Consider the following 72,089-nt stretch of genomic DNA (forward strand, 5'->3'; position numbering starts at 1 on the left):
TTCCGAGATATTTGCAGATTTATCTCAAGGAAAGGGGCCTGACGGACACATTTCGAGATATTTCTTCTTCTTGTTGTTCTTCTTCTGCACAGCTAAGCTGGAAGTGGCATTTGCGGCTCGCACTAGTGCAGAGTTATCTCAAAGAAAGGGGCCACGGTGTTTCTGTATCCCTATTATGTTGGTGCGGCTTCGGAACTTTTAAATATCTCGATATATCTCGAAAACTACGCTTCTGATCAAAAAATATCATAGAACATAAATTGTACGAAACAGAATTCTCTACAAAAAAGGTCTCTTAACATTTTGCCATAGCTCGCTTCGTTTCCGAGATATTTGCAGATATATCTCAAGGGAAGGGGCCTGACGGACATATTTCGAGATATTTCTTCTTCTTGTTGTTCTTCTTCTGCACAGCTAAGCTGGAAGTGGCATTTACAGCTCGCAATAGTGCAGAGTTATCTCAAAGAAAGGGGCCACGGTGTTTCTGTATCTCTATTATGTTGGTGCGGCTTCGGAACTTTTAAATATCTTGATATATCTCGAGAACTACGCATCTGATCAAAAAATATCATAGAACATAGAAAGTAGGAAACTTAATTCTCTACAAAAAAGGTCTCTTAACATTTTGCCATAGCTCGCTTCGTTTCCGAGATATTTGCAGATTTATCTCGAGGGAAGGGGCCTGACGGACATATTTCGAGATATTTCTTCTTCTTGTTGTCCTTCTTCTGCACACCTAAGCTGGAAGTGGCATTTGCGGCTCGCACTAGTGCAGAGTTATCTCAAAGAAAGGGGCCACGGTGTTTCTGTATCCCTATTATGTTGGTGCGGCTTCGGAACTTTTAAATATCTCGATATATCTCGAAAACTACGCTTCTGATCAAAAAATATCATAGAACATGAATTGTAGGAAACATAATTCTCTACAAAAAACGTCTCTTAACATTTTGCCATAGCTCGCTTCGTTTCCGAGATATTTGCAGATTCAGCTCAAAGGAACTGGCCTGACGGACATATTTCGAGATATTTCTTCTTCTTGTTGTTCTTCCTCTGCACAGCTAAGCTGGAAGTGGCATTTGCAGCTCGCAATAGTGCAGAGTTATCTCAAAGAAAGGGGCCACGGTGTTTCTGTATCTCTATTATGTTGGTGCGGCTTCGGAACTTTTAAATATCTTGATATATCTCGAGAACTACGCATCTGATCAAAAAATATCATAGAAACTAAAAAGTAGGAAACTTAATTCTCTACAAAAAACGTCTCTTAACATTTTGCCATAGCTCGCTTCGTATCCGAGATATTTGCAGATATATCTCAAGGGAAGGGGCCTGACGGACATATTTCGAGATATTTCTTCTTCTTGTTGTTCTTCTTCTGCACAGCTAAGCTGGAAGTGGCATTTACAGCTCGCAATAGTGCAGAGTTATCTCAAAGAAAGGGGCCACGGTGTTTCTGTATCTCTATTATGTTGGTGCGGCTTCGGAACTTTTAAATATCTTAATATATCTCGAGAACTACGCATCTGCTCAAAAAATATCATAGAAGATAAAAAGTAGGAAACTTAATTCTCTACAAAAAAGGTCTCTTAACATTTTGCCATAGCTCGCTTCGTTTCCGAGATATTTGCAGATTTATCTCAAGGGAAGGGGCCTGACGGACATATTTCGAGATATTTCTTCTTCTTGTTGTTCTTCTTCTGCACAGCTAAGCTGGAAGTGGCATTTGCGGCTCGCACTAGTGCAGAGTTATCTCAAAGAAAGGGGCCACGGTGTTTCTGTATCCCTATTATGTTGGTGCGGCTTCGGAACTTTTAAATATCTCGATATATCTCGAAAACTACGCTTCTGATCAAAAAATATCATAGAACATGAATTGTAGGAAACATAATTCTGTACAAAAAACGTCTCTTAACATTTTGCCATAGCTCGCTTCGTTTCCGAGATATTTGCAGATTCAGCTCAAAGGAACTGGCCTGACGGACATATTTCGAGATATTTCTTCTTCTTGTTGTTCTTCCTCTGCACAGCTAAGCTGGAAGTGGCATTTGCAGCTCGCAATAGTGCAGAGTTATCTCAAAGAAAGGGGCCACGGTGTTTCTGTATCTCTATTATGTTGGTGCGGCTTCGGAACTTTTAAATATCTTGATATATCTCGAGAACTACGCATCTGATCAAAAAATATCATAGAACATAAAAAGTAGGAAACTTAATTCTCTACAAAAAACGTCTCTTAACATTTTGCCATAGCTCGCTTCGTATCCGAGATATTTGCAGATTTATCTCAAGGGAAGGGGCCTGACGGACATATTTCGAGATATTTCTTCTTCTTGTTGTTCTTCTTCTGCACAGCTAAGCTGGAAGTGGCATTTGCGGCTCGCACTAGTGCAGAGTTATCTCAAAGAAAGGGGCCACGGTGTTTCTGTATCTCTATTATGTTGGTGCGGTTTCGGAACTTTTAAATATCTTGATATATCTCGAGAACTACGCATCTGATCAAAAAATATCATAGAACATAAAAAGTAGGAAACTTAATTCTCTGCAAATAAGGTCTCTTAACATTTTGCCATAGCTCGCTTCGTTTCCGAGATATTTGCAGATTTATCTCAAGGGAAGGGGCCTGACGGACATATTTCGAGATATTTCTTCTTCTTGTTGTTCTTCTTCTGCGCAGCTAAGCTGGAAGTGGCATTTGCAGCTCGCAATAGTGCAGAGATATCTCAAAGAAAGGGGCCACGCTGTTTCTGTATCTCTATTATGTTGGTGCGGCTTCGGAACTTTTAAATATCTTGATATATCTCGAGAGCTACGCGTCTGATCAAAAAATATCATAGAACATAAAAAGTAGGATACATAATTCTCTACAAAAAAGGTCTCTTAACATTTTGCCATAGCTCGCTTCGTTTCCGAGATATTTGCAGATTGACCTCAAGGGAAGTGGCCTGACGCACATATTTCGAGATATTTCTTCTTCTTGTTGTTCTTCTTCTGCACAGCTAAGCTGGAAGTGGCATTTGCGGCTCGCAATAGTGCAGAGTTATCTCAAAGAAAGGGGCCACGGTGTTTCTGTATCTCTATTATGTTGGTGCGGCTTCGGAACTTTTAAATATCTTGATATATCTCGAGAACTACGCATCAGATCAAAAAATATCATAGAACATAAAAAGTAGGAAACTTGATTCTCTACAAAAAAGGTCTCTTAACATTTTGCCATAGCTCTCTTTGTTTCCGAGATATTTGCAGATTTATCTCAAGGGAAGGGGCCTGACGGACATATTTCGAGATATTTGTTCTTCTTGTTGTTCTTCTTCTGCACAGCTAAGCTGGAAGTGGCATTTGCAGCTCGCAATAGTGCAGAGTTATCTCAAAGAAAGGGGCCACGGTGTTTCTGTATCTCTATTATGTTGGTGCGGCTTCGGAACTTTTAGATATCTTGATATATCTCGAGAACTACGCATCTGATCAAAAAATATCATAGAACATAAAAAGTAGGAAACTTAATTCTCTACAAAAAAGGTCTCTTAACATTTTGCCATAGCTCGCTTCGTTTCCGAGATATTTGCAGATTTATCTCAAGGGAAGGGGCCTGACGGACATATTTCGAGATATTTCTTCTTCTTGTTGTTCTTCTTCTGCACAGCTAAGCTGGAAGTGGCATTTGCGGCTCGCACTAGTGCAGAGTTATCTCAACGAAAGGGGCCACGGTGTTTCTGTATCTCTATTATGTTGGTGCGGCTTCGGAACTTTTAAATATCTCGATATATCTCGAAAACTACGCTTCTGATCAAAAAATATCATAGAACATAAATTGTAGGAAACTTAATTCTCTACAAAAAAGGTCTCTTAGCATTTTGCCATAGCTCTCTTCGTTTCCGAGATATTTGCAGATTTATCTCAAGGGAAGGGGCCTGATGGACATATTTCGAGATATTTCTTCTTCTTGTTGTTCTTCTGCACAGCTAAGCTGGAAGTGGCATTTGCAGCTCGCAATAGTGCATAGTTATCTGAAAGAAAGGGGCCACGGTGTTTCTGTATCTCTATTATGTTGGTGCGGCTTCGGAACTTTTAAATATCTCGATATATCTCGAAAACTACGCTTCTGATCAAAAAATATCATAGAACATAAATTGTAGGAAACTTAATTCTCTACAAAAAAGGTCTCTTAACATTTTGCCATAGCTCTCTTCGTTTCCGAGATATTTGCAGATTTATCTCAAGGGAAGGGGCCTGACGGACATATTTCGAGATATTTCTTCTTCTTGTTGTTCTTCTTCTGCACAGCTAAGCTGGAAGTGGCATTTGCAGCTCGCAATAGTGCAGAGTTATCTCAAAGAAAGGGGCCACGGTGTTTCTGTATCTCTATTATGTTGGTGCGGCTTCGGAACTTTTAGATATCTTGATATATCTCGAGAACTACGCATCTGATCAAAAAATATCATAGAACATAAAAAGTAGGAAACTTAATTCTCTACAAAAAAGGTCTCTTAACATTTTGCCATAGCTCGCTTCGTTTCCGAGATATTTGCAGATTTATCTCAAGGGAAGGGGCCTGACGGACATATTTCGAGATATTTCTTCTTCTTCTTGTTCTTCTTCTGCACAGCTAAGCTGGAAGTGGCATTTGCGGCTCGCACTAGTGCAGAGTTATCTCAACGAAAGGGTCCACGGTGTTTCTGTATCTCTATTATGTTGGTGCGGCTTCGGAACTTTTAAATATCTCGATATATCTCGAAAACTACGCTTCTGATCAAAAAATATCATAGAACATAAAAACTAGGAAACTTAATTCTCTACAAAAAAGGTCTCTTAACATTTTGCCATAGCTCTCTTGGTTTCCGAGATATTTGCAGATTTATCTCAAGGGAAGGGGCCTGACGGACATATTTCGAGATATTTCTTCTTCTTGTTGTTCTTCTTCTGCACAGCTGAGCTGGAAGTGGCATTTACAGCTCGCAATAGTGCAGAGTTATCTCAAAGAAAGGGGCCACGGTGTTTCTGTATCTCTATTATGTTGGTGCGGCTTCGGAACTTTTAAATATCTCGATATATCTCGAAAACTACGCTTCTGGTCAAAAAATATCATAGAACCTATATCGTAGGAAACATAATTCTCTACAAAAAAGGTCTCTTAACATTTTGCCATAGCTCGCTTCGTTTCCGAGATATTTGCAGATATATCTCAAGGGAAGGGGCCTGACGGACATATTTCGAGATATTTCTTCTTCTTGTTGTTCTTCTTCTGCACAGCTAAGCTGGAAGTGGCATTTGCAGCTCGCAATAGTGCAGAGTTATCTCAAAGAAAGGGGCCACGGTGTTTCTGTATCTCTATTATGTTGGTGCGGCTTCGGAACTTTTAAATATCTTGATATATCTCGAGAACTACGCATCTGATCAAAAAATATCATAGAACATAAAAAGTAGGAAACTTAATTCTCTACAAAAATGGTCTCTTAACATTTTGCCATAGCTAGCTTCGTTTCCGAGATATTTGCAGATTTATCTCAAGGGAAGGGGCCTGACGGACATATTTCGAGATATTTCTTCTTCTTGTTGTTCTTCTTCTGCACAGCTGAGCTGGAAGTGGCATTTGCAGGTCGCAATAGTGCAGAGTTATCTCAAAGAAAGGGGCCACGGTGTTTCTGTATCTCTATTATGTTGGTGCGGCTTCGGAACTTTTAAATATCTCGATATATCTCGAAAACTACGCTTCTGATCAAAAAATATCATAGAACGTAAATTGTAGCAAACATTATTCTCTACAAAAAAGGTCTCTTAACATTTTGCCATAGCTCGCTTCGTTTCCGAGATATTTGCAGATTTATCTCAAGGGAAGGGTCCTGATGGACATATTTCGAGATATTTCTTCTCCTTGTTGTTCTTCTTGTGCACAGCTAAACTGGAAGTGGCATTTCCAGCTCGCAATCGTGCAGAGTTATCTCAAAGAAAGGGGCCACGGTGTTTCTGTATCTCTATTATGTTGGTGCGGCTTCGGAACTTTTAAATAACTCGATATATCTCGAAAACTACGCTTCTGATCAAAAAATATCATAGAACATAAATTGTAGGAAACTTAATTCTCTACAAAAAAGGTCTCTTAACATTTTGCCATAGCTCGCTTCGTTTCCGAGATATTTGCAGATTTATCTCAAGGGAAGGGGCCTGACGGACATATTTCGAGATATTTCTTCTTCTTGTTGTTCTTCTTCTGCACAGCTAAGCTGGAAGTGGCATTTGCAGCGCGCAATAGTGCAGAGTTATCTCAAAGAAAGGGGCCACGGTGTTTCTGTATCTCTATTATGTTGGTGCGGCTTCGGAACTTTTAAATATCTTGATATATCTCGAGAACTACGCATCTGATCAAAAAATATCGTAGAAGATAAAAAGTAGGAAACTTAATTATCTACAAAAAAGGTCTCTTAACATTTCGCCATAGCTCGCTTCGTTTCCGAGATATTTGCAGATTTATCTCAAGGGAAGGGGCCTGTCGGACTTATTTCGAGATATTTCTTCTTCTTGTTGTTCTTCTTCTGCACAGCTAAGCTGGAAGTGGCATTTGCGGCTCGCACTAGTGCAGAGTTATCTCAAAGAAAGGGGCCACGGTGTTTCTGTATCTCTATTATGTTGGTGCGGCTTCGGAACCTTTAAATATCTCGATATATCTCGAAAACTACGCTTCTGATCAAAAAATATCATAGAACATAAATTGTAGGAAACATAATTCTCTACAAAAAACGTCTCTTAACATTTTGCCATAGCTCGCTTCGTTTCCGAGATATTTGCAGATTCAGCTCAAAGGAACGGGCCTGACGGACATATTTCGAGATACTTCTTCTTCTTGTTGTTCTTCCTCTGCACAGCTAAGCTGGAAGTGGCATTTGCAGCTCGCAATAGTGCAGAGTTATCTCAAAGAAAGGGGCCACGGTGTTTCTGTATCTCTATTATGTTGGTGCGGCTTCGGAACTTTTAAATATCTTGATATATCTCGAGAACTACGCATCTGATCAAAAAATATCATAGAACATAAAAAGTAGGAAGCTTAATTCTCTACAAAAAAGGTCTCTTAACATTTTGCCATAGCTCGCTTCGTTTCCGAGATATTTGCAGATTTATCTCAAGGGAAGGGGCCTGACGGACATATTTCGAGATATTTCTTCTTCTTGTTGTTCTTCTTCTGCACAGCTGAGCTGGAAGTGGCATTTGCAGGTCGCAATAGTGCAGAGTTATCTCAAAGAAAGGGGCCACGGTGTTTCTGTATCTCTATTATGTTGGTGCGGCTTCGGAACTTTTAAATATCTCGATATATCTCGAAAACTACGCTTCTGGTCAAAAAATATCATAGAACCTATATTGTAGGAAACATGATTCTCTACAAAAAAGGTCTCTTAACATTTTGCCATAGCTCGCTTCGTTTCCGAGATATTTGCAGATATATCTCAAGGGAAGGGGCCTGACGGACATATTTCGAGATATTTCTTCTTCTTGTTGTTCTTCTTCTGCACAGCTAAGCTGGAAGTGGCATTTGCAGCTCGCAATAGTGCAGAGTTATCTCAAAGAAAGGGGCCACGGTGTTTCTGTATCTCTATTATGTTGGTGCGGCTTCGGAACTTTTAAATATCTTGATATATCTCGAGAACTACGCATCTGATCAAAAAATATCATAGAACATAAAAAGTAGGAAACTTAATTCTCTACAAAAACGGTCTCTTAACATTTTGCCATAGCTCGCTTCGTTTCCGAGATATTTGCAGATTTATCTCAAGGGAAGGGGCCTGACGGACATATTTCGAGATATTTCTTCTTCTTGGTGTTCTTCTTCTGCACAGCTGAGCTGGAAGTGGCATTTGCAGGTCGCAATAGTGCAGAGTTATCTCAAAGAAAGGGGCCACGGTGTTTCTGTATCTCTATTATGTTGGTGCGGCTTCGGAACTTTTAAATATCTCGATATATCTCGAAAACTACGCTTCTGATCAAAAAATATCATAGATCGTAAATTGTAGCAAACATTATTCTCTACAAAAAGGGTCTCTTAACATTTTGCCATAGCTCGCTTCGTTTCCGAGATATTTGCAGATTTATCTCAAGGGAAGGGTCCTGATGGATATATTTCGAGATATTTCTTCTTCTTGTTGTTCTTCTTCTGCACAGCTAAACTGGAAGTGGCATTTCCAGCTCGCAATCGTGCAGAGTTATCTCAAAGAAAGGGGCCACGGTGTTTCTGTATCTCTATTATGTTGGTGCGGCTTCGGAACTTTTAAATATCTCGATATATCTCGAAAACTACGCTTCTGATCAAAAAATATCATAGAACGTAAATTGTAGGAAACATTATTCTCTACAAAAAAGGTCTCTTAACATTTTGCCATAGCTCGCTTCGTTTCCGAGATATTTGCAGATTTATCTCAAGGGAAGGGGCCTGACGGACATATTTCGAGATATTTCTTCTTCTTGTTGTTCTTCTTCTGCACAGCTGAGCTGGAAGTGGCATTTGCAGGTCGCAATAGTGCAGAGTTATCTCAAAGAAAGGGGCCACGGTGTTTCTGTATCTCTATTATGTTGGTGCGGCTTCGGAACTTTTAAATATCTCGATATATCTCGAAAACTACGCTTCTGGTCAAAAAATATCATAGAACCTATATTGTAGGAAACATAATTCTCTACAAAAAAGGTCTCTTAACATTTTGCCATAGCTCGCTTCGTTTCCGAGATATTTGCAGATATATCTCAAGGGAAGGGGCCTGACGGACATATTTCGAGATATTTCTTCTTCTTGTTGTTCTTCTTCTGCACAGCTAAGCTGGAAGTGGCATTTGCAGCTCGCAATAGTGCAGAGTTATCTCAAAGAAAGGGGCCACGGTGTTTCTGTATCTCTATTATGTTGGTGCGGCTTCGGAACTTTTAAATATCTTGATATATCTCGAGAACTACGCATCTGATCAAAAAATATCATAGAACATAAAAAGTAGGAAACTTAATTCTCTACAAAAACGGTCTCTTAACATTTTGCCATAGCTCGCTTCGTTTCCGAGATATTTGCAGATTTATCTCAAGGGAAGGGGCCTGACGGACATATTTCGAGATATTTCTTCTTCTTGGTGTTCTTCTTCTGCACAGCTGAGCTGGAAGTGGCATTTGCAGGTCGCAATAGTGCAGAGTTAGCTCAAAGAAAGGGGCCACGGTGTTTCTGTATCTCTATTATGTTGGTGCGGCTTCGGAACTTTTAAATATCTCGATATATCTCGAAAACTACGCTTCTGATCAAAAAATATCATAGAACGTAAATTGTAGCAAACATTATTCTCTACAAAAAAGGTCTCTCAACATTTTGCCATAGCTCGCTTCGTTTCCGAGATATTTGCAGATTTATCTCAAGGGAAGGGTCCTGATGGATATATTTCGAGATATTTCTTCTTCTTGTTGTTCTTCTTCTGCACAGCTAAGCTGGAAGTGGCATTTGCAGCTCGCAGTAGTGCAGAGTTATCTCAAAGAAAGGGGCCACGGTGTTTCTGTATCTCTATTATGTTGGTGCGGCTTCGGAACTTTTAAATATCTTGATATATCTCGAGAACTACGCATCTGATCAAAAAATATCATAGAACATAAAAAGTAGGAAACTTAATTCTCTACAAAAACGGTCTCTTAACATTTTGCCATAGCTCGCTTCGTTTCCGAGATATTTGCAGATTTATCTCAAGGGAAGGGGCCTGACGGACATATTTCGAGATATTTCTTCTTCTTGGTGTTCTTCTTCTGCACAGCTGAGCTGGAAGTGGCATTTGCAGGTCGCAATAGTGCAGAGTTATCTCAAAGAAAGGGGCCACGGTGTTTCTGTATCTCTATTATGTTGGTGCGGCTTCGGAACTTTTAAATATCTCGATATATCTCGAAAACTACGCTTCTGATCAAAAAATATCATAGAACGTAAATTGTAGGAAACATTATTCTCTACAAAAAAGGTCTCTTAACATTTTGCCATAGCTCGCTTCGTTTCCGAGATATTTGCAGATTTATCTCAAGGGAAGGGTCCTGATGGACATATTTCGAGATATTTCTTCTTCTTGTTGTTCTTCTTCTGCACAGCTAAACTGGAAGTGGCATTTGCAGCGCGCAATAGTGCAGAGTTATCTCAAAGAAAGGGGCCACGGTGTTTCTGTATCTCTATTATGTTGGTGCGGCTTCGGAACTTTTAAATATCTTGATATATCTCGAGAACTACGCATCTGATCAAAAAATATCATAGAACATAAAAAGTAGGAAACTTAATTCTCTACAAAAAAGCTCTCTTAACATTTTGCCATAGCTCGCTTCGTTTCCGAGATATTTGCAGATATATCTCAAGGGAAGGGGCCTGACGGACATATTTCGAGATATTTCTTCTTCTTGTTGTTCTTCTTCTGCACAGCTAAGCTGGAAGTGGCATTTGCAGGTCGCAATAGTGCAGAGTTATCTCAAAGAAAGGGGCCACGGTGTTTCTGTATCTCTATTATGTTGGTGCGGCTTCGGAACTTTTAAATATCTCGATATATCTCGAAAACTACGCTTCTGATCAAAAAATATCATAGAACGTAAATTGTAGGAAACATTATTCTCTACAAAAAAGGTCTCTTAACATTTTGCCATAGCTCGCTTCGTTTCCGAGATATTTGCAGATTTATCTCAAGGGAAGGGGCCTGACGGACATATTTCGAGATATTTCTTCTTCTTGTTGTTCTTCTTCTGCACAGCTGAGCTGGAAGTGGCATTTGCAGGCCGCAATAGTGCAGAGTTATCTCAAAGAAAGGGGCCACGGTGTTTCTGTATCTCTATTATGTTGGTGCGGCTTCGGAACTTTTAAATATCTCGATATATCTCGAAAACTACGCTTCTGGTCAAAAAATATCATAGAACCTATATTGTAGGAAACATAATTCTCTACAAAAAAGGTCTCTTAACATTTTGCCATAGCTCGCTTCGTTTCCGAGATATTTGCAGATATATCTCAAGGGAAGGGGCCTGACGGACATATTTCGAGATATTTCTTCTTCTTGTTGTTCTTCGTCTGCACAGCTAAGCTGGAAGTGGCATTTGCAGCTCGCAATAGTGCAGAGTTATCTCAAAGAAAGGGGCCACGGTGTTTCTGTATCTCTATTATGTTGGTGCGGCTTCGGAACTTTTAAATATCTTGATATATCTCGAGAACTACGCATCTGATCAAAAAATATCATAGAACATAAAAAGTAGGAAACTTAATTCTCTACAAAAACGGTCTCTTAACATTTTGCCATAGCTCGCTTCGTTTCCGAGATATTTGCAGATTTATCTCAAGGGAAGGGGCCTGACGGACATATTTCGAGATATTTCTTCTTCTTGGTGTTCTTCTTCTGCACAGCTGAGCTGGAAGTGGCATTTGCAGGTCGCAATAGTGCAGAGTTATCTCAAAGAAAGGGGCCACGGTGTTTCTGTATCTCTATTATGTTGGTGCGGCTTCGGAACTTTTAAATATCTCGATATATCTCGAAAACTACGCTTCTGATCAAAAAATATCATAGAACGTAAATTGTAGCAAACATTATTCTCTACAAAAAACGTCTCTTAACATTTTGCCATAGCTCGCTTCGTTTCCGAGATATTTGCAGATTTATCTCAAGGGAAGGGTCCTGATGGATATATTTCGAGATATTTCTTCTTCTTGTTGTTCTTCTTCTGCACAGCTAAACTGGAAGTGGCATTTCCAGCTCGCAATCGTGCAGAGTTATCTCAAAGAAAGGGGCCACGGTGTTTCTGTATCTCTATTATGTTGGTGCGGCTTCGGAACTTTTAAATATCTCGATATATCTCGAAAACTACGCTCCTGATCAAAAAATATCATAGAACGTAAATTGTAGGAAACATTATTCTCTACAAAAAAGGTCTCTTAACATTTTGCCATAGCTCGCTTCGTTTCCGAGATATTTGCAGATTTATCTCAAGGGAAGGGTCCTGATGGACATATTTCGAGATATTTCTTCTTCTTGTTGTTCTTCTTCTGCACAGCTAAACTGGAAGTGGCATTTGCAGCGCGCAATAGTGCAGAGTTATCTCAAAGAAAGGGGCCACGGTGTTTCTGTATCTCTATTATGTTGGTGCGGCTTCGGAACTTTTAAATATCTTGATATATCTCGAGAACTACGCATCTGATCAAAAAATATCATAGAACATAAAAAGTAGGAAACTTAATTCTCTACAAAAAAGCTCTCTTAACATTTTGCCATAGCTCGCTTCGTTTCCGAGATATTTGCAGATATATCTCAAGGGAAGGGGCCTGACGGACATATTTCGAGATATTTCTTCTTCTTGTTGTTCTTCTTCTGCACAGCTAAGCTGGAAGTGGCATTTGCAGGTCGCAATAGTGCAGAGTTATCTCAAAGAAAGGGGCCACGGTGTTTCTGTATCTCTATTATGTTGGTGCGGCTTCGGAACTTTTAAATATCTCGATATATCTCGAAAACTACGCTTCTGATCAAAAAATATCATAGAACGTAAATTGTAGGAAACATTATTCTCTACAAAAAAGGTCTCTTAACATTTTGCCATAGCTCGCTTCGTTTCCGAGATATTTGCAGATTTATCTCAAGGGAAGGGTCCTGATGGACATATTTCGAGATATTTCTTCTTCTTGTTGTTCTTCTTCTGCACAGCTAAACTGGAAGTGGCATTTCCAGCTCGCAATCGTGCAGAGTTATCTCAAAGAAAGGGGCCACGGTGTTTCTGTATCTCTATTATGTTGGTGCGGCTTCGGAACTTTTAAATATCTCAATATATCTCGAAAACTACGCTTCTGATCAAAAAATATCATAGAACATAAATTGTAGGAAACTTAATTCTCTACAAAAAAGGTCTCTTAACATTTTGCCATAGCTCGCTTCGTTTCCGAGATATTTGCAGATTTATCTCAAGGGAAGGGTCCTGATGGACATATTTCGAGATATTTCTTCTTCTTGTTGTTCTTCTTCTGCACAGCTAAACTGGAAGTGGCATTTGCAGCGCGCAATAGTGCAGAGTTATCTCAAAGAAAGGGGCCACGGTGTTTCTGTATCTCTATTATGTTGGTGCGGCTTCGGAACTTTTAAATATCTTGATATATCTCGAGAACTACGCATCTGATCAAAAAATATCATAGAACATAAAAAGTAGGAAACTTAATTCTCTACAAAAAAGCTCTCTTAACATTTTGCCATAGCTCGCTTCGTTTCCGAGATATTTGCAGATATATCTCAAGGGAAGGGGCCTGACGGACATATTTCGAGATATTTCTTCTTCTTGTTGTTCTTCTTCTGCACAGCTAAGCTGGAAGTGGCATTTGCAGGTCGCAATAGTGCAGAGTTATCTCAAAGAAAGGGGCCACGGTGTTTCTGTATCTCTATTATGTTGGTGCGGCTTCGGAACTTTTAAATATCTCGATATATCTCGAAAACTACGCTTCTGATCAAAAAATATCATAGAACGTAAATTGTAGGAAACATTATTCTCTACAAAAAAGGTCTCTTAACATTTTGCCATAGCTCGCTTCGTTTCCGAGATATTTGCAGATTTATCTCAAGGGAAGGGTCCTGATGGACATATTTCGAGATATTTCTTCTTCTTGTTGTTCTTCTTCTGCACAGCTAAACTGGAAGTGGCATTTCCAGCTCGCAATCGTGCAGAGTTATCTCAAAGAAAGGGGCCACGGTGTTTCTGTATCTCTATTATGTTGGTGCGGCTTCGGAACTTTTAAATATCTTGATATATCTCGAGAACTACGCATCTGATCAAAAAATATCATAGAACATAAAAAGTAGGAAACTTAATTCTCTACAAAAACGGTCTCTTAACATTTTGCCATAGCTCGCTTCGTTTCCGAGATATTTGCAGATTTATCTCAAGGGAAGGGGCCTGACGGACATATTTCGAGATATTTCTTCTTCTTGGTGTTCTTCTTCTGCACAGCTGAGCTGGAAGTGGCATTTGCAGGTCGCAATAGTGCAGAGTTATCTCAAAGAAAGGGGCCACGGTGTTTCTGTATCTCTATTATGTTGGTGCGGCTTCGGAACTTTTAAATATCTCGATATATCTCGAAAACTACGCTTCTGATCAAAAAATATCATAGAACGTAAATTGTAGGAAACATTATTCTCTACAAAAAAGGTCTCTTAACATTTTGCCATAGCTCGCTTCGTTTCCGAGATATTTGCAGATTTATCTCAAGGGAAGGGTCCTGATGGACATATTTCGAGATATTTCTTCTTCTTGTTGTTCTTCTTCTGCACAGCTAAACTGGAAGTGGCATTTGCAGCGCGCAATAGTGCAGAGTTATCTCAAAGAAAGGGGCCACGGTGTTTCTGTATCTCTATTATGTTGGTGCGGCTTCGGAACTTTTAAATATCTTGATATATCTCGAGAACTACGCATCTGATCAAAAAATATCATAGAACATAAAAAGTAGGAAACTTAATTCTCTACAAAAAAGCTCTCTTAACATTTTGCCATAGCTCGCTTCGTTTCCGAGATATTTGCAGATATATCTCAAGGGAAGGGGCCTGACGGACATATTTCGAGATATTTCTTCTTCTTGTTGTTCTTCTTCTGCACAGCTAAGCTGGAAGTGGCATTTGCAGGTCGCAATAGTGCAGAGTTATCTCAAAGAAAGGGGCCACGGTGTTTCTGTATCTCTATTATGTTGGTGCGGCTTCGGAACTTTTAAATATCTCGATATATCTCGAAAACTACGCTTCTGATCAAAAAATATCATAGAACGTAAATTGTAGGAAACATTATTCTCTACAAAAAAGGTCTCTTAACATTTTGCCATAGCTCGCTTCGTTTCCGAGATATTTGCAGATTTATCTCAAGGGAAGGGGCCTGACGGACATATTTCGAGATATTTCTTCTTCTTGTTGTTCTTCTTCTGCACAGCTGAGCTGGAAGTGGCATTTGCAGGCCGCAATAGTGCAGAGTTATCTCAAAGAAAGGGGCCACGGTGTTTCTGTATCTCTATTATGTTGGTGCGGCTTCGGAACTTTTAAATATCTCGATATATCTCGAAAACTACGCTTCTGGTCAAAAAATATCATAGAACCTATATTGTAGGAAACATAATTCTCTACAAAAAAGGTCTCTTAACATTTTGCCATAGCTCGCTTCGTTTCCGAGATATTTGCAGATATATCTCAAGGGAAGGGGCCTGACGGACATATTTCGAGATATTTCTTCTTCTTGTTGTTCTTCGTCTGCACAGCTAAGCTGGAAGTGGCATTTGCAGCTCGCAATAGTGCAGAGTTATCTCAAAGAAAGGGGCCACGGTGTTTCTGTATCTCTATTATGTTGGTGCGGCTTCGGAACTTTTAAATATCTTGATATATCTCGAGAACTACGCATCTGATCAAAAAATATCATAGAACATAAAAAGTAGGAAACTTAATTCTCTACAAAAACGGTCTCTTAACATTTTGCCATAGCTCGCTTCGTTTCCGAGATATTTGCAGATTTATCTCAAGGGAAGGGGCCTGACGGACATATTTCGAGATATTTCTTCTTCTTGGTGTTCTTCTTCTGCACAGCTGAGCTGGAAGTGGCATTTGCAGGTCGCAATAGTGCAGAGTTATCTCAAAGAAAGGGGCCACGGTGTTTCTGTATCTCTATTATGTTGGTGCGGCTTCGGAACTTTTAAATATCTCGATATATCTCGAAAACTACGCTTCTGATCAAAAAATATCATAGAACGTAAATTGTAGCAAACATTATTCTCTACAAAAAACGTCTCTTAACATTTTGCCATAGCTCGCTTCGTTTCCGAGATATTTGCAGATTTATCTCAAGGGAAGGGTCCTGATGGATATATTTCGAGATATTTCTTCTTCTTGTTGTTCTTCTTCTGCACAGCTAAACTGGAAGTGGCATTTCCAGCTCGCAATCGTGCAGAGTTATCTCAAAGAAAGGGGCCACGGTGTTTCTGTATCTCTATTATGTTGGTGCGGCTTCGGAACTTTTAAATATCTCGATATATCTCGAAAACTACGCTCCTGATCAAAAAATATCATAGAACGTAAATTGTAGGAAACATTATTCTCTACAAAAAAGGTCTCTTAACATTTTGCCATAGCTCGCTTCGTTTCCGAGATATTTGCAGATTTATCTCAAGGGAAGGGTCCTGATGGACATATTTCGAGATATTTCTTCTTCTTGTTGTTCTTCTTCTGCACAGCTAAACTGGAAGTGGCATTTGCAGCGCGCAATAGTGCAGAGTTATCTCAAAGAAAGGGGCCACGGTGTTTCTGTATCTCTATTATGTTGGTGCGGCTTCGGAACTTTTAAATATCTTGATATATCTCGAGAACTACGCATCTGATCAAAAAATATCATAGAACATAAAAAGTAGGAAACTTAATTCTCTACAAAAAAGCTCTCTTAACATTTTGCCATAGCTCGCTTCGTTTCCGAGATATTTGCAGATATATCTCAAGGGAAGGGGCCTGACGGACATATTTCGAGATATTTCTTCTTCTTGTTGTTCTTCTTCTGCACAGCTAAGCTGGAAGTGGCATTTGCAGGTCGCAATAGTGCAGAGTTATCTCAAAGAAAGGGGCCACGGTGTTTCTGTATCTCTATTATGTTGGTGCGGCTTCGGAACTTTTAAATATCTCGATATATCTCGAAAACTACGCTTCTGATCAAAAAATATCATAGAACGTAAATTGTAGGAAACATTATTCTCTACAAAAAAGGTCTCTTAACATTTTGCCATAGCTCGCTTCGTTTCCGAGATATTTGCAGATTTATCTCAAGGGAAGGGTCCTGATGGACATATTTCGAGATATTTCTTCTTCTTGTTGTTCTTCTTCTGCACAGCTAAACTGGAAGTGGCATTTCCAGCTCGCAATCGTGCAGAGTTATCTCAAAGAAAGGGGCCACGGTGTTTCTGTATCTCTATTATGTTGGTGCGGCTTCGGAACTTTTAAATATCTCAATATATCTCGAAAACTACGCTTCTGATCAAAAAATATCATAGAACATAAATTGTAGGAAACTTAATTCTCTACAAAAAAGGTCTCTTAACATTTTGCCATAGCTCGCTTCGTTTCCGAGATATTTGCAGATTTATCTCAAGGGAAGGGTCCTGATGGACATATTTCGAGATATTTCTTCTTCTTGTTGTTCTTCTTCTGCACAGCTAAACTGGAAGTGGCATTTGCAGCGCGCAATAGTGCAGAGTTATCTCAAAGAAAGGGGCCACGGTGTTTCTGTATCTCTATTATGTTGGTGCGGCTTCGGAACTTTTAAATATCTTGATATATCTCGAGAACTACGCATCTGATCAAAAAATATCATAGAACATAAAAAGTAGGAAACTTAATTCTCTACAAAAAAGCTCTCTTAACATTTTGCCATAGCTCGCTTCGTTTCCGAGATATTTGCAGATATATCTCAAGGGAAGGGGCCTGACGGACATATTTCGAGATATTTCTTCTTCTTGTTGTTCTTCTTCTGCACAGCTAAGCTGGAAGTGGCATTTGCAGGTCGCAATAGTGCAGAGTTATCTCAAAGAAAGGGGCCACGGTGTTTCTGTATCTCTATTATGTTGGTGCGGCTTCGGAACTTTTAAATATCTCGATATATCTCGAAAACTACGCTTCTGATCAAAAAATATCATAGAACGTAAATTGTAGGAAACATTATTCTCTACAAAAAAGGTCTCTTAACATTTTGCCATAGCTCGCTTCGTTTCCGAGATATTTGCAGATTTATCTCAAGGGAAGGGTCCTGATGGACATATTTCGAGATATTTCTTCTTCTTGTTGTTCTTCTTCTGCACAGCTAAACTGGAAGTGGCATTTCCAGCTCGCAATCGTGCAGAGTTATCTCAAAGAAAGGGGCCACGGTGTTTCTGTATCTCTATTATGTTGGTGCGGCTTCGGAACTTTTAAATATCTCAATATATCTCGAAAACTACGCTTCTGATCAAAAAATATCATAGAACATAAATTGTAGGAAACTTAATTCTCTACAAAAAAGGTCTCTTAACATTTTGCCATAGCTCGCTTCGTTTCCGAGATATTTGCAGATTTATCTCAAGTGAAGGGGCCTGACGGACATATTTCGAGATATTTCTTCTTCTTGTTGTTCTTCTTCTGCACAGCTAAGCTGGAAGTGGCATTTGCAGCGCGCAATAGTGCAGAGTTATCTCAAAGAAAGGGGCCACGGTGTTTCTGTATCTCTATTATGTTGGTGCGGCTTCGGAACTTTTAAATATCTTGATATATCTCGAGAACTACGCATCTGATCAAAAAATATCGTAGAAGATAAAAAGTAGGAAACTTAATTCTCTACAAAAAAGGTCTCTTAACATTTCGCCATAGCTCGCTTCGTTTCCGAGATATTTGCAGATTTATCTCAAGGGAAGGGGCCTGTCGGACTTATTTCGAGATATTTCTTCTTCTTGTTGTTCTTCTTCTGCACAGCTAAGCTGGAAGTGGCATTTGCGGCTCGCACTAGTGCAGAGTTATCTCAAAGAAAGGGGCCACGGTGTTTCTGTATCTCTATTATGTTGGTGCGGCTTCGGAACTTTTAAATATCTCGATATATCTCGAAAACTACGCTTCTGATCAAAAAATATCATAGAACATAAATTGTAGGAAACATAATTCTCTACAAAAAACGTCTCTTAACATTTTGCCATAGCTCGCTTCGTTTCCGAGATATTTGCAGATTCAGCTCAAAGGAACGGGCCTGACGGACATATTTCGAGATACTTCTTCTTCTTGTTGTTCTTCCTCTGCACAGCTAAGCTGGAAGTGGCATTTTCAGCTCGCAATAGTGCAGAGTTATCTCAAAGAAAGGGGCCACGGTGTTTCTGTATCTCTATTATGTTGGTGCGGCTTCGGAACTTTTAAATATCTTGATATATCTCGAGAACTACGCATCTGATCAAAAAATATCATAGAACATAAAAAGTAGGAAGCTTAATTCTCTACAAAAAAGGTCTCTTAACATTTTGCCATAGCTCGCTTCGTTTCCGAGATATTTGCAGATTTATCTCAAGGGAAGGGGCCTGACGGACATATTTCGAGATATTTCTTCTTCTTGTTGTTCTTCTTCTGCACAGCTGAGCTGGAAGTGGCATTTGCAGGTCGCAATAGTGCAGAGTTATCTCAAAGAAAGGGGCCACGGTGTTTCTGTATCCCTATTATGTTGGTGCGGCTTCGGAACTTTTAAATATCTCGATATATCTCGAAAACTACGCTTCTGATCAAAAAATATCATAGAACATGAATTGTAGGAAACATAATTCTGTACAAAAAACGTCTCTTAACATTTTGCCATAGCTCGCTTCGTTTCCGAGATATTTGCAGATTCAGCTCAAAGGAACTGGCCTGACGGACATATTTCGAGATATTTCTTCTTCTTGTTGTTCTTCCTCTGCACAGCTAAGCTGGAAGTGGCATTTGCAGCTCGCAATAGTGCAGAGTTATCTCAAAGAAAGGGGCCACGGTGTTTCTGTATCTCTATTATGTTGGTGCGGCTTCGGAACTTTTAAATATCTTGATATATCTCGAGAACTACGCATCTGATCAAAAAATATCATAGAACATAAAAAGTAGGAAACTTAATTCTCTACAAAAAACGTCTCTTAACATTTTGCCATAGCTCGCTTCGTATCCGAGATATTTGCAGATTTATCTCAAGGGAAGGGGCCTGACGGACATATTTCGAGATATTTCTTCTTCTTGTTGTTCTTCTTCTGCACAGCTAAGCTGGAAGTGGCATTTGCAGCTCGCAATAGTGCAGAGTTATCTCAAAGAAAGGGGCCACGGTGTTTCTGTATCTCTATTATGTTGGTGCGGCTTCGGAACTTTTAGATATCTTGATATATCTCGAGAACTACGCATCTGATCAAAAAATATCATAGAACATAAAAAGTAGGAAACTTAATTCTCTACAAAAAAGGTCTCTTAACATTTTGCCATAGCTCGCTTCGTTTCCGAGATATTTGCAGATTTATCTCAAGGGAAGGGGCCTGACGGACATATTTCGAGATATTTCTTCTTCTTCTTGTTCTTCTTCTGCACAGCTAAGCTGGAAGTGGCATTTGCGGCTCGCACTAGTGCAGAGTTATCTCAACGAAAGGGGCCACGGTGTTTCTGTATCTCTATTATGTTGGTGCGGCTTCGGAACTTTTAAATATCTCGATATATCTCGAAAACTACGCTTCTGATCAAAAAATATCATAGAACATAAATTGTAGGAAACTTAATTCTCTACAAAAAAGGTCTCTTAACATTTTGCCATAGCTCTCTTCGTTTCCGAGATATTTGCAGATTTATCTCAAGGGAAGGGGCCTGACGGACATATTTCGAGATATTTCTTCTTCTTGTTGTTCTTCTGCACAGCTAAGCTGGAAGTGGCATTTGCAGCTCGCAATAGTGCATAGTTATCTGAAAGAAAGGGGCCACGGTGTTTCTGTATCTCTATTATGTTGGTGCGGCTTCGGAACTTTTAAATATCTTGATATATCTCGAGAACTACGCATCTAATCAAAAAATATCATAGAACATAAAAACTAGGAAACTTAATTCTCTACAAAAAAGGTCTCTTAACATTTTGCCATAGCTCTCTTGGTTTCCGAGATATTTGCAGATTTATCTCAAGGGAAGGGGCCTGACGGACATATTTCGAGATATTTCTTCTTCTTGTTGTTCTTCTTCTGCACAGCTAAGCTGGAAGTGGCATTTGCAGCTCGCAATAGTGCAGAGTTATCTCAAAGAAAGGGGCCACGGTGTTTCTGTATCTCTATTATGTTGGTGCGGCTTCGGAACTTTTAGATATCTTGATATATCTCGAGAACTACGCATCTGATCAAAAAATATCATAGAACATAAAAAGTAGGAAACTTAATTCTCTACAAAAAAGGTCTCTTAACATTTTGCCATAGCTCGCTTCGTTTCCGAGATATTTGCAGATTTATCTCAAGGGAAGGGGCCTGACGGACATATTTCGAGATATTTCTTCTTCTTGTTGTTCTTCTTCTGCACAGCTAAGCTGGAAGTGGCATTTGCGGCTCGCACTAGTGCAGAGTTATCTCAACGAAAGGGGCCACGGTGTTTCTGTATCTCTATTATGTTGGTGCGGCTTCGGAACTTTTAAATATCTCGATATATCTCGAAAACTACGCTTCTGATCAAAAAATATCATAGAACATAAATTGTAGGAAACATAATTCTCTACAAAAAAGGTCTCTTAACATTTTGTCATAGGTCGCTTCGTTTCCGAGATATTTGCAGATATATCTCAAGGGAAGGGGCCTGACGGACATATTTCGAGATATTTCTTCTTCTTGTTGTTCTTCTTCTGCACAGCTAAGCTGGAAGTGGCATTTACAGCGCGCAATAGTGCAGAGTTATCTCAAAGAAAGGGGCCACGGTGTTTCTGTATCTCTATTATGTTGGTGCGGCTTCGGAACTTTTAAATATCTTGATATATCTCGAGAACTACGCATCTGATCAAAAAATATCATAGAACATAAAAAGTAGGAAGCTTAATTCTCTACAAAAGAGGTCTCTTAACATTTTGCCATAGCTCGCTTCGTTTCCGAGATATTTGCAGATTTATCTCAAGGGAAGGGGCCTGACGGACATATTTCGAGATATTTCTTCTTCTTGTTGTTCTTCTTGTGCACAGCTAAGCTGGAAGTGGCATTTGCGGCTCGCACTAGTGCAGACTTATCTCAACGAAAGGGGCCACGGTGTTTCTGTATCTCTATTATGTTGGTGCGGCTTCGGAACTTTTAAATATCTCGATATATCTCGAAAACTACGCTTCTGATCAAAAAATATCATAGAACATAAATTGTAGGAAACATAATTCTCTACAAAAAAGGTCTCTTAAAATTTTGCCATAGCTCGCTTCGTTTCCGAGATATTTGCAGATATATCTCAAGGGAAGGGGCCTGACGGACATATTTCGAGATATTTCTTCTTCTTGTTGTTCTTCTTCTGCACAGCTAAGCTGGAAGTGGCATTTACAGCTCGCAATAGTGCAGAGTTATCTCAAAGAAAGGGGCCACGGTGTTTCTGTATCTCTATTATGTTGGTGCGGCTTCGGAACTTTTAAATATCTTGATATATCTCGAGAACTACGCATCAGATCAAAAAATATCATAGAACATAAAAAGTAGGAAACTTAATTCTCTACACAAAAGGTCTCTTAACATTTTGCCATAGCTCTCTTCGTTTCCGAGATATTTGCAGATTTATCTCAAGGGAAGGGGCCTGACGGACATATTTCGAGATATTTCTTCTTCTTGTTGTTCTTCTTCTGCACAGCTAAGCTGGAAGTGGCATTTGCAGCTCGCAATAGTGCAGAGTTATCTCAAAGAAAGGGGCCACGGTGTTTCTGTATCTCTATTATGTTGGTGCGGCTTTGGAACTTTTAAATATCTCGATATATCTCGAAAACTACGCTTCTGATCAAAAAATATCATAGAACATAAATTGTAGGAAACATAATTCTCTACAAAAAAGGTCTCTTAACATTTTGCCATAGCACGCTTCGTTTCCGAGATATTTGCAGATATATCTCAAGGGAAGGGGCCTGACAGACATATTTCGAGATATGTCTTCTTCTCGTTGTTCTTCTTCTGCACAGCTAAGCTGGAAGTGGCATTTACAGCTCGCACTAGTGCAGAGTTATCTCAACGAAAGGGGCCACGGTGTTTCTGTATCTCTATTATGTTGGTGCGGCTTCGGAACTTTTAAATATCTCGATATATCTCGAAAACTACGCTTCTGATCAAAAAATATCATAGAACATAAATTGTAGGAAACATAATTCTCTACAAAAAAGGTCTCTTAACATTTTGTCATAGGTCGCTTCGTTTCCGAGATATTTGCAGATATATCTCAAGGGAAGGGGCCTGACGGACATATTTCGAGATATTTCTTCTTCTTGTTGTTCTTCTTCTGCACAGCTAAGCTGGAAGTGGCATTTACAGCGCGCAATAGTGCAGAGTTATCTCAAAGAAAGGGGCCACGGTGTTTCTGTATCTCTATTATGTTGGTGCGGCTTCGGAACTTTTAAATATCTTGATATATCTCGAGAACTACGCATCTGATCAAAAAATATCATAGAACATAAAAAGTAGGAAGCTTAATTCTCTACAAAAGAGGTCTCTTAACATTTTGCCATAGCTCGCTTCGTTTCCGAGATATTTGCAGATTTATCTCAAGGGAAGGGGCCTGACGGACATATTTCGAGATATTTCTTCTTCTTGTTGTTCTTCTTCTGCACAGCTAAGCTGGAAGTGGCATTTGCGGCTCGCACTAGTGCAGAGTTATCTCAACGAAAGGGGCCACGGTGTTTCTGTATCTCTATTATGTTGGTGCGGCTTCGGAACTTTTAAATATCTCGATATATCTCGAAAACTACGCTTCTGATCAAAAAATATCATAGAACATAAATTGTAGGAAACATAATTCTCTACAAAAAAGGTCTCTTAACATTTTGCCATAGCTCGCTTCGTTTCCGAGATATTTGCAGATATATCTCAAGGGAAGGGGCCTGACGGACATATTTCGAGATATTTCTTCTTCTTGTTGTTCATCTTCTGCACAGCTAAGCTGGAAGTGGCATTTACAGCTCGCAATAGTGCAGAGTTATCTCAAAGAAAGGGGCCACGGTGTTTCTGTATCTCTATTATGTTGGTGCGGCTTCGGAACTTTTAAATATCTTGATATATCTCGAGAACTACGCATCAGATCAAAAAATATCATAGAACATAAAAAGTAGGAAACTTAATTCTCTACACAAAAGGTCTCTTAACATTTTGCCATAGCTCTCTTCGTTTCCGAGATATTTGCAGATTTATCTCAAGGGAAGGGGCCTGACGGACATATTTCGAGATATTTCTTCTTCTTGTTGTTCTTCTTCTGCACAGCTAAGCTGGAAGTGGCATTTGCAGCTCGCAATAGTGCAGAGTTATCTCAAAGAAAGGGGCCACGGTGTTTCTGTATCTCTATTATGTTGGTGCGGCTTCGGAACTTTTAAATATCTTGATATATCTCGAGAACTACGCATCTGACCAAAAAATATCATAGAACATAAAACGTAGGAAGCTTAATTCTCTACAAAAAAGGTCTCTCAACATTTTGCCATAGCTCGCTTCGTTTCCGAGATATTTGCAGATTTATCTCAAGGGAAGGGGCCTGACGGACATATTTCGAGATATTTCTTCTTCTTCTTGTTCTTCTTCTGCACAGCTAAGCTGGAAGTGGCATTTGCGGCTCGCAATAGTGCAGAGTTATCTCAAAGAAAGGGGCCACGGTGTTTCTGTATCTCTATTATGTTGGTGCGGCTTCGGAACTTTTAAATATCTTGATATATCTCGAGAACTACGCATCAGATCAAAAAATATCATAGAACATAAAAAGTAGGAAACTTAATTCTCTACAAAAAAGGTCTCTTAACATTTTGCCATAGCTCTCTTCGTTTCCGAGATATTTGCAGATTTATCTCAAGGGAAGGGGCCTGACGGACATATTTCGAGATATTTCTTCTTCTTGTTGTTCTTCTTCTGCACAGCTAAGCTGGAAGTGGCATTTGCGGCTCGCAATAGTGCAGAGTTATCTCAAAGAAAGGGGCCACGGTGTTTCTGTATCTCTATTATGTTGGTGCGGCTTCGGAACTTTTAAATATCTTGATATATCTCGAGAACTACGCATCAGATCAAAAAATATCATAGAACATAAAAAGTAGGAAACTTAATTCTCTACAAAAAAGGTCGCTTAACATTTTGCCATAGCTCTCTTCGTTTCCGAGATATTTGCAGATTTACCTCAAGGGAAGGGGCCTGACGGACATATTTCGAGATATTTCTTCTTCTGTATGTTCTTCTTCTGCACAGCTAAGCTGGAAGTGGCATTTGCAGCTCGCAATAGTGCAGAGTTATCTCAAAGAAAGGGGCCACGGTGTTTCTGTATCTCTATTATGTTGGTGCGGCTTCGGAACTTTTAAATATCTTGATATATCTCGAGAACTACGCATCTGATCAAAAAATATCATAGAACATAAAACGTAGGAAACTTAATTCTCTACAAAAAAGGTCTCTCAACATTTTGCCATACCTCGCTTCGTTTCCGAGATATTTGCAGATTTATCTCAAGGGAAGGGGCCTGACGGACATATTTCGAGATATTTCTTCTTCTTGTTGTTCTTCTTCTGCACAGCTAAGCTGGAAGTGGCATTTGCGGCTCGCAATAGTGCAGAGTTATCTCAAAGAAAGGGGCCACGGTGTTTCTGTATCTCTATTATGTTGGTGCGGCTTCGGAACTTTTAAATACCTTGATATATCTCGAGAACTACGCATCAGATCAAAAAATATCATAGAACATAAAAAGTAGGAAACTTAATTCTCTACAAAAAAGGTCTCTTAACATTTTGCCATAGCTCTCTTCGTTTCCGAGATATTTGCAGATTTATCTCAAGGGAAGGGGCCTGACGGACATATTTCGAGATATTTCTTCTTCTTGTTGTTCTTCTGCACAGCTAAGCTGGAAGTGGCATTTGCAGCTCGCAATAGTGCATAGTTATCTGAAAGAAAGGGGCCACGGTGTTTCTGTATCTCTATTATGTTGGTGCGGCTTCGGAACTTTTAAATATCTCGATATATCTCGAAAACTACGCTTCTGATCAAAAAATATCATAGAACATAAATTGTAGGAAACTTAATTCTCTACAAAAAAGGTCTCTTAACATTTTGCCATAGCTCTCTTCGTTTCCGAGATATTTGCAGATTTATCTCAAGGGAAGGGGCCTGACGGACATATTTCGAGATATTTCTTCTTCTTGTTGTTCTTCTTGTGCACAGCTAAGCTGGAAGTGGCATTTGCGGCTCGCACTAGTGCAGAGTTATCTCAACGAAAGGGGCCACGGTGTTTCTGTATCTCTATTATGTTGGTGCGGCGTCGGAACTTTTAAATATCTCGATATATCTCGAAAACTACGCTTCTGATCAAAAAATATCATAGAACATAAATTGTAGGAAACATAATTCTCTACAAAAAAGGTCTCTTAACATTTTGCCATAGCTCGCTTCGTTTCCGAGATATTTGCAGATATATCTCAAGGGAAGGGGCCTGACGGACATATTTCGAGATATTTCTTCTTCTTGTTGTTCTTCTTCTGCACAGCTAAGCTGGAAGTGGCATTTACAGCTCGCAATAGTGCAGAGTTATCTCAACGAAAGGGGCCACGGTGTTTCTGTATCTCTATTATGTTGGTGCGGCTTCGGAACTTTTAAATATCTCGATATATCTCGAAAACTACGCTTCTGATCAAAAAATATCATAGAACATAAATTGTAGGAAACATAATTCTCTACAAAAAAGGTCTCTTAACATTTTGCCATAGCTCGCTTCGTTTCCGAGATATTTGCAGATATATCTCAAGGGAAGGGGCCAGACGGACATATTTCGAGATATTTCTTCTTCTTGATGTTCTTCTTCTGCACAGCTAAGCGGGAAGTGGCATTTGCAGCTCGCAATAGTGCAGAGTTATCTCAAAGAAAGGGGCCACGGTGTTTCTGTATCTCTATTATGTTGGTGCGGCTTCGGAACTTTTAAATATCTTGATATATCTCGAGAACTACGCATCTGACCAAAAAATATCATAGAACATAAAACGTAGGAAGCTTAATTCTCTACAAAAAAGGTCTCTCAACATTTTGCCATAGCTCGCTTCGTTTCCGAGATATTTGCAGATTTATCTCAAGGGAAGGGGCCTGACGGACATATTTCGAGATATTTCTTCTTCTTGTTGTTCTTCTTCTGCACAGCCAAGCTGGAAGTGGCATTTGCGGCTCGCAATAGTGCAGAGTTATCTCAAAGAAAGGGGCCACGGTGTTTCTGTATCTCTATTATGTTGGTGCGGCTTCGGAACTTTTAAATATCTTGATATATCTCGAGAACTACGCATCAGATCAAAAAATATCATAGAACATAAAAAGTAGGTAACTTAATTCTCTACAAAAAAGGTCTCTTAACATTTTGCCATAGCTCTCTTCGTTTCCGAGATATTTGCAGATTTATCTCAAGGGAAGGGGCCTGACGGACATATTTCCAGATATTTCTTCTTCTTGTTGTTCTTCTTCTGCACAGCTAAGCTGGAAGTGGCATTTGCGGCTCGCAATAGTGCAGAGTTATCTCAACGAAAGGGGCCACGGTGTTTCTGTATCTCTATTATGTTGGTGCGGCTTCGGAACTTTTAAATATCTCGATATATCTCGAAAACTACGCTTCTGATCAAAAAATATCATAGAACATAAATTGTAGGAAACATAATTCTCTACAAAAAAGGTCTCTTAACATTTTGCCATAGCTCGCTTCGTTTCCGAGATATTTGCAGATATATCTCAAGGGAAGGGGCCTGACGGACATATTTCGAGATATTTCTTCTTCTTGTTGTTCTTCTTCTGCACAGCTAAGCTGGAAGTGGCATTTACAGCTCGCAATAGTGCAGAGTTATCTCAAAGAAAGGGGCCACGGTGTTTCTGTATCTCTATTATGTTGGTGCGGCTTCGGAACTTTTAAATATCTTGATATATCTCGAGAACTACGCATCAGATCAAAAAATATCATAGAACATAAAAAGTAGGAAACTTAATTCTCTACACAAAAGGTCTCTTAACATTTTGCCATAGCTCTCTTCGTTTCCGAGATATTTGCAGATTTATCTCAAGGGAAGGGGCCTGACGGACATATTTCGAGATATTTCTTCTTCTTGTTGTTCTTCTTGTGCACAGCTAAGCTGGAAGTGGCATTTGCGGCTCGCACTAGTGCAGAGTTATCTCAACGAAAGGGGCCACGGTGTTTCTGTATCTCTATTATGTTGGTGCGGCGTCGGAACTTTTAAATATCTCGATATATCTCGAAAACTACGCTTCTGATCAAAAAATATCATAGAACATAAATTGTAGGAAACATAATTCTCTACAAAAAAGGTCTCTTAACATTTTGCCATAGCTCGCTTCGTTTCCGAGATATTTGCAGATATATCTCAAGGGAAGGGGCCTGACGGACATATTTCGAGATATTTCTTCTTCTTGTTGTTCTTCTTCTGCACAGCTAAGCTGGAAGTGGCATTTACAGCTCGCAATAGTGCAGAGTTATCTCAAAGAAAGGGGCCACGGTGTTTCTGTATCTCTATTATGTTGGTGCGGCTTCGGAACTTTTAAATATCTTGATATATCTCGAGAACTACGCATCAGATCAAAAAATATCATAGAACATAAAAAGTAGGAAACTTAATTCTCTACACACAAGGTCTCTTAACATTTTGCCATAGCTCTCTTCGTTTCCGAGATATTTGCAGATTTATCTCAAGGGAAGGGGCCTGACGGACATATTTCGAGATATTTCTTCTTCTTGTTGTTCTTCTTCTGCACAGCTAAGCTGGAAGTGGCATTTGCAGCTCGCAATAGTGCAGAGTTATCTCAAAGAAAGGGGCCACGGTGTTTCTGTATCTCTATTATGTTGGTGCGGCTTTGGAACTTTTAAATATCTCGATATATCTCGAAAACTACGCTTCTGATCAAAAAATATCATAGAACATAAATTGTAGGAAACATAATTCTCTACAAAAAAGGTCTCTTAACATTTTGCCATAGCTCGCTTCGTTTCCGAGATATTTGCAGATATATCTCAAGGGAAGGGGCCTGACGGACATATTTCGAGATATGTCTTCTTCTCGTTGTTCTTCTTCTGCACAGCTAAGCTGGAAGTGGCATTTACAGCTCGCACTAGTGCAGAGTTATCTCAACGAAAGGGGCCACGGTGTTTCTGTATCTCTATTATGTTGGTGCGGCTTCGGAACTTTTAAATATCTCGATATATCTCGAAAACTACGCTTCTGATCAAAAAATATCATAGAACATAAATTGTAGGAAACATAACTCTCTACAAAAAAGGTCTCTTAACATTTTGTCATAGGTCGCTTCGTTTCCGAGATATTTGCAGATATATCTCAAGGGAAGGGGCCTGACGGACATATTTCGAGATATTTCTTCTTCTTGTTGTTCTTCTTCTGCACAGCTAAGCTGGAAGTGGCATTTACAGCGCGCAATAGTGCAGAGTTATCTCAAAGAAAGGGGCCACGGTGTTTCTGTATCTCTATTATGTTGGTGCGGCTTCGGAACTTTTAAATATCTTGATATATCTCGAGAACTACGCATCTGATCAAAAAATATCATAGAACATAAAAAGTAGGAAGCTTAATTCTCTACAAAAGAGGTCTCTTAACATTTTGCCATAGCTCGCTTCGTTTCCGAGATATTTGCAGATTTATCTCAAGGGAAGGGGCCTGACGGACATATTTCGAGATATTTCTTCTTCTTGTTGTTCTTCTTCTGCACAGCTAAGCTGGAAGTGGCATTTGCGGCTCGCACTAGTGCAGAGTTATCTCAACGAAAGGGGCCACGGTGTTTCTGTATCTCTATTATGTTGGTGCGGCTTCGGAACTTTTAAATATCTCGATATATCTCGAAAACTACGCTTCTGATCAAAAAATATCATAGAACATAAATTGTAGGAAACATAATTCTCTACAAAAAAGGTCTCTTAACATTTTGCCATAGCTCGCTTCGTTTCCGAGATATTTGCAGATATATCTCAAGGGAAGGGGCCTGACGGACATATTTCGAGATATGTCTTCTTCTCGTTGTTCTTCTTCTGCACAGCTAAGCTGGAAGTGGCATTTACAGCTCGCAATAGTGCAGAGTTATCTCAAAGAAAGGGGCCACGGTGTTTCTGTATCTCTATTATGTTGGTGCGGCTTCGGAACTTTTAAATATCTTGATATATCTCGAGAACTACGCATCAGATCAAAAAATATCATAGAACATAAAAAGTAGGAAACTTAATTCTCTACAAAAAAGGTCTCTTAACATTTTGCCATAGCTCTCTTCGTTTCCGAGATATTTGCAGATTTATCTCAAGGGAAGGGGCCAGACGGACATATTTCGAGATATTTCTTCTTCTTGATGTTCTTCTTCTGCACAGCTAAGCTGGAAGTGGCATTTGCAGCTCGCAATAGTGCAGAGTTATCTCAAAGAAAGGGGCCACGGTGTTTCTGTATCTCTATTATGTTGGTGCGGCTTCGGAACTTTTAAATATCTTGATATATCTCGAGAACTACGCATCTGACCAAAAAATATCATAGAACATAAAACGTAGGAAGCTTAATTCTCTACAAAAAAGGTCTCTCAACATTTTGCCATAGCTCGCTTCGTTTCCGAGATATTTGCAGATTTATCTCAAGGGAAGGGGCCTGACGGACATATTTCGAGATATTTCTTCTTCTTGTTGTTCTTCTTCTGCACAGCCAAGCTGGAAGTGGCATTTGCGGCTCGCAATAGTGCAGAGTTATCTCAAAGAAAGGGGCCACGGTGTTTCTGTATCTCTATTATGTTGGTGCGGCTTCGGAACTTTTAAATATCTTGATATATCTCGAGAACTACGCATCAGATCAAAAAATATCATAGAACATAAAAAGTAGGAAACTTAATTCTCTACAAAAAAGGTCTCTTAACATTTTGCCATAGCTCTCTTCGTTTCCGAGATATTTGCAGATTTATCTCAAGGGAAGGGGCCTGACGGACATATTTCCAGATATTTCTTCTTCTTGTTGTTCTTCTTCTGCACAGCTAAGCTGGAAGTGGCATTTGCGGCTCGCAATAGTGCAGAGTTATCTCAAAGAAAGGGGCCTCGGTGTTTCTGTATCTCTATTATGTTGGTGCGGCTTCGGAACTTTTAAATATCTCGATATATCTCGAAAACTACGCTTCTGATCAAAAAATATCATAGAACATAAATTGTAGGAAACATAATTCTCTACAAAAAAGGTCTCTTAACATTTTGCCATAGCTCGCTTCGTTTCCGAGATATTTGCAGATATAGCTCAAGGGAAGGGGCCTGACGGACATATTTCGAGATATGTCTTCTTCTTGTTGTTCTTCTTCTGCACAGATAAGCTGGAAGTGGCATTTACAGCTCGCAATAGTGCAGAGTTATCTCAAAGAAAGGGGCCACGGTGTTTCTGTATCTCTATTATGTTGGTGCGGCTTCGGAACTTTTAAATATCTTGATATATCTCGAGAACTACGCATCAGATCAAAAAATATCATAGAACATAAAAAGTAGGAAACTTAATTCTCTACAAAAAAGGTCGCTTAACATTTTGCCATAGCTCTCTTCGTTTCCGAGATATTTGCAGATTTACCTCAAGGGAAGGGGCCTGACGGACATATTTCGAGATATTTCTTCTTCTGTATGTTCTTCTTCTGCACAGCTAAGCTGGAAGTGGCATTTGCAGCTCGCAATAGTGCAGAGTTATCTCAAAGAAAGGGGCCACGGTGTTTCTGTATCTCTATTATGTTGGTGCGGCTTCGGAACTTTTAAATATCTTGATATATCTCGAGAACTACGCATCTGATCAAAAAATATCATAGAACATAAAACGTAGGAAACTTAATTCTCTACAAAAAAGGTCTCTCAACATTTTGCCATAGCTCGCTTCGTTTCCGAGATATTTGCAGATTTATCTCAAGGGAAGGGGCCTGACGGACATATTTCGAGATATTTCTTCTTCTTGTTGTTCTTCTTCTGCACAGCTAAGCTGGAAGTGGCATTTGCGGCTCGCAATAGTGCAGAGTTATCTCAAAGAAAGGGGCCACGGTGTTTCTGTATCTCTATTATGTTGGTGCGGCTTCGGAACTTTTAAATACCTTGATATATCTCGAGAACTACGCATCAGATCAAAAAATATCATAGAACATAAAAAGTAGGAAACTTAATTCTCTACAAAAAAGGTCTCTTAACATTTTGCCATAGCTCTCTTCGTTTCCGAGATATTTGCAGATTTATCTCAAGGGAAGGGGCCTGACGGACATATTTCGAGATATTTCTTCTTCTTGATGTTCTTCTTCTGCACAGCTAAGCTGGAAGTGGCATTTGCGGCTCGCAATAGTGCAGAGTTATCTCAAAGAAAGGGGCCACGGTGTTTCTGTATCTCTATTATGTTGGTGCGGCTTCGGAACTTTTAAATATCTCGATATATCTCGAAAACTACGCTTCTGATCAAAAAATATCATAGAACATAAATTGTAGGAAACATAATTCTCTACAAAAAAGGTCTCTTAACATTTTGCCATAGCTCGCTTCGTTTCCGAGATATTTGCAGATATATCTCAAGGGAAGGGGCCTGACGGACATATTTCGAGATATGTCTTCTTCTTGTTGTTCTTCTTCTGCACAGCTAAGCTGGAAGTGGCATTTACAGCTCGCAATAGTGCAGAGTTATCTCAAAGAAAGGGGCCACGGTGTTTCTGTATCTCTATTATGTTGGTGCGGCTTCGGAACTTTTAAATATCTTGATATATCTCGAGAACTACGCATCAGATCAAAAAATATCATAGAACATAAAAAGTAGGAAACTTAATTCTCTACAAAAAAGGTCGCTTAACATTTTGCCATAGCTCTCTTCGTTTCCGAGATATTTGCAGATTTACCTCAAGGGAAGGGGCCTGACGGACATATTTCGAGATACTTCTTCTTCTTGATGTTCTTCTTCTGCACAGCTAAGCTGGAAGTGGCATTTGCAGCTCGCAATAGTGCAGAGTTATCTCAAAGAAAGGGGCCACGGTGTTTCTGTATCTCTATTATGTTGGTGCGGCTTCGGAACTTTTAAATATCTTGATATATCTCGAGAACTACGCATCTGATCAAAAAATATCATAGAACATAAAACGTAGGAAACTTAATTCTCTACAAAAAAGGTCTCTCAACATTTTGCCATAGCTCGCTTCGTTTCCGAGATATTTGCAGATTCATCTCAAGGGAAGGGGCCTGACGGACATATTTCGAGATATTTCTTCTTCTTGTTGTTCTTCTTCTGCACAGCTAAGCTGGAAGTGGCATTTGCGGCTCGCAATAGTGCAGAGTTATCTCAAAGAAAGGGGCCACGGTGTTTCTGTATCTCTATTATGTTGGTGCGGCTTCGGAACTTTTAAATACCTTGATATATCTCGAGAACTACGCATCAGATCAAAAAATATCATAGAACATAAAAAGTAGGAAACTTAATTCTCTACAAAAAAGGTCTCTTAACATTTTGCCATAGCTCTCTTCGTTTCCGAGATATTTGCAGATTTATCTCAAGGGAAGGGGCCTGACGGACATATTTCGAGATATTTCTTCTTCTTGATGTTCTTCTTCTGCACAGCTAAGCTGGAAGTGGCATTTGCGGCTCGCACTAGTGCAGAGTTATCTCAAAGAAAGGGGCCACGGTGTTTCTGTATCTCTATTATGTTGGTGCGGCTTCGGAACTTTTAAATATCTCGATATATCTCGAAAACTACGCTTCTGATCAAAAAATATCATAGAACATAAATTGTAGGAAACATAATTCTCTACAAAAAAGGTCTCTTAACATTTTGCCATAGCTCGCTTCGTTTCCGAGATATTTGCAGATTTATCTCAAGGGAAGGGGCCTGACGGACATATTTCGAGATATTTCTTCTTCTTGTTGTTCTTCTTCTGCACAGCTAAGCTGGAAGTGGCATTTACAGCTCGCAATAGTGCAGAGTTGTCTCAAAGAAAGGGGCCACGGTGTTCCTGTATCTCTATTATGTTGGTGCGGCTTCGGAACTTTTAAATATCTTGATATATCTCGAGAACTACGCATCTGATCAAAAAATATCATAGAACATAAAAAGTAGGAAACTTAATTCTCTACAAAAAAGGTCTCTTAACATTTTGCCATAGCTCTCTTCGTTTCCGAGATATTTGCAGATTTATCTCAAGGGAAGGGGCCTGACGGACATATTTCGAGATATTTCTTCCTCTTGTTGTTCTTCTTCTGCACAGCTAAGCTGGAAGTGGCATTGGCGGCTCGCACTAGTGCAGAGTTATCTCAAAGAAAGGGGCCACGGTGTTTCTGTATCTCTATTATGTTGGTGCGGCTTTGGAACTTTTAAATATCTCGATATATCTCGAAAACTACGCTTCTGATCAAAAAATATCATAGAACATAAATTGTAGGAAACATAATTCTCTACAAAAAAGGTCTCTTAACATTTTGCCATAGCTCGCTTCGTTTCCGAGATATTTGCAGATATATCTCAAGGGAAGGGGCCTGACGGACATATTTCGAGATATGTCTTCTTCTTGTTGTTCTTCTTCTGCACAGCTAAGCTGGAAGTGGCATTTACAGCTCGCAATAGTGCAGAGTTATCTCAAAGAAAGGGGCCACGGTGTTTCTGTATCTCTATTATGTTGGTGCGGCTTCGGAACTTTTAAATATCTTGATATATCTCGAGAACTACGCATCTGGTCAAAAAATATCATAGAACATAAAAAGTAGGAAACTTAATTCTCTATAAAAAAGGTCTCCTAACATTTTGCCATAGCTCGCTTCGTTTCCGAGATATTTGCAGATTTATCTCAAGGGAAGGGGCCTGACGGACATATTTCGAGATATTTCTTCTTCTTGTTGTTCTTCTTCTGCACAGCTAAGCTGGAAGTGGCATTTGCGGCTCGCACTAGTGCAGAGTTATCTCAAAGAAAGGGGCCACGGTGTTTCTGTATCTCTATTATGTTGGTGCGGCTTTGGAACTTTTAAATATCTCGATATATCTCGAAAACTACGCTTCTGATCAAAAAATATCATAGAACATAAATTGTAGGAAACATAATTCTCTACAAAAAAGGTCTCTTAACATTTTGCCATAGCTCGCTTCGTTTCCGAGATATTTGCAGATATATCTCAAGGGAAGGGGCCTGACGGACATATTTCGAGATATGTCTTCTTCTTGTTGTTCTTCTTCTGCACAGCTAAGCTGGAAGTGGCATTTACAGCTCGCAATAGTGCAGAGTTATCTCAAAGAAAGGGGCCACGGTGTTTCTGTATCTCTATTATGTTGGTGCGGCTTCGGAACTTTTAAATATCTTGATATATCTCGAGAACTACGCATCTGATCAAAAAATATCATAGAACATAAAAAGTAGGAAACTTAATTCTCTACAAAAAAGGTCTCTCAACATTTTGCCATAGCTCGCTTCGTTTCCGAGATATTTGCAGATTTATCTCAAGGGAAGGGGCCTGACGGACATATTTCGAGATATTTCTTCTTCTTGTTGTTCTTCTTCTGCACAGCTAAGCTGGAAGTGGCATTTGCGGCTCGCACTAGTGCAGAGTTATCTCAAAGAGAGGGGCCACGGTGTTTCTGTATCTCTATTATGTTGGTGCGGCTTCGGAACTTTTAAATATCTTGATATATCTCGAGAGCTACGCGTCTGATCAAAAAATATCATAGAACATAAAAAGTAGGAAACATAATTCTCTACAAAAAAGGTCTCTTAACATTTTGCCATAGCTCGCTTCGTTTCCGAGATATTTGCAGATTTATCTCAAGGGAAGTGGCCTGACGGACATATTTCGAGATATTTCTTCTTCTTGTTGTTCTTCTGCTGCACAGCTAAGCTGGAAGTGGCATTTGCGGCTCGCACTAGTGCAGAGTTATCTCAAAGAAAGGGGCCACGGTGTTTCTGTATCCCTATTATGTTGGTGCGGCTTCGGAACTTTTAAATATCTCGATATATCTCGAAAACTACGCTTCTGATCAAAAAATATCATAGAACGTAAATTGTAGGAAACATAATTCTCTACAAAAAAGGTCTCTTAACATTTTGCCATAGCTCTCTTCGTTTCCGAGATATTTGCAGATTTATCTCAAGGGAAGGGGCCTGACGGACATATTTCGAGATATTTCTTCTTCTTGTTGTTCTTCTTCTGCACAGCTAAGCTGGAAGTGGCATTTGCAGCTCGCAATAGTGCAGAGTTATCTCAAAGAAAGGGGCCACGGTGTTTCTGTATCCCTATTATGTTGGTGCGGCTTCGGAACTTTTAAATATCTCGATATATCTCGAAAACTACGCTTCTGATCAAAAAATATCATAGAACATAAATTGTAGGAAACATAATTCTGTACAAAAAACGTCTCTTACCATTTTGCCATAGCTCGCTTCGTTTCCGAGATATTTGCAGATTCAGCTCAAAGGAACTGGCCTGACGGACATATTTCGAGATATTTCTTCTTCTTGTTGTTCTTCCTCTGCACAGCTAAGCTGGAAGTGGCATTTGCAGCTCGCAATAGTGCAGAGTTATCTCAAAGAAAGGGGCCACGGTGTTTCTGTATCTCTATTATGTTGGTGCGGCTTCGGAACTTTTAAATATCTTGATATATCTCGAGAAGTACGCATCTGATCAAAAAATATCATAGAACATAAAAAGTAGGAAACTTAATTCTCTACAAAAAAGGTCTCTTAACATTTTGCCATAGCTCGTTTCGTTTCCGAGATATTTGCAGATTTATCTCAAGGGAAGGGGCCTGACGGACATATTTCGAGATATTTCTTCTTCTTGTTGTTCTTCTTCTGCACAGCTAAGCTGGAAGTGGCATTTGCGGCTCGCACTAGTGCAGAGTTATCTCAAAGAAAGGGGCCACGGTGTTTCTGTATCTCTATTATGTTGGTGCGGCTTCGGAACTTTTAAATATCTCGATATATCTCGAAAACTACGCTTCTGATCAAAAAATATCATAGAACATAAATTGTAGGAAACATAATTCTCTACAAAAAAGGTCTCTTAACATTTTGCCATAGCTCGCTTCGTTTCCGAGATATTTGCAGATTTATCTCAAGGGAAGGGGCCTGACGGACATATTTCGAGATATTTCTTCTTCTTGTTGTTCTTCTTCTGCACAGCTAAGCTGGAAGTGGCATTTGCGGCTCGCACTAGTGCAGAGTTATCTCAAAGAAAGGGGCCACGGTGTTTCTGTATCTCTATTATGTTGGTGCGGCTTTGGAACTTTTAAATATCTCGATATATCTCGAAAATTGCGCTTCTGATCAAAAAATATCATAGAACATAAAAAGTAGGAAACTTAATTCTCTACAAAAAAGGTCTCTTAACATTTTGCCATAGCTCGCTTCGTTTCCGAGATATTTGCAGATTTATCTCAAGGGAAGGGGCCTGACGGACATATTTCGAGATATTTCTTCTTCTTGTTGTTCTTCTTCTGCACAGCTAAGCTGGAAGTGGCATTTGCGGCTCGCACTAGTGCAGAGTTATCTCAAAGAAAGGGGCCACGGTGTTTCTGTATCCCTATTATGTTGGTGCGGCTTCGGAACTTTTAAATATCTCGATATATCTCGAGAACTACGCATCTGATCAAAAAATATCATAGAACATAAAAAGTAGGAAACTTAATTCTCTACAAATAAGGTCTCTTAACATTTTGGCATAGCTCGCTTCGTTTCCGAGATATTTGCAGATTTATCTCAAGGGAAGGGGCCTGACGGACATATTTCGAGATATTTCTTCTTCTTGTTGTTCTTCTTCTGCACAGCTAAGCTGGAAGTGGCATTTGCATTTCGCAATAGTGCAGAGTTATCGCAAAGAAAGGGGCCACGGTGTTTCTGTATCTCTATTATGTTGGTGCGGCTTCGGAACTTTTAAATATCTTGATATATCTCGAGAACTACGCATCTGATCAAAAAATATCATAGAACATAAAAAGTAGGAAACCTAATTTTCTACAAAAAAGGTCTCTTAACATTTTGCCATAGCTCGCTTCGTTTCCGAGATATTTGCAGATTTATCTCAAGGGAAGGGGCCTGACGGACATATTTCGAGATATTTCTTCTTCTTGTTGTTCTTCTTCTGCACAGCTAAGCTGGAAGTGGCATTTGCGGCTCGCACTAGTGCAGAGTTATCTCAAAGAAAGGGGCCACGGTGTTTCTGTATCCCTATTATGTTGGTGCGGCTTCGGAACTTTTAAATATCTCGATATATCTCGAAAACTACGCTTCTGATCAAAAAATATCATAGAACATAAATTGTAGGAAACATAATTCTCTACAAAAAACGTCTCTTAACATTTTGCCATAGCTCGCTTCGTTTCCGAGATATTTGCAGATTCAGCTCAAAGGAACTGGCCTGACGGACATATTTCGAGATATTTCTTCTTCTTGTTGTTCTTCCTCTGCACAGCTAAGCTGGAAGTGGCATTTGCAGCTCGCAATAGTGCAGAGTTATCTCAAAGAAAGGGGCCACGGTGTTTCTGTATCTCTATTATGTTGGTGCGGCTTCGGAACTTTTAAATATCTTGATATATCTCGAGAACTACGCATCTGATCAAAAAATATCATAGAACATAAAAAGTAGGAAACTTAATTCTCTACAGAAAAGGTCCCCCAACATTTTGCCATAGCTCGCTTCGTTTCCGAGATATTTGCAGATTTATCTCAAGGGAAGGGGCCTGACGGACATATTTCGAGATATTTCTTCTTCTTGTTGTTCTTCTTCTGCACAGCTAAGCTGGAAGTGGCATTTGCGGCTCGCACTAGTGCAGAGTTATCTCAAAGAAAGGGGCCACGGGGTTTCTGTATCTCTATTATGTTGGTGCGGCTTTGGAACTTTTAAATATCTCGATATATCTCGAAAACTACGCTTCTGATCAAAAAATATCATAGAACGTAAATTGTAGGAAACATAATTCTCTACAAAAAAGGTCTCTTAACATTTTGCCATAGCTCGCTTCGTTTCCGAGATATTTGCAGATATATCTCAAGGGAAGGGGCCTAACGGACATATTTCGAGATATTTCTTCTTCTTGTTGTTCTTCTTCTGCACAGCTAAGCTGGAAGTGGCATTTGCGGCTCGCACTAGTGCAGAGTTATCTCAAAGAAAGGGGCCACGGTGTTTCTGTATCTCTATTATGTTGGTGCGGCTTCGGAACTTTTAAATATCTTGATATATCTCGAGAACTACGCATCTGATCAGAAAATATCATAGAAGATAAAAAGTAGGAAACTTAATTCTCTACAAAAAAGGTCTCTTAACATTTTGCCATAGCTCGCTTCGTTTCCGAGATATTTGCAGATTCAGCTCAAAGGAACTGGCCTGACGGACATATTTCGAGATATTTCTTCTTCTTGTTGTTCTTCCTCTGCACAGCTAAGCTGGAAGTGGCATTTGCAGCTCGCAATAGTGCAGAGTTATCTCAAAGAAAGGGGCCACGGTGTTTCTGTATCTCTATTATGTTGGTGCGGCTTCGGAACTTTTAAATATCTCGATATATCTCGAAAACTACGCTTCTGATCAAAAAATATCATAGAAGATAAAAAGTAGGAAACTTAATTCTCTACAAAAAAGGTCTCTTAACATTTTGCCATAGCTCGCTTCGTTTCCGAGATATTTGCAGATTCAGCTCAAAGGAACTGGCCTGACGGACATATTTCGAGATATTTCTTCTTCTTGTTGTTCTTCCTCTGCACAGCTAAGCTGGAAGTGGCATTTGCAGCTCGCAATAGTGCAGAGTTATCTCAAAGAAAGGGGCCACGGTGTTTCTGGATTTCTATTATGTTGGTGCGGCTTCGGAACTTTTAAATATCTCGATATATCTCGAAAACTACGCTTCTGATCAAAAAATATCATAGAACATAAAAAGTAGGAAACATAATTCTCTACAAAAAAGGTCTCTTAACATTTTGCCATAGCTCGCTTCGTTTCCGAGATATTTGCAGATTTATCTCAAGGGAAGGGGCCTAACGGACATATTTCGAGATATTTCTTCTTCTTGTTGTTCTTCTTCTGCACAGCTAAACTGGAAGTGGCATTTCCAGCTAGCAATAGTGCAGAGTTATCTCAAAGAGAGGGGCCACGGTGTTTCTGTATCTCTATTATGTTGGTGCGGCTTCGGAACTTTTAAATATCTTGATATATCTCGAGAGCTACGCGTCTGATCAAAAAATATCATAGAACATAGAAAGTAGGAAACATAATTCTCTACCAAAAAGGTCTCTCAACATTTTGCCATAGCTCGCTTCGTTTCCGAGATATTTGCAGATTTATCTCAAGGGAAGGGGCCTGACGGACATATTTCGAGATATTTCTTCTTCTTGTTGTTCTTCTTCTGCACAGCTAAGCTGGAAGTGGCATTTGCGGCTCGCACTAGTGCAGAGTTATCTCAAAGAGAGGGGCCACGGTGTTTCTGTATCTCTATTATGTTGGTGCGGCTTCGGAACTTTTAAATATCTTGATATATCTCGAGAGCTACGCGTCTGATCAAAAAATATCATAGAACATAAAAAGTAGGAAACATAATTCTCTACAAAAAAGGTCTCTTAACATTTTGACATAGCTCGCTTCGTTTCCGAGATATTTGCAGATTTATCTCAAGGGAAGGGGCCTGACGGACATATTTCGAGATATTTCTTCTTCTTGTTGTTCTTCTTCTGCACAGCTAAGCTGGAAGTGGCATTTGCGGCTCGCACTAGTGCAGAGTTATCTCAAAGAAAGGGGCCACGGTGTTTCTGTATCTCTATTATGTTGGTGCGGCTTTGGAACTTTTAAATATCTCGATATATCTCGAAAACTACGCTTCTGATCAAAAAATATCATAGAACATAAAAGGTAGCAAACTTAATTCTCTACAAAAAAGGTCTCTTAACATTTTGCCATAGCTCGCTTCGTTTCCGAGATATTTGCAGATTTATCTCAAGGGAAGGGGCCTGACGGACATATTTCGAGATACTTCTTCTTCTTGTTGTTCTTCTTCTGCACAGCTAAGCTGGAAGTGGCATTTGCGGCTCGCACTAGTGCAGAGTTATCTCAAAGAAAGGGTCCACGGTGTTTCTGTATCCCTATTATGTTGGTGCGGCTTCGGAACTTTTAAATATCTCGATATATCTCGAAAACTACGCTTCTGATCAAAAAATATCATAGAACATAAATTGTAGGAAACATAATTCTCTACAAAAAACGTCTCTTAACATTTTGCCATAGCTCGCTTCGTTTCCGAGATATTTGCAGATTCAGCTCAAAGGAACTGGCCTGACGGACATATTTCGAGATATTTCTTCTTCTTGTTGTTCTTCCTCTGCACAGCTAAGCTGGAAGTGGCATTTGCAGCTCGCAATAGTGCAGAGTTATCTCAAGGAAAGGGGCCACGGTGTTTCTGTATCTCTATTATGTTGGTGCGGCTTCGGAACTTTTAAATATCTTGATATATCTCGAGAACTACGCATCTGATCAAAAAATATCATAGAACATAAAAAGTAGGAAACTTAATTCTCTACAAAAAAGGTCTCCCAACATTTTGCCATAGCTCGCTTCGTTTCCGAGATATTTGCAGATTTATCTCAAGGGAAGGGGCCTGACGGACATATTTCGAGATATTTCTTCTTCTTGTTGTTCTTCTTCTGCACAGCTAAGCTGGAAGTGGCATTTGCGGCTCGCACTAGTGCAGAGTTATCTCAAGGAACGGGGCCACGGGGTTTCTGTATCTCTATTATGTTGGTGCGGCTTTGGAACTTTTAAATATCTCGATATATCTCGAAAACTACGCTTCTGATCAAAAAATATCATAGAACATAAATTGTAGGAAGCATAATTCTCTACAAAAAAGGTCTCTTAACATTTTGCCATAGCTCGCTTCGTTTCCGAGATATTTGCAGATATATCTCAAGGGAAGGGGCCTGACGGACATATTTCGAGATATGTCTTCTTCTTGTTGTTCTTCTTCTGCACAGCTAAGCTGGAAGTGGCATTTACAGCTCGCAATAGTGCAGAGTTATCTCAAAGACAGGGGCCACGGTGTTTCTGTATCTCTATTATGTTGGTGCGGCTTCGGAACTTTTAAATATCTGGATATATCTCGAGAGCTACGCGTCTGATCAAAAAATATCATAGAACATAAAAAGTAGGAAACATAATTCTCTACAAAAAAGGTCTCTTAACATTTTGCCATAGCTCGCTTCGTTTCCGAGATATTTGCAGATTTATCTCAAGGGAAGGGGCCTAACGGACATATTTCGAGATATTTCTTCTTCTTGTTGTTCTTCTTCTGCACAGCTAAGCTGGAAGTGGCATTTACAGCTCGCAATAGTGCAGAGTTATCTCAAAGAAAGGGGCCACGGTGTTTCTGTATCTCTATTATGTTGGTGCGGCTTCGGAACTTTTAAATATCTTGATATATCTCGAGAACTACGCATCTGATCAAAAAATATCATAGAACATAAAAAATAGGAAACTTAATTCTCTACAAAAAAGGTCTCTTAACATTTTGCCATAGCTCGCTTCGTTTCCGAGATATTTGCAGATTTATCTCAAGGGAAGGGGCCTGACGGACATATTTCGAGATATTTCTTCTTCTTGTTGTTCTTCTTCTGCACAGCTAAGCTGGAAGTGGCATTTGCGGCTCGCACTAGTGCAGAGTTATCTCAAAGAAAGGGGCCACGGTGTTTCTGTATCCCTATTATGTTGGTGCGGCTTCGGAACTTTTAAATATCTCGATATATCTCGAAAACTACGCTTCTGATCAAAAAATATCATAGGACATGAATTGTAGGAAACATAATTCTCTACAAAAAACGTCTCTTAACATTTTGCCATAGCTCGCTTCGTTTCCGAGATATTTGCAGATTCAGCTCAAAGGAACTGGCCTGACGGACATATTTCGAGATATTTCTTCTTCTTGTTGTTCTTCCTCTGCACAGCTAAGCTGGAAGTGGCATTAGCAGCTCGCAATAGTGCAGAGTTATCTCAAAGGAAGGGGCCACGGTGTTTCTGTATCCCTATTATGTTGGTGCGGCTTCGGAACTTTTAAATATCTCGATATATCTCGAAAACTACGCTTCTGATCAAAAAATATCATAGAACATAAATTGTAGGAAACATAATTCTCTACAAAAAAGGTCTCTTAACATTTTGCCATAGCTCGCTTCGTTTCCCAGATATTTGCAGATTTATCTCAAGGGAAGGGGCCTGACGGACATATTTCGAGATATTTCTTCTTCTTGTTGTTCTTCTTCTGCACAGCTAAGCTGGAAGTGGCATTTGCGGCTCGCACTAGTGCAGAGTTATCTCAAAGAAAGGGGCCACGGTGTTTCTGTATCCCTATTATGTTGGTGCGGCTTCGGAACTTTTAAATATCTCGATATATCTCGAAAACTACGCTTCTGATCAAAAAATATCATAGAACATAAATTGTAGGAAACATAATTCTCTACAAAAAACGTCTCTTAACATTTTGCCATAGCTCGCTTCGTTTCCGAGATATTTGCAGATTTATCTCAAGGGAAGGGGCCTGACGGACATATTTCGAGATATTTCTTCTTCTTGTTGTTCTTCTTCTGCACAGCTAAGCTGGAAGTGGCATTTACAGCTCGCAATAGTGCAGAGTTATCTCAAAGAAAGGGGCCACGGTGTTTCTGTATCTCTATTATGTTGGTGCGGCTTCGGAACTTTTAAATATCTTGATATATCTCGAGAACTACGCATCTGATCAAAAAATATCATAGAACATAAAAAGTAGGAAACTTAATTCTCTACAAAAAAGGTCTCTTAACATTTTGCCATAGCTCGCTTCGTTTCCGAGATATTTGCAGATTTATCTCAAGGGAAGGGGCCTGACGGACATATTTCGAGATATTTCTTCTTCTTGTTGTTCTTCTTCTGCACAGCTAAGCTGGAAGTGGCATTTGCGGCTCGCACTAGTGCAGAGTTATCTCAATGAAAGGGGCCACGGTGTTTCTGTATCTCTATTATGTTGGTGCGGCTTCGGAACTTTTAAATATCTCGATATATCTCGAAAACTACGCTTCTGATCAAAAAATATCATAGAACATAAATTGTAGGAAACAGAATTCTCTACAAAAAAGGTCTCTTAACATTTTGCCATAGCTTGCTTCGTTTCCGAGATATTTGCAGATATATCTCAAGGGAAGGGGCCTGACGGACATATTTCGAGATATTTCTTCTTCTTGTTGTTCTTCTTCTGCACAGCTAAGCTGGAAGTGGCATTTACAGCTCGCAATAGTGCAGAGTTATCTCAAAGAAAGGGGCCACGGTGTTTCTGTATCTCTATTATGTTGGTGCGGCTTCGGAACTTTTAAATATCTTGATATATCTCGAGAACTACGCATCTGATCAAAAAATATCATAGAACATAAAAAGTAGGAAACTTAATTCTCTGCAAAAAAGGTCTCTTAACATTTTGCCATAGCTCGCTTCGTTTCCGAGATATTTGCAGATTTATCTCAAGGGAAGGGGCCTGACGGACATATTTCGAGATATTTCTTCTTCTTGTTGTTCTTCTTCTGCACAGCTAAGCTGGAAGTGGCACTTGCGGCTCGCACTAGTGCAGAGTTATCTCAAAGAAAGGGGCCACGGTGTTTCTGTATCCCTATTATGTTGGTGCGGCTTCGGAACTTTTAAATATCTCGATATATCTCGAAAACTACGCTTCTGATCAAAAAATATCATAGAACATGAATTGTAGGAAACATAATTCTCTACAAAAAACGTCTCTTAACATTTTGCCATAGCTCGCTTCGTTTCCGAGATATTTGCAGATTTATCTCAAGGGAAGGGGCCTGACGGACATATTTCGAGATATTTCTTCTTCTTGTTGTTCTTCCTCTGCACAGCTAAGCTGGAAGTGGCATTAGCAGCTCGCAATAGTGCAGAGTTATCTCAAAGAAAGGGGCCACGGTGTTTCTGTATCTCTATTATGTTGGTGCGGCTTCGGAACTTTTAAATATCTTGATATATCTCGAGAACTACGCATCTGATCAAAAAATATCATAGAACATAAAAAGTAGGAAACTTAATTCTCTACAAAAAAGGTCTCTTAACATTTTGCCATAGCTCGCTTCGTTTCCGAGATATTTGCAGATTTATCTCAAGGGAAGGGGCCTGACGGACATATTTCGAGATATTTCTTCTTCTTGTTGTTCTTCTTCTGCACAGCTAAGCTGGAAGTGGCATTTGCGGCTCGCACTAGTGCAGAGTTATCTCAATGAAAGGGGCCACGGTGTTTCTGTATCTCTATTATGTTGGTGCGGCTTCGGAACTTTTAAATATCTCGATATATCTCGAAAACTACGCTTCTGATCAAAAAATATCATAGAACATAAATTGTAGGAAACAGAATTCTCTACAAAAAAGGTCTCTTAACATTTTGCCATAGCTTGCTTCGTTTCCGAGATATTTGCAGATATATCTCAAGGGAAGGGGCCTGACGGACATATTTCGAGATATTTCTTCTTCTTGTTGTTCTTCTTCTGCACAGCTAAGCTGGAAGTGGCATTTACAGCTCGCAATAGTGCAGAGTTATCTCAAAGAAAGGGGCCACGGTGTTTCTGTATCTCTATTATGTTGGTGCGGCTTCGGAACTTTTAAATATCTTGATATATCTCGAGAACTACGCATCTGATCAAAAAATATCATAGAACATAAAAAGTAGGAAACTTAATTCTCTGCAAAAAAGGTCTCTTAACATTTTGCCATAGCTCGCTTCGTTTCCGAGATATTTGCAGATTTATCTCAAGGGAAGGGGCCTGACGGACATATTTCGAGATATTTCTTCTTCTTGTTGTTCTTCTTCTGCACAGCTAAGCTGGAAGTGGCATTTGCGGCTCGCACTAGTGCAGAGTTATCTCAAAGAAAGGGGCCACGGTGTTTCTGTATCCCTATTATGTTGGTGCGGCTTCGGAACTTTTAAATATCTCGATATATCTCGAAAACTACGCTTCTGATCAAAAAATATCATAGAACATGAATTGTAGGAAACATAATTCTCTACAAAAAACGTCTCTTAACATTTTGCCATAGCTCGCTTCGTTTCCGAGATATTTGCAGATTCAGCTCAAAGGAACTGGCCTGACGGACATATTTCGAGATATTTCTTCTTCTTGTTGTTCTTCCTCTGCACAGCTAAGCTGGAAGTGGCATTAGCAGCTCGCAATAGTGCAGAGTTATCTCAAAGGAAGGGGCCACGGTGTTTCTGTATCCCTATTATGTTGGTGCGGCTTCGGAACTTTTAAATATCTCGATATATCTCGAAAACTACGCTTCTGATCAAAAAATATCATAGAACATAAATTGTAGGAAACATAATTCTCTACAAAAAAGGTCTCTTAACATTTTGCCATAGCTCGCTTTGTTTCCGAGATATTTGCAGATTTATCTCAAGGGAAGGGGCCTGACGGTCATATTTCGAGATATTTCTTCTTCTTGTTGTTCTTCTTCTGCACAGCTAAGCTGGAACTGGCATTTGCGGCTCGCACTAGTGCAGAGTTATCTCAAAGAAAGGGGCCACGGTGTTTCTGTATCCCTATTATGTTGGTGCGGCTTCGGAACTTTTAAATATCTCGATATATCTCGAAAACTACGCTTCTGATCAAAAAATATCATAGAACATAAATTGTAGGAAACATAATTCTCTACAAAAAACGTCTCTTAACATTTTGCCATAGCTCGCTTCGTTTCCGAGATATTTGCAGATTCAGCTCAAAGGAACTGGCCTGACGCACATATTTCGAGATATTTCTTCTTCTTGTTGTTCTTCCTCTGCACAGCTAAGCTGGAAGTGGCATTTGCAGCTCGCAATAGTGCAGAGTTATCTCAAAGAAAGGGGCCACGGTGTTTCTGTATCCCTATTATGTTGGTGCGGCTTCGGAACTTTTAAATATCTCGATATATCTCGAAAACTACGCTTCTGATCAAAAAATATCATAGAACATAAATTGTAGGAAACAGAATTCTCTACAAAAAAGGTCTCTTAAGATTTTGCCATAGCTCGCTTCGTTTCCGAGATATTTGCAGATTCAGCTCAAAGGAACTGGCCTGACGGACATATTTCGAGATATTTCTTCTTCTTGTTGTTCTTCCTCTGCACAGCTAAGCTGGAAGTGGCATTTGCAGCTCGCAATAGTGCAGAGTTATCTCAAAGAAAGGGGCCACGGTGTTTCTGTATCTCTATTATGTTGGTGCGGCTTCGGAACTTTTAAATATCTTGATATATCTCGAGAACTACGCATCTGATCAAAAAATATCATACAACATAAAAAGTAGGAAACTTAATTCTCTACAAAAAAGGTCTCTTAACATTTTGCCATAGCTCGCTTCGTTTCCGAGATATTTGCAGATTTATCTCAAGGGAAGGGGCCTGACGGACATATTTCGAGATATTTCTTCTTCTTGTTGTTCTTCTTCTGCACAGCTAAGCTGGAAGTGGCACTTGCGGCTCGCACTAGTGCAGAGTTATCTCAAAGAAAGGGGCCACGGTGTTTCTGTATCCCTATTATGTTGGTGCGGCTTCGGAACTTTTAAATATCTCGATATATCTCGAAAACTACGCTTCTGATCAAAAAATATCATAGAACATGAATTGTAGGAAACATAATTCTCTACAAAAAACGTCTCTTAACATTTTGCCATAGCTCGCTTCGTTTCCGAGATATTTGCAGATTTATCTCAAGGGAAGGGGCCTGACGGACATATTTCGAGATATTTCTTCTTCTTGTTGTTCTTCCTCTGCACAGCTAAGCTGGAAGTGGCATTAGCAGCTCGCAATAGTGCAGAGTTATCTCAAAGAAAGGGGCCACGGTGTTTCTGTATCTCTATTATGTTGGTGCGGCTTCGGAACTTTTAAATATCTTGATATATCTCGAGAACTACGCATCTGATCAAAAAATATCATAGAACATAAAAAGTAGGAAACTTAATTCTCTACAAAAAAGGTCTCTTAACATTTTGCCATAGCTCGCTTCGTTTCCGAGATATTTGCAGATTTATCTCAAGGGAAGGGGCCTGACGGACATATTTCGAGATATTTCTTCTTCTTGTTGTTCTTCTTCTGCACAGCTAAGCTGGAAGTGGCATTTGCGGCTCGCACTAGTGCAGAGTTATCTCAATGAAAGGGGCCACGGTGTTTCTGTATCTCTATTATGTTGGTGCGGCTTCGGAACTTTTAAATATCTCGATATATCTCGAAAACTACGCTTCTGATCAAAAAATATCATAGAACATAAATTGTAGGAAACAGAATTCTCTACAAAAAAGGTGTCTTAACATTTTGCCATAGCTTGCTTCGTTTCCGAGATATTTGCAGATATATCTCAAGGGAAGGGGCCTGACGGACATATTTCGAGATATTTCTTCTTCTTGTTGTTCTTCTTCTGCACAGCTAAGCTGGAAGTGGCATTTACAGCTCGCAATAGTGCAGAGTTATCTCAAAGAAAGGGGCCACGGTGTTTCTGTATCTCTATTATGTTGGTGCGGCTTCGGAACTTTTAAATATCTTGATATATCTCGAGAACTACGCATCTGATCAAAAAATATCATAGAACATAAAAAGTAGGAAACTTAATTCTCTGCAAAAAAGGTCTCTTAACATTTTGCCATAGCTCGCTTCGTTTCCGAGATATTTGCAGATTTATCTCAAGGGAAGGGGCCTGACGGACATATTTCGAGATATTTCTTCTTCTTGTTGTTCTTCTTCTGCACAGCTAAGCTGGAAGTGGCATTTGCGGCTCGCACTAGTGCAGAGTTATCTCAAAGAAAGGGGCCACGGTGTTTCTGTATCCCTATTATGTTGGTGCGGCTTCGGAACTTTTAAATATCTCGATATATCTCGAAAACTACGCTTCTGATCAAAAAATATCATAGAACATGAATTGTAGGAAACATAATTCTCTACAAAAAACGTCTCTTAACATTTTGCCATAGCTCGCTTCGTTTCCGAGATATTTGCAGATTCAGCTCAAAGGAACTGGCCTGACGGACATATTTCGAGATATTTCTTCTTCTTGTTGTTCTTCCTCTGCACAGCTAAGCTGGAAGTGGCATTAGCAGCTCGCAATAGTGCAGAGTTATCTCAAAGGAAGGGGCCACGGTGTTTCTGTATCCCTATTATGTTGGTGCGGCTTCGGAACTTTTAAATATCTCGATATATCTCGAAAACTACGCTTCTGATCAAAAAATATCATAGAACATAAATTGTAGGAAACATAATTCTCTACAAAAAAGGTCTCTTAACATTTTGCCATAGCTCGCTTTGTTTCCGAGATATTTGCAGATTTATCTCAAGGGAAGGGGCCTGACGGTCATATTTCGAGATATTTCTTCTTCTTGTTGTTCTTCTTCTGCACAGCTAAGCTGGAACTGGCATTTGCGGCTCGCACTAGTGCAGAGTTATCTCAAAGAAAGGGGCCACGGTGTTTCTGTATCCCTATTATGTTGGTGCGGCTTCGGAACTTTTAAATATCTCGATATATCTCGAAAACTACGCTTCTGATCAAAAAATATCATAGAACATAAATTGTAGGAAACATAATTCTCTACAAAAAACGTCTCTTAACATTTTGCCATAGCTCGCTTCGTTTCCGAGATATTTGCAGATTCAGCTCAAAGGAACTGGCCTGACGCACATATTTCGAGATATTTCTTCTTCTTGTTGTTCTTCCTCTGCACAGCTAAGCTGGAAGTGGCATTTGCAGCTCGCAATAGTGCAGAGTTATCTCAAAGAAAGGGGCCACGGTGTTTCTGTATCCCTATTATGTTGGTGCGGCTTCGGAACTTTTAAATATCTCGATATATCTCGAAAACTACGCTTCTGATCAAAAAATATCATAGAACATAAATTGTAGGAAACAGAATTCTCTACAAAAAAGGTCTCTTAAGATTTTGCCATAGCTCGCTTCGTTTCCGAGATATTTGCAGATTCAGCTCAAAGGAACTGGCCTGACGGACATATTTCGAGATATTTCTTCTTCTTGTTGTTCTTCCTCTGCACAGCTAAGCTGGAAGTGGCATTTGCAGCTCGCAATAGTGCAGAGTTATCTCAAAGAAAGGGGCCACGGTGTTTCTGTATCTCTATTATGTTGGTGCGGCTTCGGAACTTTTAAATATCTTGATATATCTCGAGAACTACGCATCTGATCAAAAAATATCATACAACATAAAAAGTAGGAAACTTAATTCTCTACAAAAAAGGTCTCTTAACATTTTGCCATAGCTCGCTTCGTTTCCGAGATATTTGCAGATTTATCTCAAGGGAAGGGGCCTGACGGACATATTTCGAGATATTTCTTCTTCTTGTTGTTCTTCTTCTGCACAGCTAAGCTGGAACTGGCATTTGCGGCTCGCACTAGTGCAGAGTTATCTCAAAGAAAGGGGCCACGGTGTTTCTGTATCTCTATTATGTTGGTGCGGCTTCGGAACTTTTAAATATCTTGATATATCTCGAGAACTACGCATCTGATCAAAAAATATCATACAACATAAAAAGTAGAAAACTTAATTCTCTACAAAAAAGGTCTCTTAACATTTTGCCATAGCTCGCTTCGTTTCCGAGATATTTGCAGATTTATCTCAAGGGAAGGGGCGTGACGGACATATTTCGAGATATTTCTTCTTCTTGTTGTTCTTCTTCTGCACAGCTAAGCTGGAACTGGCATTTGCGGCTCGCACTAGTGCAGAGTTATCTCAAAGAAAGGGGCCACGGTGTTTCTGTATCTCTATTATGTTGGTGCGGCTTCGGAACTTTTAAATATCTCGATGTATCTCGAAAACTACGCTTCTGATCAAAAAATATCATAGAACATAAATTGTAGGAAGCATAATTCTCTACAAAAAAGGTCTCTTAACATTTTGCCATAGCTCGCTTCGTTTCCGAGATATTTGCAGATATATCTCAAGGGAAGGGGCCTGACGGACATATTTCGAGATATTTCTTCTCCTTGTTGTTCTTCTTCTGCACAGCTAAGCTGGAAGTGGCATTTGCGGCTCGCACTAGTGCAGAGTTATCTCAAAGAAAGGGGCCACGGTGTTTCTGTATCCCTATTATGTTGGTGCGGCTTCGGAACTTTTAAATATCTCGATATATCTCGAAAACTACGCTTCTGATCAAAAAATGTCATAGAACATAAATTGTAGGAAACATAATTCTCTATAAAAAGCGTCTCTTAACATTTTGCCATAGCTCGCTTCGTTTCCGAGATATTTGCAGATTCAGCTCAAAGGAACTGGCCTGACGGACATATTTCGAGATATTTCTGCTTCTTGTTGTTCTTCTTCTGCACAGCTAAGCTGGAAGTGGCATTTGCGGCTCGCACTAGTGCAGAGTTATCTCAAAGAAAGGGGCCACGGTGTTTCTGTATCCCTATTATGTTGGTGCGGCTTCGGAACTTTTAAATATCTCGATATATCTCGAAAACTACGCTTCTGATCAAAAAATATCATAGAACATAAATTGTAGGAAACATAATTCTCTATAAAAAACGTCTCTTAACATTTTGCCATAGCTCGCTTCGTTTCCGAGATATTTGCAGATTCAGCTCAAAGGAACTGGCCTGACGGACATATTTCGAGATATTTCTTCTTCTTGTTGTTCTTCCTCTGCACAGCTAAGCTGGAAGTGGCATTTGTAGCTCGCAATAGTGCAGAGTTATCTCAAAGAAAGGGGCCACGGTGTTTCTGTATCTCTATTATGTTGGTGCGGCTTCGGAACTTTTAAATATCTTGATATATCTCGAGAACTACGCATCTGATCAAAAAATATCATAGAAGATAAAAAGTAGGAAACTTAATTCTCTACAAAAAAGGTCTCTTAACATTTTGCCATAGCTCGCTTCGTTTCCGAGATATTTGCAGATATATCTCAAGGGAAGGGGCCTGACGGACATATTTCGAGATATTTCTTCTTCTTGTTGTTCTTCTTCTGCACAGCTAAGCTAGAAGTGGCATTTACAGCTCGCAATAGTGCAGAGTTATCTCAAAGAAAGGGGCCACGGTGTTTCTGTATCTCTATTATGTTTGTGCGGCTTCGGAACTTTTAAATACCTCGATATATCTCGAAAACTACGCTTCTGAACAAAAAATATCATAGAACATAAATTGTAGGAAACATAATTCTCTACAAAAAACGTCTCTTAACATTTTGCCATAGCTCGCTTCGTTTCCGAGATATTTGCAGATTCAGCTCAAAGGAACTGGCCTGACGGACATATTTCGAGATATTTCTTCTTCTTGTTGTTCTTCCTCTGCACAGCTAAGCTGGAAGTGGCATTTGCAGCTCGCAATAGTGCAGAGTTATCTCAAAGAAAGGGGCCACGGTGTTTCTGTATCTCTATTATGTTGGTGCGGCTTCGGAACTTTTAAATATCTTGATATATCTCGAGAACTACGCATCTGATCAAAAAATATCATACAACATAAAAAGTAGGAAACTTAATTCTCTACAAAAAAGGTCTCTTAACATTTTGCCATAGCTCGCTTCGTTTCCGAGATATTTGCAGATTTATCTCAAGGGAAGGGGCCTGACGGACATATTTCGAGATGTTTCTTCTTCTTGTTGTCCTTCTTCTGCACAGCTAAGCTGGAAGTGGCATTTACAGCTCGCAATCGTGCAGAGTTATCTCAAAGAAAGGGGCCACGGTGTTTCTGTATCTCTATTATGTTGGTGCGGCTTCGGAACTTTTAAATATCTTGATATATCTCGAGAACTACGCATCTGATCAAAAAATATCATAGAACATAAAAAGTAGGAAACTTAATTCTCTACAAAAAAGGTCTCTTAACATTTCGCCATAGCTCGCTTCGTTTCCGAGATATTTGCAGATTTATCTCAAGGGAAGGGGCCTGACGGACATATTTCGAGATATTTCTTCTTCTTGTTGTTCTTCTTCTGCACAGCTAAGCTGGAAGTGGCATTTGCGGCTCGCACTAGTGCAGAGTTATCTCAAAGAAAGGGGCCACCGTGTTTCTGTATCTCTATTATGTTGGTGCGGCTTCGGAACTTTTAAATATCTTGATATATCTCGAGAACTACGCATCTGATCAAAAAATATCATAGAACATAAAAAGTAGGAAACTTAATTCTCTGCAAATAAGGTCTCTTAACATTTTGCCAAGGCTCGCTTCGTTTCCGAGATATTTGCAGATTTATCTCAAGGGAAGGGGCCTGACGGACATATTTCGAGATATTTCTTCTTCTTGTTGTCCTTCTTCTGCACAGCTAAGCTGGAAGTGGCATTTGCAGCTCGCAATCGTGCAGAGTTATCTCAAAGAAAGGGGCCACGGTGTTTCTGTATCTCTATTATGTTGGTGCGGCTTCGGAACTTTTAAATATCTCGATATATCTCGAAAACTACGCTTCTGATCAAAAAATATCATAGAACATAAATTGTAGGAAACAGAATTCTCTACAAAAAAGGTCTCTTAAGATTTTGCCATAGCTCGCTTCGTTTCCGAGATATTTGCAGATTCAGCTCAAAGGAACTGGCCTGACGGACATATTTCGAGATATTTCTTCTTCTTGTTGTTCTTCCTCTGCACAGCTAAGCTGGAAGTGGCATTTGCAGCTCGCAATAGTGCAGAGTTATCTCAAAGAAAGGGGCCACGGTGTTTCTGTATCTCTATTATGTTGGTGCGGCTTCGGAACTTTTAAATATCTCGATATATCTCGAAAACTACGCTTCTGATCAAAAAATATCATAGAACATAAAAAGTAGGAAACTTAATTCTCTACAAAAAACGTCTCTTAACATTTTGCCATAGCTCGCTTCGTTTCCGAGATATTTGCAGATATATCTCAAGGGAAGGGGCCTGACCGACATATTTCGAGATATTTCTTCTTCTTGTTGTTCTTCTTCTGCACAGCTAAGCTGGAACTGGCATTTGCGGCTCGCACTAGTGCAGAGTTATCTTAAAGAAAGGGGCCACGGTGTTTCTGTATCTCTATTATGTTGGTGCGGCTTCGGAACTTTTAAATATCTCGATGTATCTCGAAAACTACGCTTCTGATCAAAAAATATCATAGAACATAAATTGTAGGAAGCATAATTCTCTCCAAAAATGTCTCTTAACATTTTGTCATAGCTCGCTTCGTTTCCGAGATATTTGCAGATATATCTCAAGGGAAGGGGCCTGACCGACATATTTCGAGATATTTCTTCTTCTTGTTGTTCTTCTTCTGCACAGCTAAGCTGGAAGTGGCATTTGCGGCTCGCACTAGTGCAGAGTTATCTCAAAGAAAGGGGCCACGGTGTTTCTGTATCCCTATTATGTTGGTGCGGCTTCGGAACTTTTAAATATCTCGATATATCTCGAAAACTACGCTTCTGATCAAAAAATATCATAGAACATAAATTGTAGGAAACATAATTCTCTATAAAAAACGTCTCTTAACATTTTGCCATAGCTCGCTTTGTTTCCGAGATATTTGCAGATTCAGCTCAAAGGAACTGGCCTGACGGACATATTTCGAGATATTTCTTCTTCTTGTTGTTCTTCCTCTGCACAGCTAAGCTGGAAGTGGCATTTGCAGCTCGCAATAGTGCAGAGTTATCTCAAAGAAAGGGGCCACGGTGTTTCTGTATCTCTATTATGTTGGTGCGGCTTCGGAACTTTTAAATATCTTGATATATCTCGAGAACTACGCATCTGATCAAAAAATATCATAGATCATAAAAAGTAGGAAACTTAATTCTCTACAAAAAAGGTCTCTTAACATTTTGCCAAGGCTCGCTTCGTTTCCGAGATATTTGCAGATTTATCTCAAGGGAAGGGGCCTGACGGACATATTTCGAGATATTTCTTCTTCTTGTTGTCCTTCTTCTGCACAGCTAAGCTGGAAGTGGCATTTGCAGCTCGCAATCGTGCAGAGTTATCTCAAAGAAAGGGGCCACGGTGTTTCTGTATCTCTATTATGTTGGTGCGGCTTCGGAACTTTTAAATATCTCGATATATCTCGAAAACTACGCTTCTGATCAAAAAATATCATAGAACATAAATTGTAGGAAACAGAATTCTCTACAAAAAAGGTCTCTTAAGATTTTGCCATAGCTCGCTTCGTTTCCGAGATATTTGCAGATTCAGCTCAAAGGAACTGGCCTGACGGACATATTTCGAGATATTTCTTCTTCTTGTTGTTCTTCCTCTGCACAGCTAAGCTGGAAGTGGCATTTGCAGCTCGCAATAGTGCAGAGTTATCTCAAAGAAAGGGGCCACGGTGTTTCTGTATCTCTATTATGTTGGTGCGGCTTCGGAACTTTTAAATATCTTGATATATCTCGAGAACTACGCATCTGATCAAAAAATATCATACAACATAAAAAGTAGGAAACTTAATTCTCTGCAAATAAGGTCTCTTAACATTTTGCCAAGGCTCGCTTCGTTTCCGAGATATTTGCAGATTTATCTCAAGGGAAGGGGCCTGACGGACATATTTCGAGATATTTCTTCTTCTTGTTGTTCTTCTTCTGCACAGCTAAGCTGGAACTGGCATTTGCGGCTCGCACTAGTGCAGAGTTATCTCAAAGAAAGGGGCCACGGTGTTTCTGTATCTCTATTATGTTGGTGCGGCTTCGGAACTTTTAAATATCTCGATGTATCTCGAAAACTACGCTTCTGATCAAAAAATATCATAGAACATAAATTGTAGGAAGCATAATTCTCTCCAAAAATGTCTCTTAACATTTTGCCATAGCTCGCTTCGTTTCCGAGATATTTGCAGATATATCTCAAGGGAAGGGGCCTGACCGACATATTTCGAGATATTTCTTCTTCTTGTTGTTCTTCTTCTGCACAGCTAAGCTGGAACTGGCATTTGCGGCTCGCACTAGTGCAGAGTTATCTTAAAGAAAGGGGCCACGGTGTTTCTGTATCTCTATTATGTTGGTGCGGCTTCGGAACTTTTAAATATCTCGATGTATCTCGAAAACTACGCTTCTGATCAAAAAATATCATAGAACATAAATTGTAGGAAGCATAATTCTCTCCAAAAATGTCTCTTAACATTTTGTCATAGCTCGCTTCGTTTCCGAGATATTTGCAGATATATCTCAAGGGAAGGGGCCTGACCGACATATTTCGAGATATTTCTTCTTCTTGTTGTTCTTCTTCTGCACAGCTAAGCTGGAAGTGGCATTTGCGGCTCGCACTAGTGCAGAGTTATCTCAAAGAAAGGGGCCACGGTGTTTCTGTATCCCTATTATGTTGGTGCGGCTTCGGAACTTTTAAATATCTCGATATATCTCGAAAACTACGCTTCTGATCAAAAAATATCATAGAACATAAATTGTAGGAAACATAATTCTCTATAAAAAACGTCTCTTAACATTTTGCCATAGCTCGCTTTGTTTCCGAGATATTTGCAGATTCAGCTCAAAGGAACTGGCCTGACGGACATATTTCGAGATATTTCTTCTTCTTGTTGTTCTTCCTCTGCACAGCTAAGCTGGAAGTGGCATTTGCAGCTCGCAATAGTGCAGAGTTATCTCAAAGAAAGGGGCCACGGTGTTTCTGTATCTCTATTATGTTGGTGCGGCTTCGGAACTTTTAAATATCTTGATATATCTCGAGAACTACGCATCTGATCAAAAAATATCATAGATCATAAAAAGTAGGAAACTTAATTCTCTACAAAAAAGGTCTCTTAACATTTTGCCATAGCTCGCTTCGTTTCCGAGATATTTGCAGATATATCTCAAGGGAAGGGGCCTGACGGACATATTTCGAGATATTTCTTCTTCTTGTTGTTCTTCTTCTGCACAGCTAAGCTGGAAGTGGCATTTACAGCTCGCAATAGTGCAGAGTTATCTCAAAGAAAGGGGCCACGGTGTTTCTGTATCTCTATTATGTTGGTGCGGCTTCGGAACTTTTAAATATCTTGATATATCTCGAGAACTACGCATCTAATCAAAAAATATCATAGAACATAAAAAGTAGGAAACTTAATTCCCTACAAAAAAGGTCTCTTAACATTTTGCCATAGCTCGCTTCGTTTCCGAGATATTTGCAGATATATCTCAAGGGAAGGGACCTGACGGACATATTTCGAGATATTTCTTCTTCTTGTTGTTCTTCTTCTGCACAGCTAAGCTGGAAGTGGCATTTACAGCTCGCAATAGTGCAGAGTTATCTCAAAGAAAGGGGCCACGGTGTTTCTGTATCTCTATTATGTTGGTGCGGCTTCGGAACTTTTAAATATCTTAATATATCTCGAGAACTACGCATCTGATCAAAAAATATCATAGAAGATAAAAAGTAGGAAACTTAATTCTCTACGAAAAAGGTCTCTTAACATTTTGCCATAGCTCGCTTTGTTTCCGAGATATTTGCAGATTCAGCTCAAAGGAACTGGCCTGACGGACATATTTCGAGATATTTCTTCTTCTTGTTGTTCTTCCTCTGCACAGCTAAGCTGGAAGTGGCATTTGCAGCTCGCAATAGTGCAGAGTTATCTCAAAGAAAGGGGCCACGGTGTTTCTGTATCTCTATTATGTTGGTGCGGCTTCGGAACTTTTAAATATCTTGATATATCTCGAGAACTACGCATCTGATCAAAAAATATCATAGATCATAAAAAGTAGGAAACTTAATTCTCTACAAAAAAGGTCTCTTAACATTTTGCCATAGCTCGCTTCGTTTCCGAGATATTTGCAGATATATCTCAAGGGAAGGGGCCTGACGGACATATTTCGAGATATTTCTTCTTCTTGTTGTTCTTCTTCTGCACAGCTAAGCTGGAAGTGGCATTTACAGCTCGCAATAGTGCAGAGTTATCTCAAAGAAAGGGGCCACGGTGTTTCTGTATCTCTATTATGTTGGTGCGGCTTCGGAACTTTTAAATATCTTGATATATCTCGAGAACTACGCATCTAATCAAAAAATATCATAGAACATAAAAAGTAGGAAACTTAATTCCCTACAAAAAAGGTCTCTTAACATTTTGCCATAGCTCGCTTCGTTTCCGAGATATTTGCAGATATATCTCAAGGGAAGGGACCTGACGGACATATTTCGAGATATTTCTTCTTCTTGTTGTTCTTCTTCTGCACAGCTAAGCTGGAAGTGGCATTTACAGCTCGCAATAGTGCAGAGTTATCTCAAAGAAAGGGGCCACGGTGTTTCTGTATCTCTATTATGTTGGTGCGGCTTCGGAACTTTTAAATATCTTAATATATCTCGAGAACTACGCATCTGATCAAAAAATATCATAGAAGATAAAAAGTAGGAAACTTAATTCTCTACGAAAAAGGTCTCTTAACATTTTGCCATAGCTCGCTTCGTTTCCGAGATATTTGCAGATTTATCTCAAGGGAAGGGGCCTGACGGACATATTTCGAGATATTTCTTCTTCTTGTTGTTCTTCTTCTGCACAGCTAAGCTGGAAGTGGCATTTGCAGCTCGCAATAGTGCAGAGTTATCTCAAAGAAAGGGGCCACGGTGTTTCAGTATCTCTATTATGTTGGTGCGGCTTCGGAACTTTTAGATATCTTGATATATCTCGAGAACTACGCATCTGATCAAAAAATATCATAGAACATAAAAAGTAGGAAACTTAATTCTCTACAAAAAAGGTCTCTTAACATTTTGCCATAGCTCGCTTCGTTTCCGAGATATTTGCAGATTTATCTCAAGGGAAGGGGCCTGACGGACATATTTCGAGATATTTCTTCTTCTTGTTGTTCTTCTTCTGCACAGCTAAGCTGGAAGTGGCATTTACAGCGCGCAATAGTGCAGAGTTATCTCAAAGAAAGGGGCCACGGTGTTTCTGTATCTCTATTATATTGGTGCGGCTTCGGAACTTTTAAATATCTTGATATATCTCGAGAACTACGCATCTGATCAAAAAATATCATAGAACATAAAAAGTAGGAAGCTTAATTCTCTACAAAAGAGGTCTCTTAACATTTTGCCATAGCTCGCTTCGTTTCCGAGATATTTGCAGATTTATCTCAAGGGAAGGGGCCTAACGGACATATTTCGGGATATTTCTTCTTCTTGTTGTTCTTCTTCTGCACAGCTAAACTGGAAGTGGCATTTCCAGCTCGCAGTAGTGCAGAGTTATCTCAAAGAGAGGGGCCACGGTGTTTCTGTATCTCTATTATGTTGGTGCGGCTTCGGAACTTTTAAATATCTCGATATATCTCGAAAACTACGCATCTGATCAAAAAATATCATAGGACATAAATTGTAGGAAACATAATTCTCTACAAAAAAGGTCTCTTAACATTTTGCCATAGCTCGCTTCGTTTCCGAGACATTTGCAGATATATCTCAAGGGAAGGGGCCTGACGGACATATTTCGAGATATTTCTTCTTCTTGTTGTTCTTCCTCTGCACAGCTAAGCTGGAAGTGGCATTTACAGCTCGCAATACTGCAGAGTTATCTCAAAGAAAGGGGCCACGGTGTTTCTGTATCCCTATTATGTTGGTGCGGCTTCGGAACTTTTAAATATCTCGATATATCTCGAAAACTACGCTTCTGATCAAAAAATATCATAGAACATAAATTGTAGGAAACATAATTCTCTACAAAAAACGTCTCTTAACATTTTGCCATAGCTCGCTTCGTTTCCGAGATATTTGCAGATTCAGCTCAAAGGAACTGGCCTGACGGACATATTTCGAGATATTTCTTCTTCTTGTTGTTCTTCCTCTGCACAGCTAAGCTGGAAGTGGCATTTGCAGCTCGCAATAGTGCAGAGTTATGTCAAAGAAAGGGGCCACGGTGTTTCTGTATCTCTATTATGTTGGTGCGGCTTTGGAACTTTTAAATATCTCGACATATCTCGAAAACTACGCTTCTCACCAAAAAATATCATAGAACATAAATTGTACGAAACATAATTCTCTACAAAAAAGGTCTCTTAACATTTTCCCATAGCTCGCTTCGTTTCCGAGATATTTGCAGATTTATCTCAAGGGAAGGGGCCTGGCGGACATATTTCGAGATATTTCTTCTTCTTGTTGTTCTTCTTCTGCACAGCTAAGCTGGAAGTGGCATTTGCGGCTCGCACTAGTGCAGAGTTATCTCAAAGAAAGGGGCCACGGTGTTTCTGTATCCCTATTATGTTGGTGCGGCTTCGGAACTTTTAAATATCTCGATATATCTCGAAAACTACGCTTCTGATCAAAAAATATCATAGAACATAAATTGTAGGAAACATAATTCTCTACAAAAAATGTCTCTTAACATTTTGCCATAGCTCGCTTCGTTTCCGAGATATTTGCAGATTTATCTCAAGGGACGGGGCCTGACGGACATATTTCGAGATATTTCTTCTTCTTGTTGTTCTTCTTCTGCACAGCTAAGCTGGAAGTGGCATTTGCGGCTCGCACTAGTGCAGAGTTATCTCAACGAAAGGGGCCACGGTGTTTCTGTATCTCTATTATGTTGGTGCGGCTTCGGAACTTTTAAATATCTCGATATATCTCGAAAACTACGCTTCTGATCAAAAAATATCATAGAACATAAATTGTAGTAAACATAATTCTCTACAAAAAAGGTCTCTTAACATTTTGCCATAGCTCGCTTCGTTTCCGAGATATTTGCAGATATATCTCAAGGGAAGGGGCCTGACGGACATATTTCGAGATATTTCTTCTTCTTGTTGTTCTTCTTCTGCACAGCTAAGCTGGAAGTGGCATTTACAGCTCGCAATAGTGCAGAGTTATCTCAAAGAAAGGGGCCACGGTGTTTCTGTATCTCTATTATGTTGGTGCGGCTTCGGAACTTTTAAATATCTTGATATATCTCGAGAACTACGCATCAGATCAAAAAATATGATAGAACATAAATTGTAGGAAACATAATTCTTTACAAAAAACGTCTCTTAACATTTTGCCATAGCTCGCTTCGTTTCCGAGATATTTGCAGATTCAGCTCAAAGGAACTGGCCTGACGGACATATTTCGAGATATTTCTTCTTCTTGTTGTTCTTCCTCTGCACAGCTAAGCTGGAAGTGGCATTTGCAGCTCGCAATAGTGCAGAGTTATCTCAAAGAGAGGGGCCACGGTGTTTCTGTATCTCTATTATGTTGGTGCGGCTTCGGAACTTTTAAATATCTTGATATATCTCGAGAACTACGCATCTGATCAAAAAATATCATAGAACATGAAAAGTAGGAAACTTAATTCTCTACAAAAAAGGTCTCTCAACATTTTGCCATAGCTCGCTTCGTTTCCGAGATATTTGCAGATTTATCTCAAGGGAAGGGGCCTGACGGACATATTTCGAGATATTCCTTCTTCTTGTTGTTCTTCTTCTGCACAGCTAAGGTGGAAGTGGCATTTGCGGCTCGCACTAGTGCAGAGTTATCTCAAAGAAAGGGGCCACGGTGTTTCTGTATCCCTATTATGTTGGTGCGGCTTCGGAACTTTTAAATATCTCGATATATCTCGAAAACTACGCTTCTGATCAAAAAATATCCTAGAACATAAATTGTAGGACACATAATTCTCTACAAAAAACGTCTCTTAACATTTTGCCATAGCTCGCTTCGTTTCCGAGATATTTGCAGATTTATCTCAAGGGAAGGGGCCTGACGGACATATTTCGAGATATTTCTTCTTCTTGTTGTTCTTCTTCTGCACAGCTAAACTGGAAGTGGCATTTCCAGCTCGCAATAGTGCAGAGTTATCTCAAAGAGAGGGGCCACGGTGTTTCTGTATCTCTATTATGTTGGTGCGGCTTCGGAACTTTTAAATATCTTGATATATCTCGAGAGCTACGCATCTGATCAAAAAATATCATAGAACATAAAAAGTAGGAAACTTAATTCTCTACAAAAAAGGTCTCTCAACATTTTGCCATAGCTCGCTTCGTTTCTGAGATATTTGCAGATATATCTCAAGGGAAGGGGCCTGACGGACATATTTCGAGATATTTCTTCTTCTTGTTGTTCTTCTTCTGCACAGCTAAGCTGGAAGTGGCATTTGCGGCTCGCACTAGTGCAGAGTTATCTCAAAGAAAGGGGCCACGGTGTTTCTGTATCCCTATTATGTTGGTGCGGCTTCGGAACTTTTAAATATCTTGATATATCTCGAGAACTACGCATCTGATCAAAAAATATCATAGAACATAAAAAGTAGGAAACTTAATTCTCTACGAAAAAGGTCTCTTAACAATTGGCCATAGCTCGCTTCGTTTCCGAGATATTTGCAGATTTATCTCAAGGGAAGGGGCCTGACGGACATATTTCGAGATATTTCTTCTTCTTGTTGTTCTTCTTCTGCACAGCTAAGCTGGAAGTGGCATTTGCGGCTCGCACTAGTGCAGAGTTATCTCAAAGAAAGGGGCCACGGTGTTTCTGTATCCCTATTATGTTGGTGCGGCTTCGGAACTTTTAAATATCTCGATATATCTCGAAAACTACGCTTCTGATCAAAAAATATCATAGAACATAAATTGTAGGAAACATAATTCTCTACAAAAAAGGTCTCTTAACATTTTGCCATAGCTCGCTTCGTTTCCGAGATATTTGCAGATATATCTCAAGGGAAGGGGCCTGACGGACATATTTCGAGATATTTCTTCTTCTTGTTGTTCTTCTTCTGCACAGCTAAGCTGGAAGTGGCATTTACAGCTCGCAATAGTGCAGAGTTATCTCAAAGAAAGGGGCCACGGTGTTTCTGTATCTCTATTATGATGGTGCGGCTTCGGAACTTTTAAATATCTTGATATATCTCGAGAACTACGCATCTGATCAAAAAATATCATAGAACATAAAAAGTAGGAAACTTAATTCTCTACGAAAAAGGTCTCTTAACAATTGGCCATAGCTCGCTTCGTTTCCGAGATATTTGCAGATTTATCTCAAGGGAAGGGGCCTGACGGACATATTTCGAGATATTTCTTCTTCTTGTTGTTCTTCTTCTGCACAGCTAAGCTGGAAGTGGCATTTGCGGCTCGCACTAGTGCAGAGTTATCTCAAAGAAAGGGGCCACGGTGTTTCTGTATCCCTATTATGTTGGTGCGGCTTCGGAACTTTTAAATATCTCGATATATCTCGAAAACTACGCTTCTGATCAAAAAATATCATAGAACATAAATTGTAGGAAACATAATTCTCTACAAAAAAGGTCTCTTAACATTTTGCCATAGCTCGCTTCGTTTCCGAGATATTTGCAGATATATCTCAAGGGAAGGGGCCTGACGGACATATTTCGAGATATTTCTTCTTCTTGTTGTTCTTCTTCTGCACAGCTAAGCTGGAAGTGGCATTTACAGCTCGCAATAGTGCAGAGTTATCTCAAAGAAAGGGGCCACGGTGTTTCTGTATCTCTATTATGTTGGTGCGGCTTCGGAACTTTTAAATATCTTGATATATCTCGAGAACTACGCATCTGATCAAAAAATATCATAGAACATGAAAAGTAGGAAACTTAATTCTCTACAAAAAAGGTCTCTCAACATTTTGCCATAGCTCGCTTCGTTTCCGAGATATTTGCAGATTTATCTCAAGGGAAGGGGCCTGACGGACATATTTCGAGATATTCCTTCTTCTTGTTGTTCTTCTTCTGCACAGCTAAGGTGGAAGTGGCATTTGCGGCTCGCACTAGTGCAGAGTTATCTCAAAGAAAGGGGCCACGGTGTTTCTGTATCCCTATTATGTTGGTGCGGCTTCGGAACTTTTAAATATCTCGATATATCTCGAAAACTACGCTTCTGATCAAAAAATATCATAGAACATAAATTGTAGGAAACATAATTCTCTACAAAAAAGGTCTCTTAACATTTTGCCATAGCTCTCTTCGTTTCCGAGATATTTGCAGATATATCTCAAGGGAAGGGGCCTGACGGACATATTTCGAGATATTTCTTCTTCTTGTTGTTCTTCTTCTGCACAGCTAAACTGGAAGTGGCATTTCCAGCTCGCAATAGTGCAGAGTTATCTCAAAGAGAGGGGCCACGGTGTTTCTGTATCTCTATTATGTTGGTGCGGCTTCGGAACTTTTAAATATCTTGATATATCTCGAGAACTACGCATCTGATCAAAAAATATCATAGAACATAAAAAGTAGGAAACTTAATTCTCTACAAAAAAGGTCTCTCAACATTTTGCCATAGCTCGCTTCGTTTCCGAGATATTTGCAGATTTATCTCAAGGGAAGGGGCCTGACGGACATATTTCGAGATATTTCTTCTTCTTGTTGTTCTTCTTCTGCACAGCTAAGCTGGAAGTGGCATTTGCGGCTCGCACTAGTGCAGAGTTATCTCAAAGAAAGGGGCCACGGTGTTTCTGTATCCCTATTATGTTGGTGCGGCTTCGGAACTTTTAAATATCTCGATATATCTCGAAAACTACGCTTCTGATCAAAAAATATCATAGAACATAAATTGTGGGAAACATAATTCTCTACAAAAAACGTCTCTTAACATTTTGCCATAGCTCGCTTCGTTTCCGAGATATTTGCAGATTTATCTCAAGGGAAGGGGCCTGACGGACATATTTCGAGATATTTCTTCTTCTTGTTGTTCTTCTTCTGCACAGCTAAGCTGGAAGTGGCATTTACAGCTCGCAATAGTGCAGAGTTATCTCAAAGAAAGGGGCCACGGTGTTTCTGTATCTCTATTATGTTGGTGCGGCTTCGGAACTTTTAAATATCTTGATATATCTCGAGAACTACGCATCTGATCAAAAAATATCATAGAACATAAAAAGTAGGAAACTTAATTCTCTACAAAAAAGGTCTCTTAACATTTTGCCATAGCTCGCTTCGTTTCTGAGATATTTGCAGATATATCTCAAGGGGAGGGGCCTGACGGACATATTTCGAGATATTTCTTCTTCTTGTTGTTCTTCTTCTGCACAGCTAAGCTGGTAGTGGCATTTGCGGCTCGCACTAGTGCAGAGTTATCTCAAAGAAAGGGGCCACGGTGTTTCTGTATCTCTATTATGTTGGTGCGGCTTCGGAACTTTTAAATATCTTGATATATCTCGAGAACTACGCATCTGATCAAAAAATATCATAGAACATGAAAAGTAGGAAACTTAATTCTCTACAAAAAAGGTCTCTCAACATTTTGCCATAGCTCGCTTCGTTTCCGAGATATTTGCAGATTTATCTCAAGGGAAGGGGCCTGACGGACATATTTCGAGATATTCCTTCTTCTTGTTGTTCTTCTTCTGCACAGCTAAGGTGGAAGTGGCATTTGCGGCTCGCACTAGTGCAGAGTTATCTCAAAGAAAGGGGCCACGGTGTTTCTGTATCCCTATTATGTTGGTGCGGCTTCGGAACTTTTAAATATCTCGATATATCTCGAAAACTACGCTTCTGATCAAAAAATATCATAGAACATAAATTGTAGGAAACATAATTCTCTACAAAAAAGGTCTCTTAACATTTTGCCATAGCTCGCTTCGTTTCCGAGATATTTGCAGATATATCTCAAGGGAAGGGGCCTGACGGACATATTTCGAGATATGTCTTCTTCTTGTTGTTCTTCTTCTGCACAGCTAAGCTGGAAGTGGCATTTACAGCTCGCAATAGTGCAGAGTTATCTCAAAGAAAGGGGCCACGGTGTTTCTGTATCTCTATTATGTTGGTGCGGCTTTGGAACTTTTAAATATCTCGATATATCTCGAAAACTACGCTTCTCACCAAAAAATATCATAGAACATAAATTGTACGAAACATAATTCTCTACAAAAAAGGTCTCTTAACATTTTCCCATAGCTCGCTTCGTTTCCGAGATATTTGCAGATATATCTCAAGGGAAGGGGCCTGACGGACATATTTCGAGATATTTCTTCTTCTTGTTGTTCTTCTTCTGCACAGCTAAGCTGGAAGTGGCATTTACAGCTCGCAATAGTGCAGAGTTATCTCAAAGAAAGGGGCCACGGTGTTTCTGTATCTCTATTATGTTGGTGCGGCTTCGGAACTTTGAAATATCTTGATATATCTCGAGAACTACGCATCTGATCAAAAAATATCATAGAACATGAAAAGTAGGAAACTTAATTCTCTACAAAAAAGGTCTCTCAACATTTTGCCATAGCTCGCTTCGTTTCCGAGATATTTGCAGATTTATCTCAAGGGAAGGGGCCTGACGGACATATTTCGAGATATTCCTTCTTCTTGTTGTTCTTCTTCTGCACAGCTAAGGTGGAAGTGGCATTTGCGGCTCGCACTAGTGCAGAGTTATCTCAAAGAAAGGGGCCACGGTGTTTCTGTATCCCTATTATGTTGGTGCGGCTTCGGAACTTTTAAATATCTCGATATATCTCGAAAACTACGCTTCTGATCAAAAAATATCCTAGAACATAAATTGTAGGACACATAATTCTCTACAAAAAACGTCTCTTAACATTTTGCCATAGCTCGCTTCGTTTCCGAGATATTTGCAGATTTATCTCAAGGGAAGGGGCCTGACGGACATATTTCGAGATATTTCTTCTTCTTGTTGTTCTTCTTCTGCACAGCTAAGCTGGAAGTGGCATTTGCGGCTCGCACTAGTGCAGAGTTATCTCAAAGAAAGGGGCCACGGTGTTTCTGTATCCCTATTATGTTGGTGCGGCTTCGGAACTTTTAAATATCTCGATATATCTCGAAAACTACGCTTCTGATCAAAAAATATCATAGAACATAAATTGTAGGAAACATAATTCTCTACAAAAAAGGTCTCTTAACATTTTGCCATAGCTCGCTTCGTTTCCGAGATATTTGCAGATATATCTCAAGGGAAGGGGCCTGACGGACATATTTCGAGATATTTCTTCTTCTTGTTGTTCTTCTTCTGCACAGCTAAGCTGGAAGTGGCATTTACAGCTCGCAATAGTGCAGAGTTATCTCAAAGAAAGGGGCCACGGTGTTTCTGTATCCCTATTATGTTGGTGCGGCTTCGGAACTTTTAAATATCTCGATATATCTCGAAAACTACGCTTCTGATCAAAAAATATCATAGAACATAAATTGTGGGAAACATAATTCTCTACAAAAAACGTCTCTTAACATTTTGCCATAGCTCGCTTCGTTTCCGAGATATTTGCAGATTTATCTCAAGGGAAGGGGCCTGACGGACATATTTCGAGATATTTCTTCTTCTTGTTGTTCTTCTTCTGCACAGCTAAGCTGGAAGTGGCATTTACAGCTCGCAATAGTGCAGAGTTATCTCAAAGAAAGGGGCCACGGTGTTTCTGTATCTCTATTATGTTGGTGCGGCTTCGGAACTTTTAAATATCTTGATATATCTCGAGAACTACGCATCTGATCAAAAAATATCATAGAACATAAAAAGTAGGAAACTTAATTCTCTACAAAAAAGGTCTCTTAACATTTTGCCATAGCTCGCTTCGTTTCTGAGATATTTGCAGATATATCTCAAGGGAAGGGGCCTGACGGACATATTTCGAGATATTTCTTCTTCTTGTTGTTCTTCTTCTGCACAGCTAAGCTGGAAGTGGCATTTGCGGCTCGCACTAGTGCAGAATTATCTCAAAGAAAGGGGCCACGGTGTTTCTGTATCCCTATTATGTTGGTGCGGCTTCGGAACTTTTAAATATCTTGATATATCTCGAGAACTACGCATCTGATCAAAAAATATCATAGAACATAAAAAGTAGGAAACTTAATTCTCTACGAAAAAGGTCTCTTAACAATTGGCCATAGCTCGCTTCGTTTCCGAGATATTTGCAGATTTATCTCAAGGGAAGGGGCCTGACGGACATATTTCGAGATATTTCTTCTTCTTGTTGTTCTTCTTCTGCACAGCTAAGCTGGAAGTGGCATTTGCGGCTCGCACTAGTGCAGAGTTATCTCAAAGAAAGGGGCCACGGTGTTTCTGTATCCCTATTATGTTGGTGCGGCTTCGGAACTTTTAAATATCTCGATATATCTCGAAAACTACGCTTCTGATCAAAAAATATCATAGAACATAAATTGTAGGAAACATAATTCTCTACAAAAAAGGTCTCTTAACATTTTGCCATAGCTCGCTTCGTTTCCGAGATATTTGCAGATATATCTCAAGGGAAGGGGCCTGACGGACATATTTCGAGATATTTCTTCTTCTTGTTGTTCTTCTTCTGCACAGCTAAGCTGGAAGTGGCATTTACAGCTCGCAATAGTGCAGAGTTATCTCAAAGAAAGGGGCCACGGTGTTTCTGTATCTCTATTATGTTGGTGCGGCTTCGGAACTTTTAAATATCTTGATATATCTCGAGAACTACGCATCTGATTAAAAAATATCATAGAACATGAAAAGTAGGAAACTTAATTCTCTACAAAAAAGGTCTCTCAACATTTTGCCATAGCTCGCTTCGTTTCCGAGATATTTGCAGATTCAGCTCAAAGGAACTGGCCTGACGGACATATTTCGAGATATTTCTTCTTCTTGTTGTTCTTCCTCTGCACAGCTAAGCTGGAAGTGGCATTTGCAGCTCGCAATAGTGCAGAGTTATCTCAAAGAAAGGGGCCACGGTGTTTCTGTATCTCTATTATGTTGGTGCGGCTTTGGAACTTTTAAATATCTCGATATATCTCGAAAACTACGCTTCTGATCAAAAAATATCATGGAACATAAATTGTAGGAAACATAATTCTCTACAAAAAAGGTCTCTTAACATTTTGCCATAGCTCGCTTCGTTTCCGAGATATTTGCAGATATATCTCAAGGGAAGGGGCCTGACGGACATATTTCGAGATATGTCTTCTTCTTGTTGTTCTTCTTCTGCACAGCTAAGCTGGAAGTGGCATTTACAGCTCGCAATAGTGCAGAGTTATCTCAAAGAAAGGGGCCACGGTGTTTCTGTATCTCTATTATGTTGGTGCGGCTTCGGAACTTTCAAATATCTTGATATATCTCGAGAACTACGCATCTGATCAAAAAATATCATAGAACATAAAAAGTAGGAAACCTAATTTTCTACAAAAAAGGTCTCTTAACATTTTGCCGTAGCTCGCTTCGTTTCCGAGATATTTGCAGATTTATCTCAAGGGAAGGGGCCTGACGGACATATTTCGAAATATTTCTTATTCTTGTTGTTCTTCTTCTGCACAGCTAAGCTGGAAGTGGCATTTGCAGCTCGCAATAGTGCAGAGTTATCTCAAAGAAAGGGGCCACGGTGTTTCTGTACCTCTATTATGTTGGTGCAGCTTCGGAGCTTTTAAATATCTTGATATATCTCGAGAACTACGCATCTGATCAAAAAATATCATAGAACATAAAAAGTAGGAAACTTAATTCTCTACAAATAAGGTCTCTTAACATTTTGCCATAGCTCGCTTCGTTTCCGAGATATTTGCAGATTTATCTCAAGGGAAGGGGCCTGACGGACATTTTTCGAGATATTTCTTCTTCTTGTTGTTCTTCTTCTGCACAGCTAAGCTGGAAGTGGCATTTGCAGCTCGCAATGGTGCAGAGTTATCTCAAAGAAAGGGGCCACGGTGTTTCTGTATCTCTATTATGTTGGTGCGTCTTCGGAACTTTTAAATATCTTGATATATCTCGAGAACTACGCTTCTGATCAAAAAATATCATAGAACGTAAATTGTAGGAAACATTATTCTCTACAAAAAAGGTCTCTTAACATTTTGCCATAGCTCGCTTCGTTTCCGAGATATTTGCAGATTCATCTCAAGGGAAGGGGTCTGACGGACATATTTCGAGATATTTCTTCTTCTTGTTGTTCTTCTTCTGCACAGCCAAGCTCGAAGTGGCATTTGCAGCTCGCAATAGTGCAGAGTTATCTCAAAGAAAGAGGCCACGGTGTTTCTGTACCTCTATTATGTTGGTGCAGCTTCGGAACTTTTAAATATCTTGATATATCTCGAGAACTACGCATCTGATCAAAAAATATCATCGAACATAAAAAGTAGGAAACTTAATTCTCTACAAAAAAGGTCTCTTAACATTTTGCCATAGCTCGCTTCGTTTCCGAGATATTTGCAGATTTATCTCAAGGGAAGGGTCCTGATGGACATATTTCGAGATATTTCTTCTTCTTGTTGTTCTTCTTCTGCACAGCTAAACTGGAAGTGGCATTTCCAGCTCGCAATCGTGCAGAGTTATCTCAAAGAAAGGGGCCACGGTGTTTCTGTATCTCTATTATGTTGGTGCGGCTTCGGAACTTTTAAATATCTCGATATATCTCGAAAACTACGCTTCTGATCAAAAAATATCATAGAACATAAATTGTAGGAAACATAATTCTCTACAAAAACCGTCTCTCAACATTTTGCCATAGCTCGCTTCGTTTCCGTGATATTTGCAGATTCAGCTCAAAGGAACGGGCCTGACGGACATATTTCGAGATACTTCTTCTTCTTGTTGTTCTTCTTCTGCACAGCTAAGCTGGAAGTGGCATTTGCGGCTCGCACTAGTGCAGAGTTATCTCAAAGAAAGGGGCCACGGTGTTTCTGTATCTCTATTATGTTGGTGCGGCTTCGGAACTTTTAAATATCTCGATATATCTCGAAAACTACGCTTCTGATCAAAAAATATCATAGAACATAAATTGTAGGAAACATAATTCTCTACAAAAAACGTCTCTTAACATTTTGCCATAGCTCGCTTCGTTTCCGAGATATTTGCAGATTCAGCTCAAAGGAACGGGCCAGACGGACATATTTCGAGATACTTCTTCTTCTTGTTGTTCTTCTTCTGCACAGCTAAGCTGGAAGTGGCATTTGCGGCTCGCACTAGTGCAGAGTTATCTCAAAGAAAGGGGCCACGGTGTTTCTGTATCTCTATTATGTTGGTGCGGCTTCGGAACTTTTAAATATCTCGATATATCTCGAAAACTACGCTTCTGATCAAAAAATATCATAGAACATAGATTGTAGGAAACATAATTCTCTACAAAAAAGGTCTCTTAACATTTTGCCATAGCTCTCTTCGTTTCCGAGATATTTGCAGATTTATCTCAAGGGAAGGGGCCTGACGGACATATTTCGAGATATTTCTTCTTCTTGTTGTTCTTCTTCTGCACAGCTAAACTGGAAGTGGCATTTCCAGCTCGCAATAGTGCAGAGTTATCTCAAAGAGAGGGGCCACGGTGTTTCTGTATCTCTATTATGTTGGTGCGGCTTCGGAACTTTTAAATATCTTGATATATCTCGAGAACTACGCATCTGATCAAAAAATATCATAGAAGATAAAAAGTAGGAAACTTAATTCTCTACACAAAAGGTCTCTTAACATTTTGCCATAGCTCGCTTCGTTTCCGAGATATGTGCAGATTTATCTCAAGGGAAGGGGCCTGACGGACATATTTCGAGATATTTCTTCTTCTCGTTGTTCTTCTTCTGCACAGCTAAGCTGGAAGTGGCATTTGCGGCTCGCACTAGTGCAGAGTTATCTCAAAGAAAGGGGCCACGGTGTTTCTGTATCTCTATTATGTTGGTGCGGCTTCGGAACTTTTAAATATCTCGATATATCTCGAAAACTACGCTTCTGATCAAAAAATATCATAGAACATAAATTGTAGGAAACATAATTCTCTACAAAAAAGGTCTCTTAACATTTTGTCATAGCTCGCTTCGTTTCCGAGATATTTGCAGATTCAACTCAAAGGAACTGGCCTGACGGACATATTTCGAGATATTTCTTCTTCTTGTTGTTCTTCCTCTGCACAGCTAAGCTGGAAGTGGCATTTGCAGCTCGCAATAGTGCAGAGTTATCTCAAAGAAAGGGGCCACGGTGTTTCTGTATCTCTATTATGTTGGTGCGGCTTCGGAACTTTTAAATATCTTGATATATCTCGAGAACTATGCATCTGATCAAAAAATATCATAGAACATAAAAAGTAGGAAACTTAATTCTCTACAAAAAAGGTCTCTTAATATTTAGACATAGCTCGCTTCGTTTCCGAGATATTTGCAGATTTATCTCGAGGGAAGGGGCCTGACGGACATATTTCGAGATATTTCTTCTTCTTGTTGTTCTTCTTCTGCACAGCTAAGCTGGACGTGGCATTTACAGCTCGCAATAGTGCAGAGTTATCTCAAAGAAAGGGGCCACGGTGTTTCTGTATCTCTATTATGTTGGTGCGGCTTCGGAACTTTTAAATATCTTGATATATCTCGAGAACTACGCATCTGATCAAAAAATATCATAGAACATAAAAAGTAGGAAACTTAATTCTCTACAAATAAGGTCTCTTAACATTTTGCCATAGCTCGCTTCGTTTCCGAGATATTTGCAGATTTATCTCAAGGGAAGGGGCCTGACGGACATTTTTCGAGATATTTCTTTTTCTTGTTGTTCTTCTTCTGCACAGCTAAGCTGGAAGGGGCATTTGCAGCTCGCAATAGTGCAGAGTTATCTCGAAGAAAGGGGCCACGGTGTTTCTGTATCTCTATTATGTTGGTGCGGCTTCGGAACTTTAAATTATCTTTATATATCTCGAGAACTACGCATCTGATTAAAAAATATCATAGAACGTAAAAAGTAGGAAACTTAATTCTCTACAAATAAAGTCGC

The sequence above is a fragment of the Osmia lignaria genome, unplaced genomic scaffold, assembly GCF_051020975.1.
Source record: "Osmia lignaria lignaria isolate PbOS001 unplaced genomic scaffold, iyOsmLign1 scaffold0006, whole genome shotgun sequence".
Taxonomy (NCBI): Eukaryota; Metazoa; Arthropoda; class Insecta; order Hymenoptera; family Megachilidae; genus Osmia; species Osmia lignaria.